Source organism: Notechis scutatus, chromosome 1 (assembly GCF_049901735.1).
Source record: "Notechis scutatus isolate UNSWTSFEM ecotype Mainland chromosome 1, rNotScu1.2, whole genome shotgun sequence".
Lineage (NCBI taxonomy): Eukaryota > Metazoa > Chordata > Lepidosauria > Squamata > Elapidae > Notechis > Notechis scutatus.
Window position 1 is genome coordinate 198,837,716 of NC_142009.1, and position 72,089 is coordinate 198,909,804.

General features: G+C 41.6%; 1 protein-coding gene and 2 long non-coding RNA genes across 5 annotated transcripts; 2 read left to right on the plus strand and 1 right to left on the minus strand.

Annotated features, from left to right (window-relative positions):
* Window positions 1–10,675: 10,675 nt before the first annotated feature.
* On the plus strand, window positions 10,676–16,458 carry LOC148133158 (uncharacterized). The gene is made up of 2 exons (XR_015746537.1): window positions 10,676–11,479; window positions 14,614–16,458. It is a non-coding gene; the product is annotated as an uncharacterized LOC148133158 (long non-coding RNA).
* Window positions 16,459–16,897: 439 nt separating this feature from the next.
* On the minus strand, window positions 16,898–21,639 carry LOC148133159 (uncharacterized). Its single transcript, XR_015746538.1, has 3 exons — window positions 20,263–21,639; window positions 19,326–19,527; window positions 16,898–18,032 (listed from the first exon to the last, which is right to left on the minus strand). It is a non-coding gene; the product is annotated as an uncharacterized LOC148133159 (long non-coding RNA).
* A 122-nt stretch (window positions 21,640–21,761) lies between these two features.
* Window positions 21,762–32,786, plus strand: NR4A2 (nuclear receptor subfamily 4 group A member 2). 3 transcript variants are annotated; one of them, XM_026674470.2, is made up of 8 exons: window positions 21,762–22,060; window positions 23,871–23,992; window positions 24,623–25,629; window positions 27,238–27,367; window positions 28,047–28,135; window positions 29,437–29,639; window positions 29,953–30,131; window positions 31,243–32,786. In XM_026674470.2, the coding sequence occupies exons 3-8, from the start codon at window positions 24,625–24,627 to the stop codon at window positions 31,497–31,499; spliced, it is 1,863 nt and encodes a 620-aa protein (XP_026530255.2). In that variant the 5' UTR covers window positions 21,762–22,060; window positions 23,871–23,992; window positions 24,623–24,624; the 3' UTR covers window positions 31,500–32,786. The 3 variants fall into 3 exon arrangements, with proteins under 3 accessions (XP_026530255.2, XP_026530254.1, XP_087806084.1); XM_026674469.2 differs by having other exon boundaries at window positions 21,764–22,060; window positions 28,047–28,210; XM_087949958.1 differs by having other exon boundaries at window positions 21,764–22,060; window positions 24,810–25,629; window positions 28,047–28,210.
* The last annotated feature ends 39,303 nt before the right edge of the window (window positions 32,787–72,089 follow it).

Sequence of the window (72,089 nt, forward strand, 5' to 3'; positions counted from 1 at the left end):
GCATCTAACACTCAGAAGCAAAAGTACTGATGTCACATGGGTCGAATGGTTCCGGGCTTTAGCTACCACTTAATACTTAAGCAAGCGCCTGTGAGTCCCAGAGGGCACCCAAATGATGAACTAATTCAGTACAAAGTCCCCATAACAAAAAATGAAATATATCCTGCCTCAGTTGTTTCCCAAACCAGAGCTATTTATTTATTTGCTATTTATTTATTTTGTCAAGCATGTATGAGAAAACAAGTGTAAGTATGAACACAACATATAAACATATTGAGTATAAACAGGTATAAGTATATACATAATAAATGGGTACGAATAAATGGGGACAGTAGGACAGGGATGGTAGGCACACTGGTACGCTTATGCACACCCCCTTACAGACCTCTTAGGAATGGAGTGAGGTCCACAGTTTAAGGTTAAAGTTTTGGGGGTTTGAGGATGTAACAACAGAGTCAAGTAGTGAGTTCCAGGCATTGATCACTCTGTTGCTGAAGTCATATTTTCTGCAATCGAGTTTGGAGCAGTTTACTTTGAGTTATTCTTTTTGATTTGAGCTATTATTTGAGTCCGAGTCTGTTCCTTTCTGTCCAGACCCACCCAGCCTCCAAGCAAGAGGATAGGACTTGATTACATCTCCTGTTTGATTCAGAGGCCAGGTATACAACTAAATATATAAAAATGAATAGGGAAGTGGGGGAAATTGGGCTATATGGCACCCTACCATAGAAATCTTAGATCTTGACCTCTCCTATCATTACAGACTATAACTGGCCTTAGAAGAAGCATTGAAAATAGTGGTTCTCATTCCCAGTGCCAAAGTCAGTCTCAAAATACTGTCTACCATGAGTAATTCTTTGACAAGAGGCTGTTTGCGAATCTACATGTGTATGTCTCCCTCTGTATGTGTGTGACTGATTGGAATGGCTCATTTAAGCCCCAGAGATAGGAAGAGAGAATAGTTCCTGGCACTAAGAGAATGGATCAATCATTGTCTCTAAATTCATAAAAGGAAAGAGCAGGCTCACTGTTTTGGTTCAAGACTGAAACTGAAGTTGTACAAACTGCTCCTACTGGGTTAGCAAACAGCTAACATTAAATCCCAACTTACTAAACCACAATTTGACAAACTGGAATTGTTATATCTGAGCTTGAAAATTGTACTTATACCGTGTTTCTCCAACAATACGGCCTCCACCAATAGGAAGACCCAGCATGTTTTCTAGGCATAAAATCAATTTAAGCCCCTCCCCCCAAATTTAGGCCTAGTTTAAAACATGCAAAATAGGGGGAAGGGTGGGGGGACTTGCCATTTGGAGTGCTGCTGGAGCTACCACCGCCGTTTGGAGTGCCGTTGGAGCTGCTGCCGCCGTTTGGAGCTGCCTCTGCCGTTTGGAGCCGCCGCCGCCGTTTGGAGCTGCCTCTGCCGCTTGGAGCGGCCGCCGCCGTTTGGAGCTGCTGCCACCGTTTGAGCCGCCGCCGCCGTTTGAAGCTGCCGCCCGCGTTGGAGCACTACCGCTGTTTGGAGCACCACCGCCACTCCAAACATGGCGGCAGCTCCAAACACGGAAGCGGCAGCTCCAAACGTGACGGCGGCACTCCAACGGCGGCGAGCTCCAACGGCAGAGGCAGCTCCAAACACGGAAGCGGAACCACCGCCGCCCGTTGAGCTGCCGCCGCCGTTTGGAGTGCCGCCGTCACGTTTGGAGCTGCCGCTTCCGCGTTGGAGCTGCCGCCGTGTTTGGAGTGGCGGTGGTGCTTCAAACAGCGGCGGCAGCTCCAACGGCGGCGGTGGCTCCGCTTCCATGTTTGGAGCTGCCTCTGCCATTTGGAGCTGCCGCCGCCGTTTGGAGTGCCGCCGTCACGTTTGGAGCTGCCGCTTCGCGCTTGGAGCTGCCGCCGTGTTTGGAGTGGCGGTGGTGCTTCAAACAGTGGTAGTGCTCCAAACGCGGAAGCGGCAGCTTCAAACGGCGCGGCGCTCAACGCAGAGCAGCTCCAAACGGCAGAGGCAGCTCCAAACGGCAGAGGCAGCTCCAACGGCACTCCAAACGGCAGCGGAATGGGCAGAAGGGAAAGCAACAGAGGCAGGTGCCAAAGGTCTTGGGTCTGCAGCAAAGGTGTTTGGTGGGAGTAGGGAGCTCTCTGCAGCAAAGGTGTTTGGTGGGAGTAGGGAGCTCTCTTCGCCATGATCGCCCGTTAGGAGCGGCTGGTGGCGAGGCTGCCCGCGGGGCGCTCTAGATGAGGATGAAAGGGGAAAAATTAAGTTACCCCCGAAAAGACGGCCTAGCCGTTTTTTCGGGGCTCAAAAAAAAATAAGGCCCGGCCTTATTATGTGAGAAACACGGTAGCTTGGGTGTCATTACAGGTAATGTATGCTACAACTGTAAGTGTATCAGAGAATCAGTCCTTTAATATGGAATGTTATACAAGAGAAAAGGGTAATCTGAGAACAGTGACAAGAAATGAAATAATCCAGATACTAAAATCATTTCCTAAAATACAGTTTTTATCTTTTGAAAAAAACCTGATTTGAAAACAGATTGAGAAGGAATTCTATTGATATAAGCTAATTATTTCAAAGATTTGTAAATGGGAGACCTAAGGTAAAACACATAATACAAATTTGTAAATTTAAAATGTATAAAGGATGGAATTGAATTGCATTTTATGTGTACTTCTTATTCTGTATCCTGTACAGATGCAAATAGATAAACTCCACAAAACATCCATAACAAAGTACTTTTATTGGTTCATCAGGTATCCTCATAACTCACATTTGTGACGAAGTTCTTTAATGACCAATCCTTTGCATATCTGTCTTGTAGGTAAAAAGATGGTTTATCTCCTATCCTTTTTGTCCCATCTTGTAACGATAGAAGTAGAACAGTTACCATGAGTCCATGAGTTCAGCCAAAGTGAAGAAAACTCCCCCAACCCATCGAGGGTCAATTTAGTGACCAATTAAGATTACAGATGTGGTCACGTGACATGGACTACATTTCCCAGGATACCTTAACTACATTTATCATGATGCATTCCCTCAAGGGAACAGCTCACAATTGCTACCTAACTATCCAATTCCCATACACTGGCTGGACAGCACACTTCTCTCTTTTTAAAACTAACAATGGAGATAAGTAGCAGATAGTGTCGTCATCATAGGATCAGCTATTGATAGGAAAGGAAGCAGAAGTCAAGAAATACACCACAGGCTAGCAACTGGTAGAGTAACAATGAAGACCTGGGGGAAAATATTTAGATGCTATGATGTGTCTTTATCTACAAAGATTAGAATCATGCATGAATTGGTTTTCCCTGAGATACTCTATGGAAGTACAAGCTGGATTTTGAAGAACCAGGCTGGAATGCTTTTGAACTTCGTTGTTGGAAAATACCCATAGGTACCCAAGGTGGGGGAAGCAAACAAGTCAACCTACAGTTTTCACTTTAAATATACAGGCTCAAATGACTATATTTTGGACAACCTGGTAAAGACCTTGCTCTTGGAGAAGGTTCTATGCTGGGAAAGCTGGAAGGAAAGAGAAGAGGCTGACCAGAGCAAGGTGGATGGATTCAGTTAGTGTGGTAATGGGTGCACTGCAGAGATGGTATTCAGCAGGTTCTGACCGGTTCTGGAGAACTGGTAATGGAAATTTTGAGTAGTTCAGAGAACCGGCAAATACCACCTCCGACTGGTCCCGCCCCCATCTATTCTCTGCCTCCCGAGTCCCAGCTGATTGGCTGGATCTTCTTTTGTTGCCCTGCACAGGAGAACAGAGCTGGAAAGCAGGTTAGTGGAATGGGGAGGGAATGGGGTTTTGCAGTATCCTTCCCCTGCCATGCCCACCAAGCCATGCCTACAGAACCGGTAGTAAAAAAAATTGAATCCCACCACTGGTGCACTGTTATAAGACTTGAAGGACCAGGTGAAAACAGATCCTCTTAGAGACAATCTATCCTTTTGGTTGCTAAGAGTTGACGCCAATCTGATGGCACACATTCAATCAATCAATTAATCAATCAAACACTTATCTTCTTCCCTTAAACAAGAGACTCAACTGAAGCCCTACCTATTTAAATTAATGTGCATGAGGAATGTGGGAGACTTTAAGCTAATTTGTTTTATGCACAAATACAACAACCTAAAAGGAAATAATAGTAATTTATTAAATGCATATGCTGCCTGATTCCCAACAATTGTGGGTGCTTTACAAACTGTTTAAAAAAAAATAGCAACAAACCAAGAAAACCCAAAACAAAAAAGGAGAAAGATGGCAGACATAATGAACCCAGATAGGAACAAAGAAGAAGAAAAGGGGCTTTCAATTATATTTGCCTGAGCAAAGAGCCAAGTCTTCATGCCCTTTGAAACACTACAAGAGTGAGACCTGTTCAAATCCAGAGGACTGCTACAGAGAAGGGGGTCCTGGTAAATGGTGTTGTTTAATCAAAGGAATCTGGAACATCCAACCAGATTGGGTTGTCTGGGCAGATACTATGGGAAGCAGGCAGCCCCTCAAGTAACCAGCCCTGTTCCCTATAAGTTGAAAGCACAAAGCCAACCCTAAACAGAACATTCAAAAGAGCAAGTCTGATGCCATTTCAGCAGATTCACACTTCTGACTCCTGATTTTCTCTAATGTTCTACCAGAAACACATTAAGACAGATGTGAAGTTAATTGCACAAATTCAGGTAAGATTTCTAATTCTTAAAAGCTAAACAGCAACTGCACCGGATGTATATAGTGTCATTAACTCTATTTCCTCATGTTGCAGTTCTAATGAAAATACCACCTTTAAAGGCGATGTTCATTTCTTCAGTGCCTCTCTTGTAGCTGATTTCTTCTGTCTGGAGAGTCTAGATGATCTTGGCTGATTTCAAAAGGACAGCAAGTCAGACATGGTTAATGCTTGGATGAGAAATCCCAGGATTCTAGGCCAAAGTGGGAAGTCAAAAAATACTTTGAGAAAAAAGCAGTAGCAAGCCACTTGTGTCTGTTGTCAAGAAAACTATATAGGTATCTCCATGAAATCTCCAGGAATTGAGCTCCGTTTTTCTTACAAACAATAGCTGGGATTTCATGTACTTATTGAACAGCACTTCAAGTTTGCAAGGTTTTCTTTCTGGAAAAAAAAAACTTTTTTTCCCAAAAAACAAAAACTTTCTGGAGGAAGCACTGAGGTGGCTGCTTCTAAAGGCTGGCGTGACTACAAGAACCTTATAAAATTGTCTCTGTGTGTGCATATATTCCCACAATCTTTTTTTTTCCTGTTGTGTCTTCATGACATTGTCTTTCCTTGATTCCCAGCCCACTTTAGAGGTAGCCTGAAATCATCCTTAGCTTGTGGTTAAAAATTGGGTTTTCCCCCCCACCCTTTATCCTGAATTTGCTTCTCTCCTGCTTCATGACACAACACTCCCCATGCTTATCAACTTTAGGTTGGGCTGTTTTTTAATGTGGGTTTAGCTCTCTTCAGGAATAGAACTACTACAAGATCCGTGATGCTGGAAGACTAAATTGCAGTGTGTCCAGTAAAAGAATATACCAAATCTCTGTAAGTAATACAATTTTATTTTAACAGCAAATACTGTCATAAAGAGACAATTCTGATGACTGCAAGCATTAAACGATGTGTACAGCATTAAGCAAAAACTTCATTTTACATCTGCTATACTTCAGTTAAATGAATTCTGGCTATTCAATATGAAGAAGCAGATGAATGATGATATGAAAATTGATTCTTATTTAATATTATTAGCAAAAACAAACATATTGCTCTTCAAACCAAAGAAGCTTATTAATAAATGAAAAAAATGAATGACACTAAATCAAAACTGAGTGTTATATTCATCAGTTAATTCGATAGAAGACCCAACAAAATTAGACTATATTGATAAAATAAGCAAATGTGAATGCATTAGTTTCCTTATCACAAAATTTCAATACTCAAGATCATTAGAAAGCAAAATCAAATCTGTTATTATTTTTACAATAACCAATTATAATTAGCCTATATTATTCAAACAAGAATCACATTATTTCTAATTAGGCTTCTATTAACATACTGGAAGCTCAAACATGCTTACTAGTTTCATATCACATAATTTGGCACAGAAAGCAGAACAATCTCCAAATCAATATGATTTACATATTGCTAACTGATCCAAATCATAATCCATTCGCAAGCGGTATAGTTAGTGGATGCTCTAGCAGACAATGATCTATAACACATCCCAGAATTATTTCTACATGATTAAGGATATGTGGCTCAATCGTTAATCAACACAAAATCCAACCAGGTTGAAAGTATCATGGTAGCATCTCACATAAAAGAATGGGTCTGAAAACAGCAGCCTGTTTATATTATTTATACTTTTCCTGAAGCATTATCCTATTATTTATACTTTTCCTGAAACATTATCTTATTCATAGGTATAAAAAGCAAAGACAAGAATATATCAAACAGTGTGTTCGATTTTATTTCTTATAATGAAAGGCCACAAGAATTAGTGAAGGATACAAGGAAGATTTAAGGTCCTAAATGTGGAATAGATTTTTTTTCATAGTATAAAGAGTAGATATTGAAAAATGGAAATGAATTGTGAAAAAAGTATATATGGAAACTGCAACTAGGAACAATATCAGAAAGAACCTTAGAAGACCTAAAATTAAAAACCTGGAAAAAAATTCTGGCACCAGAAAAATAACCACCTAGTTGGGACTCTTTGGGAAAATTATTCCATCCAATATGAGAGTTCCACTGGAAATTTCTTTTACTTAGCATCTGGTTCTTATTATTTGCTGAAAGATATCAACAATAGTGCCAGAATGTGATCTTAGATATGGATTTAAGAAAGATGAGATCCTTAGACAATTCACTCTTAATCCATTCTGGCTCTTATCTGGCTAATACCAGCATTTTACATTTGTTTCAGAAATGGACAGGACTATTTTCAATGTCTTTATACCAGTGGTAAAGCTCTGCGATAGTCATTGTATCAGCAAATCTGAATGAATATTATTTACATATGATATGGAAGGGAGATTTATATTAAATATTTATGTCAATAAATAGCGACATCATTCCAATATATCACTTCTAAACAGGCTGGCCACTCAATTAAAATTTTCTCTAAATTTGAGTTCTAAATAGCAATGTTTATAGCCACTCGCAATGTTTCACTGCAGAAAAATATTTTTAATTGATGAAACAATCCACCTTCTTGTTGACCAGTGGTGGGAGTCAATTTTTTTTACTACTGCTTCCGTGGGCGTGGCTTGGTGGGCGTGGCAGGGGAAGGATACTGTAAAATCTCCAGTCAGAGGTGGGATTTGCCAGTTCTCCGAACTACTCAAAATTTCCGCTACCGGTTCTCCAGAACTGGTCAGAACCTGCTGAATACCACCTCTGTTGCTGACCATGATTTGTATCGGGGTGATAAATCTGAATTCAGTTTGCCTGTCTACTATTTCTGACACATGAAAGCAATAGCTAAGTATTAATTTTACTTTAATTTCTGAAAATCTATAAAACTGGGGAAGAAACATATTGTCCTTGATCATGTCCACAACGTGACCTCACTCACTTTCTTCATTGCCCTACTTGTTAGCAGGCAAGCAGGCCTGTAGCCAACAAACACTTTCCTACCCCTTGCTGCTTTGCTAGGGAGTTTTTAGAAATATAATCTTAACACATCCATAGGGCACTAAGTTAAGGCAGACTGTGTTTTTTTTAATTGCACTATCAGGTATTTGTTGCAAGCAGGGGTGGGCTGCTGGGGGTTCGCAGGGGTTCAGGAGAGCCTGTGCTAAGATTCTGTGCAGTTCGGAGAACCCCCAAATCCCACTCCTGGCTGCCATTTTGGATGTAGTTAAGTATAGGGTGTACAGCCATTTTGGGTGTAGTTAAGTATAGGGTGTACAGCCATTTTGGATGTAGTTAAGTATAGGGTGTACAGCCATTTTGGATGTAGTTAAGTATAGGGTGCACGCGGAGGTTCGGGGAGAACAAAAACCAGGCCTCCCGGAAGTTCGGGAAGGCCAGAAATGGGCTTCTTTCTGGTTTCCAGAGAGCCTCTGGAGCCCAGGAAGGCTGTTTTCGCCCTTCTGGAGGCGAAAAAACTCCGGAGCCTGAGGAGGGCAAAAATGCCCCCCCTCGCTGTGGTGCAGGAATGGCAGTAAAGGGCATTGCATGCCAAAACAACTAGATACAAAGATAGTTTTTTTCCCTAGTGCCATCACTCTGCTGAACACCTAATTTTCACAGTGCTGTCTAATGTCTATGCATATTTACTTACACAGTATTATTATCCTTTTTAATATGTTCTTTACTATACCCTCTTATTGGTATTATTATGATTATTATGCTGTTGCTTTGCCTGTAAATTGCTTCTACACTGGAGACAAATTCCTTGTGTATCTAATCACATTGGGCCAAATAAAATACTCCGTTCAGTTCAGTTCAATGCAATTTTAAAGCTGAGAATGAGAGTGGAAGGTATACAAAAGACAATCCACAATTATTCCCACTCTTAAAAACCCCAAAATCTCTCAATATAATTTAAAAGCACATTTTATTGATTGTATTGTGGCTGGCTATAATTTCAGGAAATAAAAGTAGTTCTGTAAAAATTCAACCATTTTAATCACTGAACATTGATGGGGCAATCTCAGGATGCATTGGTTTGCTGATCTGTGAATTAACAAATCAGGCAGGCTAATATTTTTGAAGATGAACAGGTTATCTGGAAATTGACTGATGTATAGCCACTGAAGTATTGAGTTGGCTGCATTTTATCCAGTAGCAAAGGAAATATGTTTAGTATCTGAGCATGTATTTTATACGGTACATGTGATTTTATCTGATCAAGCCAGAAGGCAAGCAAGCAATCAACCTTGCAATGGCGTTGCTGTTGCTTGGAGTAGATATGCAGCATATTATATTTTCTTTAACTACTACATTAAAAAAAGTCTTAGAGAAGTATCACATGCATTCCTCTAAATAGATTGTCTAGGATCACACTCTGGTAATCTTAAGCATGATTTTAAGGCCCACCACTTTACTTAATCTCTTTTCTGGGTAGCTAGGCAGTTTTCCAACAAAGCACAAAGCTGTAACCAGTCACTATTTTGTTATTTAGATACAGATTCTAATCACTACATTAGAAGCTACCAGTATTAACCTTTCATGTTACTAAACCTCTATATTTTGATGGTGATCTTAAATTAGGTTATAGAATAGGGTGGTTTTTTTGGCAATTTCTTTATATATTTTATAAACTGAGCTGTGTCTAGTCAAAAGGGCATGACAAAATATTATGATTACCAGTATTTTTTTTAATTACAAATGAGATAGATGCTGTTATACTTGCTTAAAGTGTAATGTATGCCTACTACAGCAGCAGCAGCAGCAGCAGCCAACAATTAGCAGGAGTCTCCCTTTATTTCTTGGAACAAGCTTGGACTGGGGAGAAAAAAATGACTGCAAAAAGGGGGCAAGGATGAATTAATTATCTGGGTTGAGCAAAAGGAAAGGGAATAACTTGCATTTATTTAAATTACACTGGAGTATTAGCTAAGTAATACAGATAGACTTTGACTGATAACCATAACTGAATTCAAAATTTCTGTTGGTAAGACAGTTGTGTTACCCCATTTTATGACATTTCTTGCCCCCGTTGTTAAGTGAATCACTGCAATTAAGTTAGCAACACAATTGTTAAGCAAATCTGAATTTACTTGTCAGGTCACAAAAAGTGGTCACCTGACTCCAGAACACTGCAACCATCATAAATATGAAACCCTTTGTCCACAGGGATGCTGTAGCAATGTAAAAAATAGTCGTAAGCCACATTTTTCAGTGCCATTGTAACTTTAGTCCAGAGGACCCCAAACTTGGCAACTTTAAGACTTGTGGACTTCAACTCCCAGAATTCTCCAACCAGCTATGCTGGCTGAGGAATTCTGGGAGTTGAAGTCCACAAGTCTTAAAAGTTGCCAGGTTTGGAGACCTCTGCTTTAGTCACTAAACAAATGATTGTAAGTTGAAGACTACCTCTTTTGGCTAGATCACCATCAATAATAACAATAATATAACTGTTTTTTAAGCATGAGAGACAAAATGGCTCCTTGTTAAATTTAGTTTTCTAGAATCTCAGCAAAAGCCAGTTTAATGTGTAGGGGTGAAAGCACCAGGCTAGAAACCTCGAGACTTTTGAGTTCTACTCCAGTTTTGGGTATAAAACCAGCTTGGATGATTTTTAGGTGAGTCATTCTCTCTCAGGTTAGGTAAGGGAGCAAAGGAACATCATTTCTGCAAACGTCGCCAGGAGCAAAAGCTGACTTGACAGCGCGCGCATACACAAAAGAATCCAAAACCCGGTCACATCAAGTTTGCAGTCTCAAAAGTATTTCTGTAAGGAAAGATTTTCCGCAAGGAATAAATCTAAACCGCGGGGCGGTCGATTTCCTCCCACCCCCTTTCTTTAAATAGATTTTTAAATAGATGCTGAGGCGGCGACAGGAAAACAGTACAAAGATTGTGCACAGGAGACAGAAAAAAAAATGAGAACGGCCTTTCTGGCGGGAAAGCCACAACGGGGAAACCCTCGCGACGCCCGAGCTGGCGCAGAGCCAGGCGCCGTCCCCCGGGTGGCGCGCGCTCAGCCCGGCGCGAGCAAGGAACCACGCGAGCGCGCTCTCCTGCCCCAAAGCTATTGTTTCCATTCCTGGCGGCCTCAATGGAAATTCCACCCCCCCACCCCTCCTTTCTGTTACCCGGGCTGGGCCGGGCTATTTATACAGCTTGGCGCTGCCGTCACGGAGAGCCGTTTCGCTGACGAGGGATTGACGCTCTTGGCTGCCGGAGCCGCGCTTGCGGTTACAAAGGGCGCTTTTGTGTGAAAAGCGACTCCGGGGGTTTGGAAGAAACGGCGGGGAAGGAAGGGGGAAGACCGTCGCCCTTTGGCCGCCCCGTTTGCAACCCCGAAATCTTCCTCCGAAGAGGCTGCCCGCGGCGGACAGTCGTCGTCCCCACCACCACCACTCCCCCCCACTTCCCGGAGGTGTTAGCCCGCTTTGCCTCTGAAGCGAAAATGTTGCACCCTGGAATGGAGAGAGTTTTAGCCACCGGTTTGGAAGAGAAAGAAAGAGAAAGAAAGAAAAGAGGGCGAGGGAAGCGGGCATTTGGCAGAAGAAAAAAAAACGGGCTTCTGGCGGAGCCCCAGGGCAAAGAAAAAAAGGTAACTATTACTATTCCTCATCCGTTCGCAACAATGTGAAGTCGCAGCTGCCCAGTTCTTGAAGCCGCTATTGGTTTTCCGTGCGCGCACCGAGTTCTTTTCCACGAAAGTCGTAATGGAGCGGCCTAGCGTATGTGTGGGGCAATTACTAGTATTATTTATTTATTCGTGCGTGGGCGGAGGCGGGGAGGCGCATCGTTTGGACCCAAGGTGCAGGAAGCCCGCGCTTCCGGAAAAGTAAGTTCTCCGTTTGAATCCATTGGGGTGGGGGTGGCGGGGTGGCGGGGAAGGAGGAGCTTCTCACCTTTGTCCCCACCCCTAAATGAACCCGCTGTTTGTAGCTCGAGCAGACCTTAAGGGGCGGAGAGAAGCTCTTTCTACGCCTTTGAAAGCTTCCGGGGAAAAAAAACAACCACCACCACCACCACCAGCCTTTTTAGGAACTGCGGTGTCGTGGTGGAAGCTTTTGCAGATCTTTTCCTCGATCCGTTTGCTTTACCCGTCCGTGCCTTTTATTTTTCTTTCTTTCTTTCTTTTTTTACTGTACAGCACATTTCCTGTAAAAAAACGAAAAAGAAATCTCGCCTGGTATCACCTCCTCCTCCCCTCCCTTTTAATCCACTCGTTTATGCCTTTGCAGACGGAGAAAAACGAGAAAAATGCTCTGCTGACAGTGACAATCTCTTTTTCTTCGTTTAATTTGACAATAGCTTTCAGCGCAGCTGGATTTCCACTAGGTGCAGATGTTGCTAATGGCAGCTTAAGCATGGATGGGCAGATAACATATGGAATGCAACATGTTGCCATATGGTCCCCCTTTAGCCTTTTCACCTCCCAAGAATATCAATCAAATATATTCTTTGGGGGGGTGAGGGGGAATTTAATGACTGAACAAGAAGATGAATTGCTTTGGACAATTTATATTCCTTGACCGGAGACTTTTAAAATCAATAAGGTGGTAATCCTATGCGGGGCGCAACCTTTCGCCTCTGAGGCAAAGTGGCTACCTTCCCTGAGAAGTAAATGCGATTGCGCTGAATGGGGATGGCTGGTAGAGAAATATGTACGGTATTGAACAGAGTGGATTTTTACAGTGTGCCTAGTAAGAAAGAGAGCAAAGTGCAGAAGGATTTCAAAACCTGCAAACATCTATTTGTCAGCTGGGATCCTCGAAACTGTCAGATATGTTTATATGGCCTAGTATTATAATATTATATATTATAATATTATAACCTGACAAAGAAGAATTATATGCATTTAAAACTACAGTATCTTATTAAAATATTATTTAAAATATTAAATATTGTTAAAATATTGTCATTATTTCTGTTTGTGTGTGTTTGTACTCCCCAATTCTTTCTGTTCCAGAAAATGAGGTAAATGTATAGTTAAAGCTGAAGGAAGCTAATAATTTGTATTTTGTTGTATTTTATGGTTACTTTTTCACATGGTTTTTTAAAAAGCATATTTATCTCAGTTACTTATTTTACCTAATCAGTCTCCATAACAATTATAGAAAAGGGTTAGTTATCCTCTTTTGAATTATAGTATACTTTAGCAATTCCTATTTGTTTGTTAGAGATATCATTATGTAAAATATTAAGAACCTTATACATGATATTTTCAGATTCAGATTCTTGTTGATGGGTTAGTTCCAAAAGTAATAGAATACATTCACTGAAATCAATGAAACAATATGACAGTCCCATTAATTTAATAAGGCTAATCTTAACGGAGAAATTTGAAATCAATCTAATGGGTGTAGAATAGCATTCTTTAAGCTTTAAACATGTATTTCTAGGAGGGAAATCCTGTTGAATCCTACAAAGTTGATTTCAGAAAAACATGCATAGGCCTTAAAATAGTATTCTTAAGGGATTTGTCTTCATCATCTTTGCCTGCCTCAGGTTCTGCATTCTGAACTACATTAGAAAAATGCTTTTTTGCATAAAGGCTTTACAGAGATCAGATTTAATGGAAAGTATTTTTGTGTTTAAATTTTGAACATTGCTTCTAAATGTTGTAGTTATCCATAATGTCTGATTCTGACATAAAAGAGGTAGAAAACATTTCAAGAAATTTTTAACCATATATTGTTGCCCCCTTTTTATTTATAGTTTCAGAGCATATGCTCTCCTATCTAATTATTGTTTGCAAACTATGGATGCAAACCAGTCTAATGTTTTTTTAAAGGATAGATTTAATAAGAAAAAAGGAATCATATTACAGTATTTTATTTCTGCAATGGACTGGACTAAGCTATCCTAGGCTGCAACTTCTAGGATTTAATCAGTTCTTTTTCCTGAGTTCTCTAGCATTTCATTTTTTTTTAGATGAGCATATAATCATTCCAAACCTCTACCATTTATATATTGAACCATTGAAAGAATGGTTTAACATTCATAGATATGAAAACGGGGGTAGGTTTGCCTTCAGTAGCCTAATTTAAAATAGCAGTCTAAAATTGCCTATGTGCAAATGCACATGTAAGTCAGCATCTCTAGACAAAATGCTTCTAGTCAATATATAACTTTAAATGGAATCATGTGTAATCTTAGTCCAATATTTCCCCACCCCAGCACCTGCACCTTGCAATTACAAAAGAGTGGTCAGGGGGTGCGGAGACCACGTTGCAGTCAGTTGGGACTTTAATACCTTTCCTTCTCAACTCCTGCCAGTATAAAATACCTTTCCAGAAAGTTTGCTATAGAGAGGAAACCCTTAGACACTAATAGTGTATATATCAGCAGTGTAATGTGTAGTTTAGCTAAGGGAATGTTAATAAGTTTTCTATCAATTGAGAAAGCAATTAATGAGAAAGGTTCCTTCTGAACCACAATTCAGTATAAGCCTTTTAAGAAGCTCTGATACACTGTCTGCTGTTAGAAGTAAATATTTTGCATACAAGCAATGCAGAAATATTCCCCATAAAAGCTCCAATTACCTTTCTGTTCTTATATTAGGTTTTATGATAAGGGCCGACATGGAAAACACTTTGTTAATTTGAAGATGTCTCTTACTATCTAAATAAGAATAATTTTGGAAACATTAAAGGGTAGAAACTAGTTGGAAACATCCAAGAAAACAATGTTCTCATTGAAATATATTTTAATATGGACCTTCTAAAATGTGTCTTCCACTGGCTCAGAAGTATTCATTCATCTTTGCATGTGCTCAATTGTCACTATATACTATCATTGCTGATAACACAATGACATACGCCTTTCATTACAAAGGCAACATACAATAAATACTTCATGCTATGGACTCTTAATGTTTTCTTGTAAATATTACTTTGGCTTTATTGCAGTTGCTGTCTTTTTGATATTAATATTTTGACGCTCTTTTTTGTTATATATTCCTAATCATAGGTGACCCTTATGTTTTAAGAACAGAAAATTGAAGAGCTTTTCCTCAAAACAATCCAGAAGATTAACGTTATTTTTAATCTCCCAAGTTAATTTGTTCTGAAATACGCTTTGCTGAGATACTGTTAGGTTACAAGAGTGGTTCTCAACCTACAATGGCATGTGGGGCTAAAATTGTTCTTCGCAACCAGAATTCCAGATGCTGTCAGTGTGGATGTTTTTCTTTTGCAGGAATTCCACAAAATGTCGAATTGCTCTTCCTTTATCATTCCAGGTCTAGAGAGAGAATCTCTTACACTGAATTCTCTGTACAAGTATTTAGGTATCCAAAGGCATGATTTTGTTACATCTACAAAACTGTTTGCATTCATTTAACGTAGACTTCTTTTTGAGGCCTGGAGCCATGGATGTTTGTTCTCTCTCTTCTTTTTTTCACATCATTACTCTGATACTGCTTGATTAGCTCCCTCCCCAGTCATGATTGGTAATTAAAATAGGCATTAAAATTAGTCACTTAGCAATTTTGCTGTTCAATTGGCAATTAAATTACTTAATTGCAATTAAAGTCCTAATTTTAATTGGCAAAATGATAGATGTAGATTTAAGATAATATGTATAAATACTTTAATAAGTGTCTATATAAGGATTACTTAATTACTCAACTTGAAGTTTATGTTGTTAACTTCAAAACTTTAAAATGAGCAATGAAATTTTATATTACTTGGATTCTAAAGCTATGGTAATTAAATATGTACCTAACAATATAAGGGCCAAACTATGTTTCTTCTATAATGTTGCAAATATAGCATGGGAAACTCTTTATGATAATCAGAAAAGTAAAGCATATTGCTTATTTTAAAAGCATTTAAATCAATAAATCATATTCAAAAGTAAATATGTCTTGGGGATATTATGCAAATAACAGTTTAAAGAGAGTGTAACTAAAACATGAGGAAAGTATTACTTTGTCAAGAACTGTAACTGAAATAATATTGATGCAAAAAGAGATTGTTGCTTTTTTTGTAATTAACATTCATTCCATACTGAGATGTTGGCATCAGCAGAAATCGCAACTAATATTTAAAACTATAGTATTGTATCTTTGCATGAATGGATTTTTAAAAAACCTCTTGTGTCTTTGATTAATTTCCCTAAATAGGGCATTCTGGCAGATTTATCATGGTATTTGAGGAGAGGGTAAAAAAAAGTGCACAGTTAAATTCTTTCTTCAACTATTAATAGTCCAAAAACATTTTTTCCATTTCCATCTTATCAATGTTAGTTTTCAGTTCTCATAAATATGGTTTAAAAAAAAGATGGAGGAAATTTACTCAAATTTTGCTTAAAATACAGACACGTTTTTTAAAAACTAAAATTATTTGTTATTGCCAATACAAACATATTATGACATAATTTTCTTTTTATAGGCTATTTATCACAGTCTTTTCAGTTGGTGGTTTTGTTATCTTTCCTGAAATTATGTTCATGCATGTTCCTGGGGGAAAGCTCATAATTTGCAGCATGTCTTAAATTGGCAATCAATATTCTCAGTTCTAATATAGGTAAAGTTACCTATACCATTTCTTTCACATGAAGCAACATTTAAAGACTCTGTTTTCATTTTTAAACACTTAAAAGCAGTTTGCATTAAATTAAGAGATATTGTTTATTTTGAATGTTACAAACAAAATAATTGTTACATATTACAAACTGCATCATCCATATTTTCATTTATTCTTGGTATATAAATTATCTAGGTTGGTGTGAGAAGTAGTATCTTATTCATTTTGTTATACTCCTAATCAGAGTATTTCCCATGTTCAAGAAATAAAAATATCTATGCCTCAAGCCTCATTGTCTTTTTAGTTAAATTATTGGAATAATATTGACAAATAAATGCGCTCAGACCTCCAATATAAGAAATTAATTTGTTACCCATGTTGTAAGTAAATGTGTTCACATTCAGGATTCAATCCTAATTACAGAAGTATCATTAAATTATTATGAGCACTGTGTTCTTATATAATACTTCTCATTTAGACTTCCCCTATAGCCCCTTACATGAAAGTTGTTGAACTTAATAGGATAAGCATACACAGAGTAGTGCTTTTATATATTTTATCACATTCCCTTTTATAAGCTGCAGATTTTATAATATGAAGCTTTGTAATGTAACACGAGAGCCAATTTGGTATAGTGGTTAAGAAGCATCCGGCCAGAAACTGGAGGTGGTGAGTTCTAATTCTGTCTTAAGCAAAAGTCTACTGAGTGACCTTGGACCAGGAAAGAAGGAATAGCAAATCACTTTTGAAAACCTAAGAAAACTGCAGGGACCTTCTCCAGGCAGCCTCTGAGAAATAGACATGATTGGATAGAAGAAGAAAAAAATGCAGTGTTTTAAATTATGCAGGGCACCATCTGGTATTTGACAGAAAATCTGACCACAGAACCCCCCTCTGATTTTTTTAAAGGGAGATTTTAATTTAAAAATAATGCTTATGATATAAGGAAAATATTTCCCACTTAGTGATCTCATGCAAGTAACGACATATCAATTGAGGTATAAACTCAGCAACAAGAATAAAATAATTTTATCCTCTTAACTTTGTTTAATATGATATAAACAAAGAGGGATAACTTTCATTTTGTGAATCAACCTTGAATGTTAATATTTTTTTTACCTCTAATTAATTTTCTAATTTAAACGTGTGCGTACATACATATAGTTATAAAATGACTTTCACTCCTCATTTCCTCCAAATTGTAGAAGCTTATGTTTCAGTATAGCTCTCATCCACATCCACTGCTTCAGTGATGAAAATAACTTCATCCTATGATGTATTATCAAGGAATACATGAAAATTTCTGAATAACTATATCAAAATCAGTACTAGAACAGTACTTTTCAAACAAAATGTCAGTCTGTGTTTGTAAAAATGGTTTTGTAGCAGTGAAGTTAAGATGCCTACATAAATCTATAGTTTCTAAATTCCACAGCCATACTAATTCTTATGTTTGTAGCATCCCTAGGGATTTAGAAAAAATATATAAAGAAATTAAAGAGCCATAATGTCTTATTGCTAGCATTCATGATGTAATATAGAAAAATGACATTATTTCAAGTGCTTGTGTATAAAATATTTTAATAGGATGCCACTTCCTTGAAATAAATAGAAACAGCTGGCCCTCTTAAAGAATACAACTATTTTGGGGCAAATTATACAATACATTATTTTGCACATGCAAATTAAATTGTGGTTAATGGCAAAGGACTCAAAAGACCAACCTTGAATATTGAAGACAGGAGACTACATTCAACAAATTATTGGGAGTGATTATGCATTTACCTTAGAAAATACATCAAGGTTTTACCACTGTTACTTAAAATGTTCTTGGTTATGTTGACTGCAGAGTCCAGCCCCCTATTGACATGATTGGAGAAATGCAATACTAAATTATTCTAATTGGGCAACTTTGGAAGAGCTTTAGACTAATATAAAATATATAAATATATAATATAAATATATAATATAAAGCTGTTTGGTTTTCATTGTTTTATAGTCCATGCTGTCCAAATTAATACTACATTTTTGAGCAAAAATATTTAAAGCCTCAAAAAGAAAATACACTCCATTTGGCCAATTATTAGGACAGGAGACACATTAGGAATGGCCTTGATCCGTGTGTGGGAGTTATTTGGGCCTCAGCAACCTCTCAGATGGGCAACAGAAAACCAGATGACCACAAGATGGCACCAAAGAAAAACTGAAAATCTTATTTGCTGCCACCTAGTGATCCTCCCAATACTGGTATTTGCAGTTAGGCAGAGAAGAACAGCAAACCGCCTGAATCTTGGTAGCTGATGCAGAAATGATACTGGGTGGAGGTATAGGTAGAGTCCCTGGTTTTGTAGCCCTGTTCTTGGTTATGGTGTGTGGGCTGCTAAAATCCGTACCATTTAGCAGAGAGGCAGGCAAGTCAGTGGGTTGACATCTAGTGGTCACCCGTAGTTTTGCAGCCCGGATGTGGGCTCACCTCGCTACAATCCGGAGGTTTCAATGTGCGGGTGGCAAGGGAGAACCGGGGTCACCTTGCCTGCGGATGCCAAGGCCTTCGCTGCTTTTCCTCTCCATCGCTGCAAAGAATCATTTATGCCGGCCTGACTTCCCTTTGCAAAACAGTGATGGTTCAAGCGAGAGAGAAAAAGTTATTTGCGAGCTCCTCTTTTCGGAACCACCTCTCACACCCACGCTTATTCAAGATGATTTTTATTACTACGTGTCACTCCAAACAGAACGACATCCTTTTCTTACACGGGCTTAAACAGCATTAACAAAAGGAGAAGGGAGTTAGCGTTACCCCTTGGTAGCCTCAGCCCAATCTTTCTCTTTGGAGCAACTTCAGTCCCAGAGCTTAAAGGAAGTTCTCAGTCTCGGAAACGCAGCGCCCAGGAAAAGGTTTTAAAAATAAACCCCCCTTGGCTGCTTTTCGAGTTTCCGATTCGCAGAGCCTTAAAATAGCCCGGCCCACTCTCAGGCTGTTGCTTCCCCGTCTTCTCAGCGCAATGGAGCAGGCACCGCCGGGGCAAACTGGGCGCTTCTTGCGATTGCTATTTTCGGAGCATCCCAAGCCTGTTGCGTCAATGGCACCGTCCCCTTGCGTCACGCGCCACCCCGCCCCTCTTCCCCCCCCCTTTCCCTCCTCCCAACTCTCACTTTTTCCTTTTCGTGCGCTTCAGCCCACGGGCGGCGGCGGCGGCGGCGGCTGACGCGGCTGCTCTCATGCTAATGAGCCCGAGCTTTCCTCCTCCCAGCCCTCTGGCAGCCTCTCGACGGGCCAGCAGCCGGAGGAGGAGGAGGAGGAGGACTTAAGGTGGCCGCTCAGGGTTCTTCCCGCCTTCGTTGCCAATCTTTGTCCCTAAAAAAACCAAACCAAAACAAATAAAAACAAACCAACCCAGCCAGCCCCGCCCCTCTATTTATATGATTCCTAAAAATAGCCCGGTGGTGATGGTGGTGGTGGTGGTGGTGGGGAGACAGTTCCCTTCTGGGAGGGAATCCCATTGACTCAAGGCGTTCTTCGAAAGTTCAGGGACATTTTTGGAAGAGACGGAAATCCTAATGGATTGGCTCAATTTACAAAGAGAAGCGCTCCGGAAGGGGAGCCGAGGCAAGCCAAAGAGGCTTGCCCCCAAATAAACTCGGAGATTAAAAGTCTCTCTTGAAGGCTGCGCTTGCTTGGAAACAAGCCCCTGTGCACGTTCGGCGGGGTTTGCTTTGAAACCAACCCGCGCAGGACCTATTACCTTCACGGAACCACTATGGGGAGTGGGGGAGGGCGGGTGTGTGTGTGTGTAGCAGTGCATTCCTAGACCTCTGTGGCGTGCATGCCCCATTAACCCCAACGACGGCTCCATGCCTATGGAGAGTCTCGGTCATCCAGGTCATGGTTGTCCCAAGGGTGCTTTTTGCTTTTTCAAGGGGCAAGCCTTCCATTCCCCACCACCCAGTCAGAGCTGAAGAAGCTTCTTGGGTGAGAAGCGAAACGTCTTCAAAGAAAACAAACAAACCAGAAAGTCCAGTTGCCTCTTGAAAAAAAAAAAAAAAAGCACCTTTGGGACCCAATGACAGCTCTGACTGAACATCTACTCACCTTCTGAAGTTACCTTCCGCGTCCTCGGTTAATCCTTTTGTCCCTTCACCTGCAAGATCTCCAATCGGCGGCCAAAGCAAGTTCGGGTGGGGGTGGGGGCAAATTTTCTCCGTTTAACACGCTGAGGGTGGACACGCGTGGGCGGGGGGGAGGGAAGGGGGACAAGGGCAAAGGCGCGCCTGCCTAAAGCCCCCTAATCCGCAGGCTGTTGGGAAAGGGTCGCGGGAACACGCACCCCCCCCGTTCCTTCCCTCCAGCGCCCGCGGCCGGTCCGTCGATTACCTGCGTGGGCTGCAACGTCCACGCGGGAAACAGAACATAAGGAGGCATCCCAGCGACGTTTCCCACCGAGGCAGCAAAAGGATCCTTGGGGCTTCTCTGCTTTTCCTGCCCATCTACACGGAAGTAACTCCCACTGGTTCCGTCGAGGATTCACCCCAGATCAGAGCGCTCGGAATAGCAGCACTACCTCCCTTGTAAGCGGTTCCTTCTGGGTGGCAGCGATTCTGACCCACGTGCACGCCTTGGACTTTGACCATTAACTTATTTCTTACTCGGCTGCAGAAACGGGACTGTATGCAATTTGGTTGTATGCTTATAAAATAACAAAATACTAATATTTAGAATCTAGTTTATATGTTTGTCCTGAGGGCACGCCGCGGCACACGCACGCACACACACACACACACACAGTCTTTCCCCCTCCAAATATAATAGCACCCGTGGGCGTTTTTTTAAGCAGTTGAAGCGCAACGGGGGGAGAGGGGGAAAGCGGCAGAAGTATGCTTCGGGACGTAAATCGGTTCGGGAACGATTGTGCAACTTGTTGAATGCGTTGTCTCTGCTTTAAAAGGATGGGCTGGGTGCGTCAATACATTCCTGCCTTTTTACCTGTAAAGTGCCTTCTGCAGAGAGGACCGCCGAGATAAGGTGGTACATGGAAGGGACGGGCAAGAAGTCGTAGTTCTAGACAGATGAAAGATAGGTGGACATCCCACGTAAATTGCCCCCGGATGATTGTAACGTTCCTTCTTGAAAGCGAACGTACCTGGAAAACACACACCGGTTCCGCTTGGTGAGAAAGTATAATGTGGAAAAAAAAAGAGGGAGGGGGCAGAGCGCGCGATGGATTGACAGCGCCTAGAGATTCTTGGACCACTTTATGACAACCGGGGGTGGGCGGGAGGGGGGAGAGAAAGGGAGTATTTATTCAGTCTTTGTTTACGGCCTCGGATCTCCGGTTGCACCAGCCCAGACCTGGGAAAGGAGAAGGAAAAGGATGGAGGAGGATCTGGGCAAAAGCTGCGCCAAGGTGAAGGCAAAGCAGTGAGAGCCGTTTCCCACCTTAAAAGCGCCACTCTTGGTGATGTCACGTCGGAAATTTACCAAAGCAAGATCTAGCCAACTGTACCGAGAGATCCAGCCCCTTGACTGGCTGATTGGGCAAGGCGGCACTGACGTGCACTGACGTTTGAAGACTTGGGATGCATTTGGCTGTGCAATACAGAACCCACATAAACAAAGGCACATTGGAGGGAAGGGCCAGTCTGTCCTGCTTTGCTCGCCCCGCGCTTCGCTCGTCCTGTACTTCCCTTCAGGAGCGAAAAGGGAGAGCGTGGGTCCGCGCGCCGGCGGAGGCGAGGGGAAGGCGAAAGGAAAAGCGAGAACGAAGCGAGCGGCGGCGAGAAGCGCCTCTCCGCTTCCTTCCTTCCTTCGCCCGCTCGCCCCGAGAATCCGAACTGCCAACAGTTGCATGAATGAATGAATGAATGAATGAAAGAGACACGCCACCTAACAAGTAAGTGGATCGCGCCGTTGACTGCGACAAGGAGAAATATATTCTGTCTTTGGGCTGGATGATTGCAACCTCCTCCCCCTCCCCCGTCTTCAGGAAAAGTAAAGTAGCCCGGAGATGGGATGGAGTGGGGGGGTGGGTGAGAAGGGTGGGGGGAGGATTGGGACCGGGGAAGATCGCGCTTGCCAGATATAAAATATTAACCCCACCCACCGCCGCCCCGTGCAGGCTTATCCCAAATGCACCTCTTGTGAAAGAGCCTCGCCTAGCGGCCTTCGGATCCGGAGACCTTCCCAACAGCCCACCTCGCAACTTCCATCCCCCCCCCAAAGTGTGGATTTTCCGACAGAAGGCCGGAAGAGGAAACTTTTGAGCGCAGCTCCTGCGCTTGGGTTTTCGGGGCTCAGGGTTTTCGGTTCCAGCCCGTGGAAGAGGTCCGCGGAGGGACTTCAATCGCAGGAAGAAGGCGGGGAGGGGGGGAAGTTGTTGGGCGGAGGATTTGGGTTACTTGGGAACACTTTTGATCTCCGTCAGCGACAAGGTCTGAGCGCAGGCAGGACCAGCGCTCGGTCCTGGAGCCACACGCTCCCTTTTCAAGGTTGATTGCCGGCGGAGGTGGGCAGAACTGCAATAAATGACTCCAGAGCTCGTCGCCTAATAGCGGGGCCGGCCGGCCTACCTGCCTGATGTAGGTGGGAGGCAGGAAAGAAGGAAAACCGGCCTAGCTAGCAGGTTGTAGAGAGTGAGAGGGATTGTTGGCTTCGAGCGGAGTTTGAATGAAGGGGCACCAAGACTTCGGAGTAAGAAGCCAAGAGGAGTCCGCCGAGAGAGGCTAGCTGAGCAGCCCAAGTATGAAACTTCCCAGGGTTGGCTACTTCTCCGCTTGAGAAAGCTGTTCTGGGGAGGGGGGGGGCGGGCGATATCGGAGGGATGCAATCATTGGAAAAGCCCCCGGAAAAAAACGATTTGCGTCAGTTCCGAAGGGGATCCGGAAGAGATGGCAGAAGCGTTCCCTTCTCCCGTTTCAGTCCTAGCTGCCTTACTTTGCCCCGCGCATCCTTCGGGACCCCTCCAGCTCTCCCCGCGCGCAGCTCGGCTTCGCTGCTTTCTCTGTCCCTTTGAATTGCCTTTACGCCTTTGTGCGCGCGCGTGCGAGCGGCTGCCGGCTCTCATTCAAGGCCGTTTCTGCCGCTCTGCGGCCCCCCGCCCCTTTGAAGGTTTGGAAGCCGAAGGTAGTGGCGGAATGTCGAGGGGAAACGGGAGCGTGGGACACCCCCCACTCTTTCTCCTGCCCCCACCTCCGCTCCTCTCCCGTCGCGCTTCTCGTCCTTAGCCCGCGCCACTTGACAGCCCGCTCGCCGTGGGAGAGGAGTGAGCCCAATGGGCATGGCAAACGCGCGTTTGTGAGGCTTGCGGGAGCTGTCGAGTGTAAAAAAGAGTTTGCTGGGAGCGCGCATCTCTGCGGGCAGATGCGTGTGGACAAGCTATTAGGGAGCGAGGGGGGTGGGGTTAGGGGAGATAACTTGAAGGTCTGAATACTTTCGTTGCACCAGGAGGGGGTCTATAGCGAAACGGCAAAGCAAAGGGTTTCTTTTTTCTTTTTCCCCATTTCCATCCAGCGGAAGATAAGCTCTCTGCCTATAGCGGCTTTTGGGAGGCTGTACTCCCAGCTCTCCTAGCCACCTCTGGGCCTGGCAGAAGGAGGCATTTTGTGGCGCCCGCTAGTCCCCGTTACCTCCGCGATCCAGGTGAGGCTGAAAAAAAAAAGTAACCCCTTTCCCTCTCCGCACCTTGCCCGTCTATGTTTTTTCAGGGAGCAACCGGACAGGCTGGAGTCCTCGGCGCCTCGCTCAAGTCTTGGCAACTTGTCTCTCCATTGACTTCCGACGCTGTCTGCCTTCAATTCTCCCGAAAACGCCACTCACGCGGCTGAAGGTGGGTGACGCGGGGTTGACCCTTTCCTCACCTGTCCCCCCACCCTCCCACCCCACCCCCACCCTCTCCGCCCCTCCGTCAACCAGGAAATCAAACTCTCTTCAACGCGGAGAAAGCGGCCTCTTGCCTTTAGCCGGAGTTGGGCTGGCGGAACTCAGGAGAGAAAGAAAGTACATGTGCCCGGGCGGGTGGAGAGGAGGAGGGGGCCGTTGCTGGGCTCCGCTCTCCGCAGCTCTAACGCGGGCAGCAGCTCAGCATCCCATCTAGCCTCCCTTGTCCTTGGCAGCGGGGGCATCGCTTTCTGCTTAGAAGACACCCCCGGTCTCCTCCCCCACCGACGTTGAACAGAGCTCGCTCGCTGCTGTCTCTCCCCTCCCTCTGTTAGAAAGCCCTGCTTGCCCACGGTCCTCCCTTCTCTTCGGCTCGCGTTTTTACCTCCACCGCTTGTGCCACCCTGTCCTCTCTCTCTCTCTCGTCTCCCCGTCCCATTCCCTGGCATCTTCCTCCCCTGCTGGCTCGGCCTCTTGGTGGGGAAGGGTGGGCGGGGGGGCGGGGGCGGGAGGACGAGGAATGGGATTGTTGCCCAGGAAAGCTGAGCCATGCTCTTGTTGTGCCGTGTTTCGTTTGCAGCCATGCCCTGCGTCCAGGCTCAGTACGGGTCCTCGCCACAAGGAGCCAGCCCGGCCACGCAGAGCTACTCGTACCACCACTCGGCGGCTGCCGGGGAATACAGCTCGGACTTCTTAACTCCCGAGTTTGTCAAGTTTAGCATGGACCTGACCAACACTGAAATCACTGCCACCACTTCTCTCCCCAGCTTCAGTACCTTTATGGACAACTACGGCGCCGCTGCCGCCGCCGCCGCGGGTTACGACGTCAAGCCGCCCTGCCTCTACCAAATGCCGTCGCAGCCCCCGCCGCCCCCGCCACCGGCGCCCTCCATCAAGGTCGAGGAGCTGCCCCTGCACGGCCACGGCTACCCGCCGCCGCCGCCCCCCGCCGCCGCCGGCGGGCCCCAGGCGCCTGATGAGCTGGCCGTCTACTACAAACCCTGCGCCTCGCCGCCCACCCCGGCCGCTGGTTTCGCGCCGGGTCAGAGCGTTTGGGACGAGGCCGGGCCGCTGCACGGCTTCCATCACCACCACCACCACCACCACCAGGCTTACGGTGGGACGGCAGGAGGAGCGGCTGGCGGCGGAGGCGGCGGCGTGCATAAGGCAGCCCCGACGGCGGTGCCGCGTCTCTCGCTTTTCTCCTTCAAGCAATCGCCGCCCGGCATGCCGGTGGGCAGCTGCCAGATGCGCTTTGACGGGCCCCTGCATGCCCTACCGCTCAACGGGGAGCCCTCGGCCCACGGGCCTGGCGCCCACCACCACCACCACCATCACCACCACCACCACGACGGGCAGCCTTTCGCTCTGCCCAACCCGATCCGCAAGCAGGCCAGTGCCGCCGCCGCCGTCGGGTTCCCCGGACTGCAGATCGGGCACGCCTCCCAGCTCCTGGATGCCCAGGTGCCTTCGCCGCCTTCGCGGGGCTCGCCCTCCAACGAGGGGCTGTGCGCCGTCTGCGGAGACAACGCCGCCTGCCAGCACTACGGCGTGCGCACCTGCGAGGGCTGCAAAGGCTTCTTTAAGGTGAGCCGAGGCTCGTGCTGCCTCCTGGGCGTGAGTCTCGTGTGTGCGTGTGTGTGTGTATCTGTCTGTCTGTCTCCCCGATGCCAACTGCTATGCCGCTGACCTCCCATCCCTCCGTCCATCTCCTTCACTGTCTCCCTTTATCTTCCAAGTTCCTGCCTCTGCTGAGTAGAAACTAACTCGCTTCTTCAGACTAGGGTCTTGAGGTTGGGCGCGTCGAAGAAAAGAACAGGATCTCTATTTGGGGGTCTAGTCTTAACCCCCTTCCTGCCTCCAGATCTTAGCTGAGTTCAGAATGATCAAGGGGTCTTAGATCAAAATCCACACGTACTTACCGGGTTTTTAGTTCATAGGGAAAGACAAAGCTCGAGAAGAGGGAAGCCAGTGGGGTGTTCATCTTATGAAACGCCATATATTCACCGCCCGTTTGTTAGGCTGTTTCTCACCTAATCCTTTAAAATAGTTCGGACTCCTTGTACTAGATGGGAATATGCCAGTTCACCACAGGGGGATAAAAAGAAACCCTCAGCTTTATTGTTCTGATCTAGATTTGAGGCCTAGCTATTCTTGCTTTATTATGAATAACATTGCATTCCCATGACCCTCCCTCCCCCAAATGACACAGCCCTTCCTTTTACCCACGTTCTCCCTGCCCCTAGATATGGGATGGAGATAAAAGTGGAGCAGAAGAGGAACTGGGCGCTTTAGCGGAGGAATTCCTCTGCATCCTTTTCCGAGCCTTGTGGGGAAAGAAAGGACGTTCGAAGGAACCGGGAATCGCTTTTTTTTTTTTTTTTTATTCCCTCGGAGCTTTGAAGCTCGGAAGAGAAAGTGCCACAATGCCCCCCGGTTCTCTTTCTCTTCCTTTCTCCCTCATACCCCAACCCCACGGCCCAAGAGGCTTTTTAAATGCGCTGGTTTATACTAGGCCTATTATTCCCTAAGCTATTACTTCACAAAAACGACCTGCGATGGAGGACGAGTTGTTGAAGTGTTGCCCTTTTCCTGATCTCCCCAACCTTTCTCTCTGTCAGTTCCAGTCCCACCAGAGGGTGGTGATGGAGGAGGAGGGGGGGCTTGTCCTGTCTCTGTAGGAACTGAGCTGCGCGAGGTGGGTGGGGTGGGGTACGTGTCTTTTTTGCAAATCCATTTGCCTTAGGACTGGTTAGAACAGAGAACTCCGTCTTAGCTAATAAAGTAGACCCGCCATCCCGATGGTCGAATTAAATTGTTTCTCTATTCCCCCACCCCCATCCCACCCGTAACTTCCTCACTGAGTAACCGCATCCTTGAACACAAAAGGGAGTTTAAAAAACAAAAAACAAAAAACCCTCATAGAAATAGCTTGGATTTGAGTCCTTCAGCTTCTAGCAGGCTCCCCAGAGGGTGCTGGGCGAGCCCGCTCCCCAGTTTTTTTTGCGTGTGTTAGTGGACCTGGGAAAGGAGAGACCGCCGGAGCGAGAGAGGAAGAAGAAAAAGGGACCTTCTCAGCCCGCCAAGCGCCTCAAACTCGGACCGCCTTCCGGGGCTCCGCTCCGTTCTCTTCCGCTCCTCCTCACCTCTCCTCCCTCCCCCCCCCCACCCTCTTTCTCTCCCCTGTCTCTGCAGCGCACCGTCCAGAAAAACGCCAAATACGTTTGTTTAGCGAATAAGAACTGCCCCGTGGACAAACGCCGTCGGAACCGGTGCCAGTACTGTCGTTTTCAGAAGTGCCTTGCGGTCGGCATGGTCAAAGAAGGTAGAGCCTGCTGTTGGGGTGGCCACAAGCCTAGGCGGAGCAGGCAGCCTCCCCAGGCGCGGCGAGAGGAGGCGCGGCGAAGTTCCCGCTGAGCTTCCGCGGGCGGGCTTCTTCCAGACCCTCGGGGGTGCCCAGGGCTCCCCTCCCCACTCCCTAGAGCTCCCACGGGCTCATCTTCAGAGCATCAACCCTCGGGGGGAGTGGCAGGAGGCGAAGGCCTGGGCGAACCCGGACTAGACCTAAGCTACCATTTCCTGAGCAAAGAGGCGCTTGCGGGGGTGCCTTAGGTTTAACCTGAAAGGGGTTCCAGGAGCAAGGCAGATTGGGCTTAGGCGAAGCAACGCCAGGAGGGTTTGCTCTCGGACCTGTTTTTTTCTAACCTCGTTTCTGAAAAGCCAGCCTCGTGTTTGGAGCCAGACCTCCTCGAAACTGAGCTCCGTAGGAGCCAAAGGAAGTCCGGAAAAATAGTACACGATTAAGCAGCCCCCAATTCTCCTTGGAAACCTTTTCTCTGGGCTGATAGATTCAGCCACGAAGTTTTGACCCCCAGTAGAAAAGTGGGACGTTCAATGTTGTGGGTGGTGGGTGGGAAGGGTGCATATTTCCTTCTTCTTCTCCTCCGCCTGGCCGGGCGACCGGCGGGCCCGTTCTCTGAGTGGGGGCGTCTTGTCTTTTTCAGTGGTTCGCACAGACAGCTTAAAAGGCCGAAGGGGTCGTTTGCCCTCCAAACCGAAGAGCCCCCAGGAACCTCCTCCCCCTTCGCCCCCGGTGAGTCTGATCAGTGCCCTGGTGAGAGCTCATGTCGACTCCAACCCGGCTATGACCAGCCTGGACTATTCCAGGGTAAGCTGGAGACAATATTTGCCTACGGGGGTCCCCCTCGCGGGCCACCAAATGACATCCGCTTAGTCCTCCCGAGGAAGGGTCGTTTCTCCCTTCCACACCACCCATTTGATGTGATTGCGCAGACACCTCCAAGGGGTTGGTGTCCCAGAGGGCTCGGAGAATCCCTGGGCGAGAATTGGGTGTGGATGTGTATGCACGTGTGCCTGCTGAAGCGGGGAAGGGGAAGCAGATGCAGATTGCAACTCTGTCTCTCTCCCTATATACACACTTCTCTGTGGGCTGTGGGCTACGTTTGCAAATAGCGTTTCCTGCTACTTAAATGTATATAGGATTGTTTTGTTCCATACTAGAAGTTATTTCCCCCTGCCAGTAATTGAAGCAATGCTTAAGTTTGAAAAGAAGATGTTCCCCATTCAGACGTGTTTGGGAAATGAAAGCCCTTTGAGAAAGATTAAACTCCGGGCAGGACACTCCCAAAGGAGATGGCCAGAGCACCTGCCTCCTGGAAACTAACCTTCAGCTCCTTATTACAAGGATGTGGGTTTGGTTTTTACCCCCCCTCTCTTCTGCCTTATGGGACACACACCATAGGAATCAAGTAAGGAGAGAAAGTCACCTCTTTTGCAAGGCTCCCTGTTGCTCCCTTTTCAAGGCTCAGTTGCTCCCTTCTGACAGTAGAACCACATGCGAAGGTACATTTTTAATCCATAAGAAATGAAATATGATAGAGAGCCATGATAGGCGTTTGTGCTGAATGCGTTTCACATGTTTGTATCGTGTGTATGGATGGATGGGCAGATTTCCCTCCCCCTTATTTCATTAGCACATTTTCCCATTCCCCCACCCCACCCCACCCCCAAATTGACTTTCCAGAAGCTAAGCCAAACCCTGGAATTTTTGTTTCGGGGGGCGGGGTGTGTGTCTTTCTAGAGTGTTTAAAGTTGGCCCTTCCTCTTGGCCACAGCCATTTCAACTCTCCGGAGTGGCCATCCCTCCTAGCGCCACCCTAATTGAATTAATTGCCATGGGATATCTAATTTCTTCACTGGCCAGAGCAGAGGTTTAATTGTTATAAAAACTTGGCTCCCCTCCTCGGAAATGGGGTTAGCAATTTCACGGGCTGTAGATTTCAGAGAGCCTCATTAAATTGCTGGGGTCTTTCTCTTACTTCCCTCCCGCTTCCCTCTCTCCCCTCTCCCATCTTCCTTGCTGTGGAATCCCAGTTCCAAGCAAACCCAGATTATCAGATGACCGGCGATGACACGCAGCACATCCAGCAGTTTTATGACCTCTTAACTGGTTCCATGGATATTATCCGGGGCTGGGCAGAAAAAATCCCCAGCTTCACTGACCTTCCCAAACAAGACCAAGATCTGCTGTTTGAATCTGCCTTCCTGGAGCTTTTCGTCCTGCGGCTAGCCTACAGGTAAGTAGGAAGTGCTCTCTCTCTCTCTCCAAGTTGAAGGTCACCTGCCAAGTGTACACTTGGATGTGCAGGCCTGTGGGGTACATGTGTCCATATGTGCACACCCAAACACATCACCCTTGCGATCCTTGTGATGAGCAAACCTGCGCCGTTCAAGGTCCGCTGAGCTGCGTTTTTATTAACTCCTCAGTAATTAGGTCCCTCTTAAGCCTTCCATTTATTGCTTGGTGAATAATTAGTTGTTTGCCTTCCTCTATTCCGCCCCCCCTCCCCTTTTCTGGCTGCCCTGTAAATCCCCCCCTACCCTCTGCAGGTCAAACCCCGTGGAAGGGAAGCTCATTTTTTGCAACGGCGTGGTCCTGCACCGCCTACAATGTGTCCGTGGGTTCGGGGAATGGATCGATTCCATTGTGGAGTTCTCTTCCAGCCTGCAGAATATGAACATCGATATCTCTGCCTTCTCCTGCATCGCTGCCCTAGCCATGGTGACAGGTGAGAGACCCAGCTTCTGGCTCTTCCTCTTTATTCTGATCACCCAGGGGTGTTTTATTTCAGGTTAAGGGATCTGGAATAAGTAACCAGTTTCTCCATCTTGGAGATGAGTATAGATTATTATTATTATTATTATTATTATTATTATTATTATTATTATTATTATTATTATTATTATTATTATTATTATTATTTATTATTATTATTGGAATTTTAGTCTTTCTGGCAAGCAGGAAATCTCTGCCCCATGCCCCTGTTTCAACTTGCCAGGGCAGATGAGAGTTCTCAGTTGGAAAAGATGCCCATTCTTCCAATATAGAGTTAAAATCCACAATAGCCACCCTCCTTGCCCTTGTTTCACTTTAGAACTTCTGTACGGCATTTTGGGTTTCCTCGCTTCTTTTTTCCATCAACTCGTGGCTTTTATTCTGGATTACGTAAACTTATTTCTTTAACCTTCCTATGCTCCTGTTTAAAGTAAACTAGAGTTTACCATTATGTCCCCAAGGAGTATGAAGTAATCCAGAGTAATTGCCCTTTTGTACAATCCATGCATTGGCAATAGGGAATAGAAGGCACAAATCAAGATATATGCATGAAGACATGTTTATGTTCACATGACACACTGAATCACAAAGTAGCCAATCATATTTTATGTTGATATGGTGGGCATCCAACCCCTGTGATTAACTGAAGGTTCAGCATGCCTGCCAATCCAAGGTATTGGGTTAATTGATCCAACCACGGAGGGGCTCTTATGAACAGAGGCTTTATGAGAGAGCATTCATGTTTGAATTGCTATAATACAGATAGTTCTGTTGCACACTAGAAGCTCAAGAGGCCTGACTCAAATGGAGGGGGTTGCAACCTGAGCCACAACTATAATTTCACAATGCTAATTTGTAGCTGCATGAAAGGAAGTCCACTGAGTTCCGAAACTTCAGTTTATTCCAAACTATGTTGTTTAGCATTGGGACTTTAAGGAGTAAGGGGTAGTTAAAGCAGGGGAAGGGTCTCCCAATGCCTAATTTGTACTCTCCTGTTGAACTACCCCTCCCTCAACCACCCCCTAGAGCTGGGTCTAAATCAGCACCTTCTTGTCCTTTTGCAGAGAGGCATGGCCTGAAGGAGCCCAAGCGGGTGGAAGAACTACAGAACAAGATTGTCAATTGCCTCAAGGACCATGTGACTTTCAACAACGGTGGCCTGAACAGGCCAAATTACTTGTCCAAACTCCTGGGCAAGCTCCCGGAACTGCGGACCCTCTGCACGCAAGGCCTGCAGCGTATTTTCTACCTGAAACTGGAAGATTTGGTGCCGCCACCAGCAATAATTGACAAACTTTTCTTGGACACTTTACCTTTTTAGAAACAAGGACAGAGAAAGGGAGAAAGAGAAAAAAAAAGTGTAAGGGGATGGTGGGGGTGGGGAAACCTAGAAAGAAAGAAAGAAAGACAATGCTGCTGTGTTCTCAGAGTTGAAGAACTTTCGAAGCCTCGAAGGTGGTGGTGGTGGGGGGAATGCAAGCAAGCAAGCAAGGAGATCGAAGCCCAGGAGAAAAGCAAGAGCCCCCTGTTTCCCTCTCCATAAGGAAGGAGCATCTCTGGCTGCTGCATGCTCCCACCCCTCCAGACTGTGGCTTAGCTTGTCCTGCAGAACAGTGACTGAAAACTGGGGGCTGTGGCCATGCTGAATTCCGTTCCTTGGACCACACACAGATTCCCATGGTACCAGCTTTTTATTCTTGCCAAAACAAACAAACAACCCCCAGAAAACTAAAGTCTCTTTCGCTCCCATCCACTCCCTTTCCCCCAAAGCAAAAAAAAAAAAACACGACACACAGGTTTTTAAAAAAAAGAAAAGAAAAAAAGAGTTCATTACTCTGATTGTCAGGATGGCTGTGACCAAGGACTGTAAGTTAGGAAGCTGAGTCTTGCTCAGGCTTTAGCTGCTGCTGCTGCTGTTACTGGCAAGAGTATTTCAAAATGACCCACTCAATCTCCCCCTTCCCTCCTTCCTTAAGACTTTTAAAAGTGTTTTCTGCTGTAAAGGGAAAGCTGTAATATATTAGAAGATGAAATTAAGGGTGCGGGAGGGAGAGGGTGCAGCATGAATCGACAGAAGGCAAAGGATTGTACACTTATCAGATGCAGTTTGGCCTTTTCTTTCTAAAAATACAGAGCAAAACTATTCTGTGCCTATTTATGAATAAGCTATTCAAACCACTATAAAATTAGAGAAAGAGAGAGAGAGAGAAAAAAGAGACTAAATCAAAGGGATTTGAACAAAAAGATTTGATTATTTAAGATTTAAATCAAAAGAAAGTCTGATGATTCTAGGAAGGCAATGTTATTATAGGCACTTGCTATTTCAGTAATGTCTATATTCTATAAATAGTTATTTCAGACACTATGTAGTCTGCTAGATTTTATAAAGATTGGTAGTTCTCTAAGAAGCTTCAAACTTTTTTTTTCTCAGTTGTAAAATAGGTGGGCACAGGTGTTACACAAATACAACAGACTCCCTACCCACATCCATTTCTGGAAAATCTTCCGAAAAGGGACCCATATTCCCGTGTTTGTAAACACCGTTTGGCATTCCTTGTTTGTAAGTGTCGTATGTATTGTTGATGCTGATTAAAAAGAAAACAGTTTATATCTTGATCATTTTGTTGTCTGAGGAGAAACCAGTCTTGCATGCACAAGCTTTTTTGACTATTTCCAGAGTGTTTCTCTCATATATAGATCTCCCTGGAAATTATTGAGCACTTTGTCTTTTTATTTCAAGTTTCTTTTGTTGAGGGAGGGAGTTGTTTTTTTAATGCCTAAAATTGTTAATATATTATTTTACGTATCAATACCATGTTTTTTAATGCCATATTATGTAGTATATCTATTTTTCTTTGTATATTTCCAGTATGGCATATTTTGAAATCACTGCCTCTTCCCTTTCCTCTCTCCCATTCTACCCACCCCACAATTTCTCCATGTGGTGTATATGACAGTTAGAAGCTGACCCTTTCTCCCAAACCCTTTCTTGGAGAAAGATAATTTTAATGTTTACAGCAAATAAATCCATGTCAACGAACAGAATCCCGTCTTTTTTCTCTTTAGGAAAAAAAAAAAAAGTCCCAGAAGCCTCCCATGATAGATAGTTACATTACGGATGAGGATGGTGGTGATGATTCATAGCACTGAAACAGCAGGTTAAAGAAGTGCTATATGTATGGTGGCTTTTCTGACCTGGGAAAAGGAATTTGCTGTTTTAAGTGGCAAAAGGAGGCAAAGCTTAAGATGTAGAGTTTACTTTCTTTTTCTAGCTTCAATACCATGTAGTGTCTGTTGTTTCTACTATTTTAGCCTTCCTTTGAAATTTCTGGGAACCTAAGTTAAATGCAGAAATATTTGCCTTATCTGGCTCTAAAAATTTAAATAGGTCCTACAATGCATTCTAAAGGAATTAGCTTTTGTGAGTAATCTTTGCATTAGTCTCTGATTCTGAATGAGTTTGTTCTACACCAAATAGAGTAGCAAGTGGCAAGTTGTAGCAAAAAAGAAAAGAAAAGAAATGGGGTAGAAAGAGGCTGGAATAAGTTAAGGTATTTGGAACTGGAGCATTCATGTCCATTGCTGAAATTTAAATAGGCTAAATTGGATGAAATTGATCTTAACAGTGTGCATGCATGTGTGTGGACACCATAAACCTGTGGCATGTTTAGTGGAAAGCAAGTTCCACAGAGTTTAAAGAATCTGAGAATCTAACTGCAAAAGGCTGCAGTCTTAATTTATTTACAATGAAATGCTAAGGATACAACTCAAATACATTCCTGTTGAATTCACAGGGTTCTTTTCCAGAGAAGCATGTGGTTACATTCCTAAATCGTTTACTAATGTAAATGTAATTTGAATTCAGTGCGATTTCAGTACATTTCGGCAGAATTAGGTTTGGGCTGTTAAGATTTGGACAGGAAATTAATACTTCTGTACTTCACGTGGAAGAAAATTGGTTTATTTCAATGGAGTTTTCTTCAGACTAGGTATATTTAGGTTTGGGCTGATGGAAATCCAGTGTTGAACCTTCCCCAATAAGGTTTAGGAAGTGGAAGTCAAGCAATCCTAAAGTTAAGGCTGTACATGCTGTGGATTCATCTGGGAGTGTGCATCTTATTGTACTTGAATACAATACTTTCATTCCTTTTGAAATAATTTATGGATTTTGTTAGCATAGTAGGATTTTTAATATATATTTGAGAAAAAAAGCAACATTAAATGTGTAAGCAAGGAAACGGTATCTTTGGATCTCCTTCCGATTCATTAAACTTCAAACTCAATTTATTTCAAACCAAAATATATAGCCGGATGCGGGACACAGCTAAGAAAACTTGATAGGAGGATCCGTGTTTTAGATACAAACACATTTGCGAGGCTTTTTTTAAATAAAGAAATAAATATAATTAATATGTTTTCGGGTGGGGGTAGCAAAGTTAATATTCCCATTATTATTATTATTTAATTGCAGGGGGGCGGGAGAAATTTCTCATATTCACACAACTCTTTTGCTGTGTGGCTGTTTTGAATCGGGAGTCAGAAGTCGTAGCTATCGTAGTTTTACATTTTCTCCCCGTTCTCCCGTGCGGCTGGGGAAGGCGGGGGTGAGGGGGCGGCTAAAACGAGACACCTGATTGTTGGAATCAAGGAAAGATGAGGCTCATCCAAGATAAATAATGATAACCATAACAATAACAATTCTTGTCCGAGGAGGGAATCCGTCGGATCCCTAATCTTAGATTGATGCGTCGCACGCAGGAGGCAGGTCGGGGGGAAGCAGCTGGTTTTCCAGGGAAGAAAGGTTCCTAAGGTTGCGCAGCTGGCGCGAGCCTGACCGGGCGTGGGCCCCGGGGATTTGAGCGGGGCTTAGTCTTAAGAAACGGGGGGAGAAGGAGCGCGCGGCCTGCCACGCTCGAGCGGTCCTCAGAGCCGGCGCCCTTCACTCTTCTTTCCAGATTGGCTCTTTCGGCGGCCCTGACGGACCGTCGCGAAGGTGAGGCCTCTTTTCCGGCGTAACTCGAGCTCAGAAACGATGCGGGGCTAGGAGACGGCCACGTTTAGATCTGGCAGAAGGGCCGGGGGTGGGGATGGTGCTAACTCAGCCTTGGGTTGGAATCATGTTTTTTTTTTTGGGGGGGTCAACGTTCCCCAGAGATTTCACCCACCCACTCCCACCCCACCCCGTCGAGTCCACAACCTGAGCTTGTGACTCTACAAGGGTCACGCGTGCAGCAGTTTGCCTTTCGGACCGTCCCGTTTTTTATTTAATTTCATTTTATTTTTCGAGGCAAAGGAAATGATACAAGTTGGGAGAAACAGGTAGCGAGGGGGTTCTCAGGGCTCTCCGGAAGACCTTTTCTTAGACCAGAAGCGAGGAATCTCCTCAGGCAGAGAAGCCTGAGGGAATTCGGAGGACAAGCCTCGGGGTAGGGGGATGGGGGGGTTGAAAGTTTCCCGCCCGAAAAGTAGCGGTTCCTTCACAGAAAGCGCGCCCAGCGTAAGGCGGCTCGACGCTGCGCTCTCTTTTCCCGCCCATTTGCAGGCAGGAGGCTCAGGCGCAACGGCTGCTTCAGGCAGGACGGGCACCACCGTCCCCCCCACACACCCTCCGTGCCCCTCCGCCAGCCTAGCCCGGCTGTTATAACGGGAGTCGAAAGGGGAGGTTGTCGTCCCCCCGCTTTTCTCGAGGCGTTTAGGTTGTGTGAGTGTGTGTGTCTGTGTGAATTCCAGCGACGCCTCGCTGATAATCGTGGGGAGGGAGGGAGGGAGCGAGCGAGCGGTAGCTCCTCTGGATGGGCGACTGCGGGGCGCGCCGCGGAGAAAGCCTGCGATGGAATCTGCGTTCCTCCGCGGCTGAATTTTCTAGGCATTACTTTCAGCGGAGGTGGAGGTTTTCATCTGGCGCGGGGGGAGTTTAACCAGAAATAAAGCAAAGCCGCCTCTCCGCTGAGAGAATTAAGGAGAGAGGCGAGGTGGGGGGTAAGGGAGGGGACGGACGAGCGGAGAGGCGGCTTTTCCCCCAGTCGCCCCGCCATTGGGGCGCTTCCATTCCTCCCAACCTTCCCGCCTCCGAGAGCTCTTGGGGCGCTTTAGGACCTCGGAAAGCTTTTCCTGTGCCGCCGCTGGAGGGGAAGCCTCTGCTGAGGGTCCCTTTGGACTTCGGCTGGCTTGTTTTCGGCGCGAGGATTGGGGACGCAGCGAGAGGGCTCGGCTTGTATTTATGGGCGCGGTTTAAAGGGCGCGTTTGAGCGCAAGCCAGACTCTCAGCGGCTGGAAATACACAGGCCGTGCTCGCCGTCGCGGGCGTCCCTGCTTAGCGCCTTCTTGAGACAATTGGGGAAGTGGCGGCGCTGGGGAGGCTTCCACGGAGTCCTCGGTAGACGTCGAAATAGCCCCGATTGCGGGACTTAACGCGGGGAAAGCGACTCCCGGAGAGGGAATTAGAGGTCCATTCATTCGAATGCGACGCCTTGGGGAAACGTGGCGCCCAATAACATGAATGGGGCTACCTAAGGGAAAGGAAACTGGCTCTCGAACTCGAGCAAGAATATTTGGGGAGAAGGTGACTGGAGTGGCCTGTAGCTGGCGCATCGCTGATATCTCGGGTATATCTCAATAGGAGAGAAAGCGACGTGCTGTGGTTAGCTCCTTCCTGAGTCACTTGCCCTTGGCCATCAGTTCGCTCCCCCCCGCCCAAGCAAGCAAGAGGGAAGTTCCTGTTGACGGCCAGGAGCGAAAGGAGGTCGGAGGAACTTTGCTCCTTTCGAGGGATGCCCGGTTTTGCAACTGGCAGCCTAGGTTGCCCTACCTGTTACGCTACTTTAGCGTTGCCCAACCCTTCTTTGCAGTTCCCAAGCGGGGACTCTCCACCCCCTGCGAACCTGCAGGGTGGCCCGTCGCATCTCAGGTGGGCTGATCGGCAGGATGCTTGCAAGACGCTAGGCCGGACCTAGCTCGCCCCCTCCTCTTTCTTCCACCGTAACGAAAGACACGCCCCGGGGATTCTGCGAAAGGACCGGATGCACCTTAAATATTACGGTCCCGTAGGTTAAGTCCGTTTCCTCCACTTGCCTCCTTAGGCTTTTTTTTTTTTTTTGAAAAATATTTCACTGCTGAGGCATTAACAGGATTGAGGTGGCCGGAATGCAAAATGCGATTCGACGTCGGAGTTTTACTGATTTGAAAATTATTTCAACCCGCGAAATCCTGGGCTGATTTCTGCCTCCTCCGATGGTCTTCTCTTACCTGCTTTCATAGCACCTGTTCTGCGTTTTGTAGGCTTAGCCAATCCGTTGCTCCGTGCCGTGAAGGTTATCCCATCACTGGGGAATTCAGCTTGGTTGCATGGTACGAAGGCTCCAAATCCGATGCCCATTTTAACTGGGTTGTATGCTTCTGTTGAATTCAATGGGATTGACTTCGGGAGTGATGTTGGTAATTCATAGATTTGTAATGTAAACGAATCAGTGCCAGTGCCCTTTCTGGGTATCTGCTCAAATGTAAATCATCTGATTTCACTGGCAGATATTCTCAGATAAGGGAGAATAGCTCTGCAACCTGAAAGCCGACCATTTCAACTGCAAGGATACCCCAAACACTTGCTTTCTCGACAACATTTTTCTTCATCCGTGATTCATCTTTCCCTCTATTATTCTAGGCAGACAAATATCCCCTCCCCTGCTTCCAAGTTGGTATACATCGACCTAAAAATCTTGAGGCTAGGTTTGTCCTAGCTGATGAAATCAGGAGTAAAATATATTGATAATAATTCACTTCAGCGTCCCCTCGCATCATTTTATATTTCGCAAATCACCAGGCTGCTGCAAGAGCGCAAGGCAGCGATTTCCAGAAGATGGTCCACAATGAGTTTCAAAACCGCTGAACTGAAGGTCCAATCTGCAACCTCCCAGCCCTTCACAGTTCATGTCGAAGATATTTATTTGCAAGCCAAGCTCGGCAACTCGAAGCCCTTCAGCAATCCAGACAGACTTATCTCATTTTTTTTTAAACAGAAGAAATCCTAATACCTCATTACCAACCTGAAAGGTAAAACTAATTTCAGTTGCCTGCATCTTTTCCTCCACTGCGCTTCCTAACTGACTCCTACTTCTCTACTATTTTCCAGGCACCTGATAGAGAGGAATCAAGCCAGAAATTAAGCTGAGACCCTCCAGGAAGATCTCAGTAGTTTCGCCCTAGTCAGGATTTAGATTCTAAAGTCCGGCCAACTCTTGGATCTCTTTAATCAAAGGATTGTTGAAGAAATCACAACTGGTGGACAAGCCTTCGTTCGCAAATCACAATAAGGCATTCGCTAAGACAAATCCCAACAAGTCCCAATATGGGTTTGCTGCAACGCTATATGTGAAGTATCTAGCACTTCCCTTGGGCCTCAGAGATCCGGTTGGATGAAGACCAAGACTACCAATGTGGAGCCCGGAAGAACTCAGAGCCATGACTGTGGGTGGGGGAGGGGGAGGAGAGAAGTAAACAAATGATTTTAATTCTTCCCCATAATAAATGAAACACAAGAAGCTTGTCTTTGGTGGATTTTTATTGTTTACCTGGGGGGGGGGGGCGCGTTAGACATTAGGGGGCCTTCCATCTTCTACTCCGTCAGGAATGGGATGGTGCTGGAAGGGGGCTGTTGAACTGGCTATTACTATACCAGCTCCGTTTTTGTGCCAGCTGCTGTGCCTTGGAAGGAGACTCCACTGGCCCCAAGTTCCCAGACAAACCCACTGAAGGCGGCTTGCCTCCCTTGACCGAAAGGTCTTAGCCAGCGAATAACTTTCAGGCTGTATTCCCCCCAAAGAGTTGACGTGCCAATTCTCTCAGTTGGTACCATGCAAGAAGTCTTGAAAACCAATTATCGCACAACATACTAAGATAAAATGTAGTTGACCACCTCGTGGCGCAACACAGGACCAGCGATGCTTAGTTTCAAACCCTACAATAGCGTGGCACTGCAATCCCAAGGACAAGGAACTCTCGGATCAAGGAGAGGCACGGATTTATTAATTATGGTTTCTTGAATGAGTCCTCATTGGCTGGGTTCTGCAACAGGTTAAGCCCTGCCCTGCCCTGCCCTTGCTTTCAGAAAGGAAACAAGATTTCAGCCCGATTTCGGAAATACAAGCGTCTGCTTGCATCGGTTTGCCCGGCTTCCCAACAAAGCAGCGAGGAAAATCAGATTGAAATTGTGAAGTGCACTGAACTCATGTGGGGGTTCAGCCCTGTTCTTCGACAGATGGAGACTTATTGCTTGGTAAGATCTGCAGCTGTGTAGCCTCTCTGCCCAACAATCAAAAAAGCAACTAGCGTTGTCTAGCTAGCGCGCCCGCCCAAGAGGATGCATTTCCCACGGACTTGTATACATGGCTAACTTAATCGTAGTTTTCTCAAGTTAAAAGCCTGCTGGGATTCCAGTACAGTTCGGCTATGTACAATACGCTGGGGCAAAAGATGGCTGCTGAAATTTTGATTCGGTGTGTCCTACGAATTTGCTTAGAACTGGATTTGCACAAACAGGAGGCTCACTCTCCTCGTTTCAGTCTCCAAAAACTTGTGGCCATTGCTTCCTTTCAGCTGCGACCCACCGCTGCAGAGAAAGCATACTGTAAATTGGAAGCATAGTGCTAGCAGGACCAACACTGCAGACTGCAAAGCTGAAAGTCCAGATTGACCAACAGCCGAGAGCTATTTGCCTACTCTGATTTTCTGTCAGGGCTTCAGAGACCTTGGAAAACCTAAGGAAATGCAGAAGAAAATCTAACTGTCCTGGGCTTCTGATCCTACCATCTCTTCCCCCCCTGGCATCTTAAAACTCTCCCACCAACAATGAGTGACATGCGTGATATGGCTACTGCATGATAACAGTAAGCTTCTGTTTCAAAGGTGCTTTTTGAAAAGGCAGCTGGACTTCCTTTGTTTTTGCTTGAAGATGTTTTGCTTCTCATCCAAGAAGCTTCTTCAGTTCATATAGACACTTCTGTTTCAAAGCCCCACAGAGGCGATTGGATTCTTAGGATCCAGCATAGGATCATACCAGAGAAGCACAGCCAGTGTCTCTCCTTGGTTAGAAGTTCCATCCATAGACAGGGTCTAAAGGCAAAAACATCTCTCGTGCCACTTCCTTCTTTAGGATAGAGTTTCCCTGGATTTCTTTCTGGATTTGGCTCCATAAAGTAGTAGTTGAATAAGAACAGCTGCCAAGTTCCTGCTGAGGAATACATCTTGAAATTTGTGTGACATCTACCAAGCAAAAAGCAGCATACTTCTTAAGAGTAGAAGTGAAGGAGATAAATTAAACAAGAAACAAGAGTGGTGGTTCTAGATCTGGAATGCTCACACCTCTTACCTAGATATAAGTTCTACTGGAGAACTCAAAAAACGTGGAGCTTATTTCTAAGCAAATGTGCTTCCTGCTGTACTTCTCAAGACTGCAAAAAATCAGAAAGATCTGTTGGCACTAGCCCTAAGTCACTCATTCACTCTTCCCAACAGGAGTCTCAGATAAGTAAGGGCTGCAGCTCCACACAACATGGTCAATGGAAGGAACAGACACAGGATTGGAGGGGAGGCAATTGGATTTACTGGTACTTTCTACTCAATAACTATAGTTAGTTGCCTTGCATTTCCTGAACTTTTCTGACTGGTGAATCAGAAAAGCATTTTTTCCCCCTGAAAAAAAGCAAGTAGTTTGAATTAGAGATTTCAACATCCATGCATGCTTCACTCCAATGTAAGTTCACTATACTCAGTTGACTTTTGCTACCAAATCAAGCCTTTCTGGGGACTGCAATTAGAGCCTAAATGTACATTTAAAAAAAGAAAAGAAAAATAAAGCCATAATAATTTCATCATGTTGATTTCTGACTATACATCCATGAGGTTGTACAGTGTACAGTGCTAGAAAACACATTTAACTGATTCATATTTATACATAGACTGGGACTTTAAACCTTTGGATGTTAACAGGAGATCAATTGCTTTGAAATTAGTAGAACCTAAAAAGCTGGTCCATATAGCTCAATGCTGTTTATTCAGACTAGTGATGGGCTTCTAGGGATCCAGCCAAGTGGGGCTGTATGTATAGTAGGTGAGTTACAGTATCACTGAGTAATATCTGCAGGTTTGCAGAGGCTGTGGCTTTTGGATTGGGATCCTAGACAATTTTAATTGGTATGGGTGCCTTTTTTGAATCAATATGATTTTTTTTCAGCAACTCCCCACCCCACCCCACCAGTACACAGGACATGAACTACCATTTGCCTAAACTTACCACTGGCTAAATTTTCAATAAGCATGAAACAGTCAGCTTACATTTTAGTTTACTGAACATATATAGTGCAAACCTGGTTTGGGCACAGCCTTGGTTTGTCCAGCAGAAACCTCCCTGAGATTGAAGAGGAACACTTACATGGCAACAGTTAACATCTGGAAATGAACTGATAATTAGCAGACAGTCTAGGCACATTTTTTAATCTGGGAGGCTTTCTGCTTAGGACTGGTGTTACTCTTCAAACAGAATAGTTCTAAAATGTGCTTGCAGCACAAACGAGCTACAATGTCTGCGAGCTTTTTAACTAGAATTCAAAATAATGCAGGAGAGAGCTTCCATGCAGGCTGTCATGCAGTTTTTAGGAATAGTGAGACATATTCCTTCTGGATTAATATGCTGCTCAGTAGTGGGCATAAATTTTTAGAAAAAGGTTCCCCTTCCTGTAACAGTTGTATGTCAGCATAAAATTCAGTAGGTACCCATTCCACCAAAGAGCCGTGATCAGGGGGAAAGATGGATCTTTTGGATTTTTGTGTATCCTGTGCCTATTAAAAATGCATGGGTCCAATGGCAAGGATGTGATTAAAGCAGGAGTGCAGGGATACTTCTGAGTGTTAGAGCATTTGCTGTGTTATCAGAGTTCTACCTCATTTTTATGGAAATATATTCTGATACTAGCCCTGGACTAAACAAAGCAGGTAGATCTGAAGTGGTCTTGATGAAACTAAGATCATAGCAGAATGATAGCCATTTCTCTTTCTATTATTTGACAGTGATTAATTTCTTCTTGTAGTGTTTCAACTTTACACCAAAGGCTAGGTATGTCTGATCTCCAGAAATATGCAAGGTTGAGCCTGGTTCTTGGATGAGAGAATATCAAGAAATTCTAGGACTAGACTGGGAAATTTAAAAAAAAAACCTCCTTGACAAATCATTTCTCTACTGTTGTCAAGAAAATCATATGGAGATGGTGGTTGGGCCAAAAGGAATCAAGCTTGACTCAAGGGACACTTTAGTTTTTAACACTGCCCAGATCATGGAGCAAGGCCAATAGTATATGGCAAGACAAAGTAGAAACTAATACATGAATAGAGCAAAATGGGATGGGGAAAGCAAATTTTTACTGCTGAGAAAGTTTTCTCCCTTTTCTCCTAGTTTACAAAGAAAGAAGAGAGAGAAGTAAGTGCTTACTAAAGCAAGAAGAATGAAATATAATAACACAATAATAATACAAACAATAAACAATGTATAATAATATAATTTTTCTTTTCTTTAATTTGGGGTCTTCAAACTTGACAGCTTTAAGACTTGTGGACTTCAACTCCCAGAATTCCTCCTCCAGTCATGTTAGCTCAGGAATTCTGGGAGTTGAAGTCCACAAGTCTTAAACTTGCCAAGTTTGAAGACCCTTATTGTAAGAAAATAACAAATAATTATTATTTTTGAGTGTGTGCTGAGCATCTGATCTTCTGTGCCAATGTCCCAAAAGGTATCACTTTGAGACAAGTATGATAGTATGATTTGTTTCAATCCCATATTTTTTATTTAATGTAAGAGGACTTTTTCCCTGGAGAAAGTGCCATTGTAATTGTAGACTGTGATTCCATGACACACCTTACTTAGCATTTTCCCCCTCTTCCCCCATGGTCATGCATGAAGTTTGCTACTTAAATATGGCACCTAGATCTGCTATCTCAAGGTTATGAAGCTAGTTTGTAAGCTCTGACAAATCTTAGGTTCAGAATTTGGTATCTGGGCCTCCAAGTTTGTTTCAGATGATGTAATCAATTACTGCTCCACGTGACAAGTCTTATGGGCATGCTTGCCATGCAAGGTTGGTAGTTTTTAGCATGGGTGACCATAGCTATTGTTATATTTATAATGTGGTATCTTGGGGAATATAGGTTCCAAGCCTTTTGTCATTATAGACAGTTCATGGCCTAGAAAGGGAGGTACCAAACCAAACCCTATGTGTCATAGATATGAATTCTAACAAAATCTGCCAATCAGATCTAAACAGCTAATTCATGACTAAGTTTACATATTGCACTAAGTCACAATTAAATTTAGCCATAGCTTGTTGAACATTGTACAGATATAATAATAAATGTATTTATAAACTTAAACTGTTGAATTCAATCACTATACCAAGTCCAAGTAATAACAAAACAAAATATTTTGGCACAATGACATAAAGCAGAACCCAAACCTACCCAAATCATCATCAAATTTGATAATAAATTGTCGTTTTTTGGCAGTGGTGATTTTTTTGCTCATTTTATAAAGAAAATAAATGCTGAAATAAGCATTTAAAATCTTTTGTGGCTTAATTTTAATTATACAAATAAATGAACATTTCAGCTTTCTACCCCTCCATTGTCACATCATCTATCACCTTCCAAGGTGATAGAGGGGAGGGGAGGGGAAGGAAAGGAAAAGAAAGGAAATATCTGTAGTAAGATAGCCAGTCCTTAACTCAGGGTTGAACCCAGATACAGGGAATCCTCAACTGAGGACCACAATTGAGCCCAACATTTTTACTGTTAAGGGAGAAACTGATTAAGTGAGGTTTGCCCCATTTTATGACTTTTCTTGCCACGTTTGTTACATGAATCACTGCAGTTGTTAAATTAGTAATATGGTTGTTAAATGAATCTGGTTTTCTCATTGACTTTGCTTGTCAGGAGGTAGTAAAAGGGGATCATATAGAGCCATGGTGGTGCAGTGGTTTGAATGCAGTACAACAGGCTAATTCTGCTGCCTGTCAGCTACCTGCAGTTTGGCAGTTCGAATCTCACCAGGCTCAAGGCTGTCTCAGCCTTCTATCCTTCTATGGTCAATAAAATGAGGACCCAGATTATTGGGGGCAATATGCTGACTGTAAACCTCTTAGGGCTGCAAAGCTCTGTGAAGCGATATATAAGTCTAAGTGCTATTGCTATCATATGATCTTGGGACACTGCAGTCATCATAAATATGAGTCCATTGCCAAGCATCCGAATTTTAGTCACATGACCATGGTGATGCTACAACAGTGATAATTGTGAAAAATGGTCATGTCACTTTTTTCAGTGCTTTTGTAACTTTGAATGGTCACTAAACAAACTATTGTAAGTCAAGGACTCGCTGTATTCTGTCAGGCAGATCACTTTTCTAGTGGCAAGTGGCATTCTCTAAACAGCAGACAATTTCTCTAGTGTAGTGAACAGAGTAGGTGACATCTCATCTCCCCCAATCTTGAAAGGTAGATCTGGATAGGAAAACAACACTAGAAGTAGATAGCATAACAGAGAATGTAATCTGCAGTCTGGAAGCTATGCTTCTTAGAATTAAATCTGTTGAAGGCAGTGAGATTTATTTCTGACTAGATATGCACAATATTACGATGATAAAGAGATATTTAAGCTCTCAAAATTTAAAGCAGCAGCAGTGGATTTGCAACTGTGGAAGTATTTTGTTTTCCTTAATGTATGTATTTGTGGCTATTCCCTAAAATTATACGTAGAACATCATAAATACTTACTGACTTTTCTTTGGTGTTTTGTTTCTGCTTCAGGAAGTCAGGAGTGTGTAGATAAATTATTTTCTAATTTGTACTTTAGTGTTTTATGTGCTAAATTTGTTTTTTAATCCAGCTCCATTTCTCCTTTTCAGCATCTACTTCAGCATCCAATGCCTTTTGAAGAAGGTTGCCAATATTCTGTTTCTTTTTTTCCAATCTGTTTTTTTCAGATTTAGAAATAGATCTTTGGACACACAGAAATACTACACAAGATAATGTAGATCTCCCTGAAACCTTGTTTGAAAGGGGAGTAATATCTACTCAAAACTTCATTATGTATCTGAACATTATACTTAATGAATTGAAGGTAAGAAAGATATTAAATAAATGTAAAGGTGTTTTGGTTAAAAGAATGTACAGCTTTTGGCAGATAAATTGCAACAATTCTGCAAGCCATAAACCTGTCTTGTTTTTTTGAAAGCAAGCTTAATAGAACCTAATAGAACTTTGAATAAGTAGGTGTAGAAGGATGGGGGAACAACAGCATTATGGATATTTCTGAATGTTTGTTCCCATTATTTTTCAATTTTTCCATGGCATGTGGATTATTGGGAGTTATAGTGCAGCAATATCTGAAATGCTACCAGTTTTCCAACCCTGATTTATATTGCATGTGCTTATACTTTCATTTGTATCTCTAGACTACCTTAAAATCTGTTGTAGATTATAAAGGAAGTTTGTATTGTCAGAAGAGGAAACAGATGTTTACATATGTTCAGAAGAAACATTACCCTTCTGCAATTATTGAAGCAGCTTACATTGTCTTGAGAGTGGCTAAAACAATGGACTTTGTCCATTGGGTTAAATCAATCTTAGAGAATGATGGACTAGACATTTTAGAGATTTGTAAGAAAATGATAGTGATATGTTGAAGATTAGAACAGAAACAAATGCTATAAAAGTTAATGTCCAGGGGAAAGAACTGATGAAAACTAGGTCATAAATACTGTAGGAATGTTGAAAAATGGTAAAACTATAGGTATATATAGTGTTACTGGATAAATGTCAAAATATATTAGCAGTTCGTTTATGGAGTGAAGATTTAACATATGTGAAGATTAGAAGTCTGATTTAACGGCTAAAAGAGGTGACAGGAAGCAAAGTTTGGGAAGTGCAGTGTGACTTTGTGCAGGGAGGTGGATATGGAGATCCTACAGAAGATCATTGAGAAATATGTGAACGGGAGAAAGTTGAACTTTAGTCGATTTGGAGAAAGTCTATGATAAATGAATAGACTCGAATGATGAACTATGTGTGGATTTGGAGATGAAGGTTGGTTTTGAACTATGTCAAATCTGGCACATTCTGAAAGTAAAACATGGTGAAAATAAATGGAATGTTTGGTTCATCATTTAAGCATGGAGAAAAATAGCAATGTGTCTCTTTGGGTGTTTAATGTTTAATATATTTATGGACAAAAGCTTAAGATTACTTGTAATGACAGTGATGTATGTTGGTTGGAGATGTGAACACGTATGCCTTTTGTCTGCAGTCCATGTCAGTGTGTCAGGGTTTGGGAACTAGAATGATTTGCAGTGAATGTTAGATGGATTGTAATTTTTGACGTCCAGGAATGACAGGGACATGAAATCAATGACTGAAAATTATATATAAATTGAGAGAAATTAAAGCAAGTACATGAATTTGTGTACCATAGTAGCACATTTACTAAAAATGGGGAAGTGGATGAGTAACTTTTAAGATATGCAAGTGCTGGGAAAATGGTAATGGTAGCATGTGATCTGTTAGAATGAATGAATGTCAGTTCCCTAAAGATGGGCTCCAGCATGAGTCCAAAAGTTTGGAAGACAAAACCTCTGGTCCCAGTGACCGACCCAGATTGTATCCTGCAACATTATCCTAGGACACGTATATGTGCCTTCATTCATTCATGAATGTTTATCAAAAGATACCAAAAAAAAAAAAAGCACAATATGCAGATAGTCCTCAACTTACAACCACAATTGAGCCCAACATTATTGTTAAGTGAGACATTTGTTAAGTCAGTTTTGCCCCATTTTGTGACCTTGCCACAGTTGTTAAGTGAATCACCACAGTTGATAAGTTAGCAACCCAATTGTTAAGTGAATCTGGCTTCCGCATTGAACTAACTTCGCTTGTCAGAAGGTTGCAATAGGTGATCGATTTTGGGACGCAGTAATAGTCATAAATATGAACCAGTTGCCAAGCATCTGGATTTTGATCATGTAACCATGCGGATGCTGGAAAGGTTGTAACTGTGAAAAATGGTCATAAGTCACATTTTTAGAGCCGTTGTAACTTTGAACGGTCACTAAACGAATTGTTGAAAGTCGAGGACTACTTGTATAAGAGCGCCTGCCTGCCTGCCTGCCTAATTTATTTGATGGGTATGAGATTTGGCTGTGGTAGGAGAAATAGAAAAATAGTCGTATGTAATGGGAGTGAATGCTCAAGAAATATGGGCTAAAACAGGAAGTGATATTGTCAGGAACCAATGAGTCCTGAATTAATGTAGAGTGAATATATAAGCGAGTTACCTACGAAAAAAGTACTTAGAAGTGGTTTGCTTCTATTAAGAGAATGAATGAAGATTGCATTGTCAAACAAATGCATGAAGAATGAGTGAATTGGCAGGGAGGGAGGGGAAGAAAACCTGAAAAAAAAGGTGGTTGGATAGAGCTGATGAGATTCTGAAAAGCAGAATAGTGAACATTTTAAATAAATACAGTATATGAAGTGGTGTAAAGATGAAATAGAAGCAATTTGTACTGCAAGGATGGAGACATATGGAGAGGTATAGTGAATGGGATTGCAAGTGGGCAGATATGGTTAAGACTTGATTTCTTATCTGCTGGCTTCTTTTGCTCAGTATTCCTCACTATGTATTTTGCATAGTGCATTTGCACCAAGGTTGCTCATAGCAGAGGAACATAGAGATGACCTTGTGAGAAGAAATGCATAGATTGTTAGCAAACACAAATTCAGGTTATTAGCAAACATGAGTTTAATTAAAAAAAACAACACCCCAAAATAGCATGAGAAAAAAAAGTGTTATCCCATTTTGACCCTTTTAGCTGTAAGAGGGAGGGAAGGAAAAGGTTTTCAAGATTCTCTTATTATAGCTTGTATCAGTGTAACAGTATTTCTTGTGGTGTTGATGTTGTGACCTGATCTACCTCAAAGAGTTCATCCTCACTCACAAGGAGTGTGAGTGACTGTAAGGAGGAGAAAATGAGGAGATTGATGAAATGTGTGTTGCAATATTGCAGTGCAGATTCTACCTTTTCACATATGCATGCAACATTGAAATGCAAGTATGAAATGATGCAGCTTGTAGTGTTGATGCCACAGTGTATATGTTGATGACATAACATGATTAGGAAGAGATGCTTGTGGTAGTCTGTCTGTCTATCTATCTATCTATCTATCTATCTATCTATCTATCTATCTATCTATCTATCTATCTATCTTTGAGTGCATTGTATATGTGATTTGGATGGAAATATCAACTGAAACATCTTAATTTTGTACTAATCTAATTAGAATTATTTTGGTGTAGTAGTTAAGATGTTGGACCAGAAACTGGGAGACTGTGGGTCAGCGGTGTGACTTATGGCAAGTCTCTCTCAGCTCAGCCCTCCTATAGGATTGTTTTTGTGAGAAAATTAGGAGGTGTATACCACTTTGAGTTACACAAAGTAGAAGCATTACATAAAGAAATAATAACCTTTTTTGGTCTAATCTGCCTTGTAGGATTTTTATAAAAAAGTATGCCATGCGTTCTGCCTGTAACTCTTTAAAGAAAAAATCACTGTGATATGTAAAATTAATGGATGGATTTATAGAAGTTACGATATCACCACTGAGTGATTTTGAACCTTGGATGAAGTCTTAAACTGTTGCCAGGGTGTCTTCCATTCATTCTTAAGGGACTATTGGCTTTTTCTTCACATGAAGAAGGAGTGATGTCCTTTCTATATAGTGTATCAAAGTCTGTCAGAGTCTATCACAGTTTAAAGCATAATACGAATGGATCACATGGAGAGCAATCTTATTTATGTCTATTGAAGAGTAAATCTTGTCAAATTCATTGGCACTAACTTCTACTTAAGTGAATAGAACTGAACAGTCTCAATCTAGTTCTTAAATACAGCTCTCTAATCCAAATCTTTGTGAGTTGTTAAATTTATATATACAAATCACACAATATAATTTTTCTTTTAAAAATGTATTAAGATTTATTATAGCATAAAATTCAATGAAATTTAAAAAATGGTCGAAGAGTACAGGATGAAAAAAGAGAAGAAAAAAGATGTTGATTTCCCACTTTTTCCAACACAGCAAAATACTAATACATTTATAACTTCAACTTTTTACATTACCTATAATTATTATAAGCCAATTCTATAATTGCACAACTATTACATCTTCAAACAAGACTAAATAAAATCTCTTTGTTTACAATATTTTACATCGCCATCTTAACCAAATCCATTTTCTTTTTTTTTTCCTGTTGTGGGAAGTGATATATATTTCTATTTGCACTTATTAATCTTTCTAGCCAATTATCATCATTTATATTAAAAAAAATAGTATACTCTTAGAAATTATTTAACTTTAAAGGGAAAACTCTTTTATATTCATTTTAAGACAGTAAACATTTCTTTTAAAGTTTCAGTTAAAATCAGTTAATTCTACTGCATCCTTTTAAGCTTCCTTTTGACACACATGCTTTCAAATTTACTTTCAGTAAAGTTTTTCAAACTTTAGGAATTAATATATATACAAACTTTAGAAATTAATATATATAAACAATCCATTTCCAAAATCATTTTATAAGCACAAAACAATGCATTGGCACTTTCTTTTAATTATGTATGCCAAACCAATAGAAAATCCATCCCAACTCCAATTAACTTATTAAATTTAAGTCACTCTCTCCAGCTAAAATACAATCCCTTGTATCAATGCCTCTTAAATAAACTTCTCTTTTTCTCAAGATATTCTCCAATATGATTTTTAAAACAATTATATCAATATTGTCAATTTCCATTTTGATTTTGAAGTGGAGATTCCAGACTTGTTCTCTTAAGGATTGTAGATTTGCTTGCAATTCTTCTTTCAATTGCCTTATAATGAAACGATTTTCATAGTAGGTGTGAGATTTATATTCCAAAATTACAATTAAGTCCTTTGTATTGTCAAATTCTTAGGGGTTTGATAACTTTCTGTACTTGGTTGTGTCTCTGGATTACTTATCTTTCTTCCAATTACTTCAGTAATTTGTTCCTGTTACTCCTTTTCATGACATGCTTGGAGCATAGTTTGATCTATAAAGTGAATTGTTTTATTTAACTCCTTCTCTAAAATAATGTATGTAATCTTGATCTGAGTTAGATGCCTTCTATGTTTCTTCAGCTTCTTTTGTTTTTCAACTCCCTCTTGTGGTCAAAGAATAATTTTTAAATGCTTTTTTGTATATCAGCTGGTATCTCCTGGCCAATCAGAAACCATTAAAATAACAAGACTTCAGCTTCCCATAACAAACAATTCAAAATGCAAATTATAATTCTCAGCAACAAATAAAGGGACAATTTCATGAAAATGACAAAATAAAATCACAACTTTTTAAATCTTTATGATTTTCCATCATCATAAGAAATAAAAATTACTTATTTTAGCTCACCTCTGGCAACCCTCCTCCTTGTTGTTCAACAATAACCATGTCTCCCAAAAGGTGCAGATCTTCAAAAAGGAGTAATAGGCTGTGACTGAAAAGTGTCTCTTTTAGCTTAGCAAAGATAATAATCAAATTGTTTAGGAAGTGAAAGGCATGACTTATTGTCTGTTTGAAAAATAAATTTCAAAATAACTGCTTTTTCAACAATGAAGCTCATATACAACTCACCCAGCTACTTTGGAACATTACTTCAGAGCCTCCTTGCAAACTGCTACTCTATGAAGATCTTCTGGGGTTCTTTTGGGACTCTTCCTAACCCAGGAGAGTCATATAAACTCAGTTCCCTTGTTTGTAAATTTTAAAGTTTCAGTCCAGAAAGAGCTTTCTGGACTGAAACTTTTCAATTTTCAAACAAGGGAACTGAGTTTATATGACTCAGATATGAACAGATACGTTTATATATCTGTTTTCTCAAAAGAATTTGAAAACAAAAGGAAATGAGAGATCTTCTCTTATTAAGTCACTGGATTTTGTTTAGGGATGGGTAGCTTATATTTATACCAGTTGGACTTCCAGTAAAGATGGATGATTGACCAGTCCAGAAAGAGCTTTTGGGAAAACAGATATATCTTTGTGCTGTGCCTTAACGATCAACACAGTATTAGAGAATATTCTGGATCAAAAATGTGTGTGATTGAATCCTAGTCTTAAGTGTCTGGTAGTATCTGAAACACATGGAGCTCATGTATAACTATTGTTGGAAGAAATATCCTTCTGGGTTCAGTTCCAAGTGGGGAAAAAGACACTGGATGCTTGGAAAGAAGGTTTAATGGTGGACAGGACCACATGCCTGGGAGCTCCTGGGCGAAAAAGGGCAGGGCTGCTGAGAGTCCCTTGGTTTCATACCCTCTGTTGGGCCCCATCTTAGTGTTTCCTGTTCCTGTGTAAGAAATGTATCCCATTGGCTGTCAGACTCCCAGGGGGGAGGGTCTTAGCTAACTTTGTAGACTTTGCCTGGACCACATGGCTTCACCTGAGTGCTGGCTAATGCAATCTTCCCAGGTGCCGTGTGGTGAGATGGGTAATTCTATCATGTCCTGAGGGCCGTGTCTCAATCCCATCACCCTGGAGCTGAAGTGGGGTGGGGGGGTAGGGACTGCAGGAAGTTGCTTTGTCTTTAAAACATGTTTCTCCTTTTCTTCACCCAGGGAAATATAACATTCTGCCTTTTTAATATTTCCTAGAATATTTCATTCTTCTGGGAGAGGGGTGGGTGCTAACTTCCTACAATATCATGAGACAGTATGATACCCTCGGACTGTTCTTTCTGGGGAACCAAGACAGATAGCGTGTAGAATCTGCCTACGCTGAGAATTAACAGTTCCTTTACATAAAATCACTTTCTTGTTTATCCTTTCCCTGCAGTGATGTAGCAAATGCAATGGAGAAAGCAGTGTTGTCTTACTCCAGGGTGATTTACATTTCAGTGGGGTCCACCATTTTTGCCGCCAGATACTGTGTTTTAAGACAGAAGTGAGGAATGGAAACCTGCCTTGTTTTCACTATGTCCCATTTTAACTTTCACTTGTTGCTTCCCAGATGTGTTGGGACATTGTTCCCCAGACGATTGTAAATTATGAGACATCTTGAGGAGATCTGGTTGGAGAAGGCTGGTTTATCCAGTAAATCTATAATCACGCATGAACACAAAACAGTTTTTGATTGTAGTGAAAGCTCTAGGTGTAGAAGTAGAAAGATTGGCATTTCATCAGTTGTCTCTTGAGCATTTTAAAATAAAGGTATGAACTGGAAGAAGGATACAGGTACTCCTTGACTTACAGCAATTCATTTAGTGACCATTCAAAGTTACAATGTGATTTATGACTGTTTTTCACAGTTACTTATCACCATTTTTCACAGCTACAACCTTTGCAGCACCACCTTGATCATGTGATCAAAATTCAGGCAACTGGTTCTTATTTATGACCTTTGCTATGTCCCAAGGTCATCTGATCATCTTTTGTGCCCTTCTGACAAGCAAAGGGAAGCCAGGTTTATTTAACAATTGGATTACTAGTTTATCTACTGCAGTGATTCACTTAATAATTTGTCAATTAACAAATTTCTCACTAAACAACAGAAATATTGGGCTCATTTGTGGTAATAAGTCAAGGACTACTTGTACCTAATACCCTACTTTATTGATCAGAAATAGAAATTTATAATGAGGTTTTTTTGTCAGAGTTGCTAATATAGCATATTTTATTTTCATTAAATCATTTAATAAAATTTCCCATTGACACTCTCCTAAAACATGTTACTGTATTAAGTGGTTGTATTTGGAACAACCATATCTAGCTAAAGGTTCATCCATGGCTCATTGTCAATATGGAATGAGAACCTATGTTGACTGCCATGTTGAAATGCTGTTCTACATGTTTATAAACAATTTGAATAATAATACAAGAAGATGTTTTCTCATTTGCTGAGATTCCCTACAGTTAAAGGGTTACAGTGATATTCTGTCACATATATTGAAACATGTCCCTGACAGACAGACAGTGTAATGACCCAGGGTGGGATACAAAAGCAATGAAGTCACAAAAACAGGTGAAGTCCCTTTAATTCCTTCAACTTGGCTTTAAAGGTCCAATTATCATTGACTGGAGAAAAAACTCCCGCTCAAATAGTTGCGAAAAAGAAGAACTTCCGTTCAAACTCAAAAGACATATAAATTATAAATAGCAAAAAAACAACACAAACCACACTGAATAATTAATGAGACAAGGCAGGATAAGGGCTTGAAGATGTCCACAGATATTAAAATACACACACTGGGAAGGACGCCAGAATCAGATAAGAACTGACAGACTAGAAATATTTTCAAGCTTTGCTTCCAGCACTGGCCCATGTGCAGTTTGTCCTTTTAGACAGTCCTCACAGCTGTAGCCCATGAAGGGGATCAAGGCCCTTTCCTCCCCATAGACCATGCCATTCACATTTCTCCCTTATCCACTCCTCCCTGTGTGCCCTAGGATGAAGAGGGGATGGGCCTGGGTCTTCCTCTGAATGCCCAGCTGGCCTGTGCCCTTCCCTAGTTTCCTCCACAACCTCTGGAACCACACTCCCACTCCCTGTCGGCTGTTCCTCCTCTCCCTCTGAGTCAGATTCTAACAGGGGCATGACAGACAGACTGCAAATTTTCTGTCTGCTATAACTTCTAGCCAGCCTTGGGAAAAACTCCTTGCCCACTGATGTACTTCTATTATATTTATTTCTTTTAACCCTGATAATACTAATTCTCTGGGGTCATTTTAAATGCTATTCTCTTTAAGCAATATTCCAAGCCATGCAGGGTTTGACATTACTTTGTCCTAGATCTTTCGTCTGTTCTTATTTCTCTGCCTTTGTTGTCAGCTGCCACGAAAACTCCTGACTTCCAGGTGGAAAGAGTATTGCATGTTTTCCTTTGGCAGTTATGTCAAGATTGTTTTGCTTCATGGAGGTTCCATGATCAGTTTTGCCTGCACTCCCTCCCCAGATCTGAGCATAATGCTATTATGATGTGTTTAGTATTAGTGTCCCAAATTAATAGAAATACACAGTTGTCTATGAAATGTATTGTCTTTGAATTTTATGGGTAGCTATTGTAATGTATCTTGTTTCACAATAATTTGAAACATAAAAAGACCTGCGCTTAGTTAATAGCCTCAGTATCTGTACTAATCCAACATGTCTTCTACAAATGCTTCCAAGACTGCCTTGCCCTTGATATGAAATTTTAACATATCGTTCATCTTCTACCAGGAATGTTCATATTTTCACCCATTAATTCCTACTATTTTCTTTTATCCCCAAAATCCCATTATGAGGGAACTATGGCATGAGGGTGAGTATTTGAGGGGCTGCCTCACTCCGATCACATTTACAATTGGCTCCTGAATTTTGAGCCAATTGAAGCTTCTGGACAGTATTCAAGGGAAGCCCATGTAGAGCTGATTTCAATAGTCCAAATGGGAGGTGACCAGAATATGGGCCCTGTGGGAAAGGGCCTATTGGTCCAGAAATGGGTGCAATTGGCACATAGCACACAATTGTGCAAAGGCTCCTCCTGATCATGACTGCCATCTGCTCCTTGAACAGGAGTTACGAGAATCCTAAGATTATGGAACCAGGTCTGTCTGGGGCAGTGCAATCCCATCCATGTTTAAAGATGGTAATTATCCAAGAGCCAGGAACCTTCCACTTCATTTGAAGGAATCCTAAAACTGTAATCTTATGTCTGGGATTTATCTGGGATTGTTTTTCTCTGGCATTTACATTTCTGAAGGTGACTGCAGGATTGTATTGTAAGGCCTATTGTGCCTTCTTGCAGGATTAACAGTGCATATGCTCTTTGTCTTCCTCTCCTCCATCTCCAGCCAATTTTGTTCATTTCAGTTTATAATATATGTATGGTCTAATGGAAAAGTTTAGCAGAATGAAATCAAATTTAAAAACCTCAAATGAAAAGTGATAGTTGATAATCCAAATAATAAATCCAAAAGTAATAGTAGAATAATTACCTCTATTGGATCCAACTTAAATGTCACAAAGTAGAGAACAGAATTCTTAATTAATTTGAATATTAAGTAAAAAAAATAAAGAAATGGTGAAAAACCTGGGGGTAACTTGCCCATTGTCTTCTCTCCTCTTTTTGCTTAATATGTCCTGATGAAGAATTTGAGAAGAACGTATAGGCTTGTTGACACCCATTTATCTGCTACATTTGCTTTTTTCCTAATGACTAATATAAGTACTTATAATTTCCCCTGCATCATAAATGGCTTTTGTCAAGTAGCAATTAAAAAAAACTTGAATATAGAATATCAGTAATATTTCAGGGAATAAAGTATGAATATATGAAAAGGTATTATTGTGGTGGAATAATACCTTGGCTGGATTTCCAGGAGGGAATTGGTGCATTCCAGAGGAGTAAGAGGCAACTCAGTTCAGATAGTTTGTGTGAGAGAAAGAGGATGAAGACAGCTCCTTTCTAATATTTCCCAGAGTATATGCTTGATGTAGGTAGTAGGCTGTTTCAGTTTGGCAAGATTGATGTCAGGCTCCCAAAACCAAAAAAGAATCATGGTTATTCTTCCAAGCAGGTCTCTTTATTGACAATATTGACAAAATCTTGCCAACTGAAGTGGCCTACTACCTACTTGGAGCCTCTTCATCCTCTGTCTCTTATTTGTTGCCATTCTATAGATCCCCAATTCTTCCTTCTTGAACAGTTCTTAGAATTCACAACAAATTATATGCATGCTAAGAGCGACAAGTTACATTTAACTTTTTAACAGGTAGGTACTGGCAGCGTTGTAAATAGACATTGAATTTTAGGAAGCATTCAAGCTGTTTCTTTGGTCATTAGAAGTAAGATTTCAAAGGATAATGACAATTCGTCTACACATAATTGGGGTAAGTGTCTTATCAATCTTGATTCTCTTCCTTGTAAAGCCCAACATCAAATTTTCATCTGCCCTATTGAACTTTAATTAATACAAAATTATTGTTTATTTTTTGACACAATACATAATGGAGATTGATTCTGATTCTAATGTCATCACAAAATTAGTGATACTTCTTATAGATAAAATGTCCGATAATGTGAGGTTACATATCGAGTGGGGTTTCTGGCTTGCAACAGACTTTCCTTAGGAAATCTATAGGAATTTCAAAACATAAGAAAAAATGTTGAGACTCTTAGAAGTCTAACCAGGGACTGGGATTATCTTTTTTTAACATTAACATTTATAAAAGATCTACAAGTAATGGTGCATGAAGTAGAGTTTAGAGATTAGAGACCCGCGAGAAATAATAACAAAATGCTTCTTGTGGTGCCTATTAAAGAAAAAAAAAACATTTCGAACAAAGCATCATAAACTATGGATATGATCCAATCATAGTTAACTTATAGAGCAGTTAACATACTATTAAGTTATGCTAATCCTTGGTTTATCTTTATTTATATAAATTTATGTAGCCTTATGAAAATGTGACCCTGGATATGGTGTACAGTGATAAAAAATTATGAATAATTAATTTTTTAATAAATTATTTTGGCCAATTGCAAAAGTGGCCACAAAGGAAAAATGAAAACAAAACATACAGATGAATATTACGTCTCCCAGGACAAGCTCATCTAACATCTTGGCGCCAGTACCCAAGGAACAGCCAGCTTATAAAAGCCTTCCTGAAGGCTAACAGTTGAATCTCCAGGAAAGAGAGAAAGATCGTCCCACCTGGCAGCCACAACCTAGAAAAGGCAAGCATCCTAGGGCCCATCAGATGACATTGCTTTAAAGAAAGGAACTAAAGCGCACCGTTTTGTTGGAGCTTATGGGCAAAGTCCACTGAAGTTGGACAGCTCATAAATATAAACAAATAAATTAAAAAACAACAACACCAGGAAACAACCACTTTGCTGAATAAGCCATATTGGCTGTTTTGCATTGTACATCAAGTTATAAATTATGGTTTACACATTACAGTGGTTGTCACATGTATATACCCTGTTTGGCTTACGAATAAAAAAAATATCCCATGCTAAGAATGTTGGGAGCATCTGACTTTGTTCACAAGTCTTCTGGTGTCTCTTGCTGTTTTCATTCTGTTTTTCATTATAATTCAGAACTGCTTGCTTTGTTCCTTGAATTTCGTGCCTTAAATTTGGTGTGCCTTAGATTTCCTGGTTCTTAAGGATAGCATTTCAATTATTTACATTGTCCCCACCAGGGGTGGGATCCGACTAGTGTAACTACCGGTTTGGTGATTTTAGCGTGTATATCATCGTCATCTAGCTGCCTGGACAGCTGTGCAGCGCTGCGTGCGGGTGTGCGGTGGTTGGAAAAGCTCCTTTTTCCTGCTTTTTCAACTGCAGCTGTGTCGCGCAAAGGAGCTGTGGTTGAAAATGCAGGAAATAAAGGTCAGCTAAGAGCCCAGGCGGGCAGGTGGTCCAAAACAGCATCAGACATAGAACCGGTTCTATGTATGCTCTCTGTTTGCTGCTTTTCATAGCAACCGGTTCTACAAAAGTGGACAGAACCGGTAGAATCCCACCCCTGGTCCCCCCTTTTAAAATAACATATTCATTTACCAGTTGGCTGGAATTATTTCTTTCCAACAATGCAAGACTGTGGACCTTTTGTTGCAGACAGGTTTTTTTTCTTCTTTGCCACCCAAACAGTTTAGTCAAGGGATTCTCTCCCCCCCTCCCAATTAGGGTTGCATTCCCCAGGAAGAGCCTATGGCCAAAACTGGCTATAATTATCAGGTATGTGGATGAACCAACCATGTAAGAAGCTGATTCACACCAGATCAGATTACAATATTTTCCCACTCAAGCCAAAGTACTGTATCCTCTGACTGGCTGTAGCAATGTATTTCTCAGCTGAAACTGGGAAAATAAAATTGAGGACCACAGCAGAAACCTTCTTGTAGTTCAAGTGCCCCCATTTCCATCCTCACCCTTTCTATCATCCAAGCTTCACAAACAAGGCACAGAATATTTGGCTCAGATATATACAGTGATGTTACCAGAACCCCTTTTTTGGTCTACCAGGTTGTCAATCAGCCCACCATCCCCACCCTATTTTAATTGCTAATGTCAATGATTAAATTTGAATCCTTGGTCAATGAAAGCAAGTGTTTTTTTTAATGCAATAATAAACCACAGTCTGTGTTTAGCATAGAATTCCAGGACACTTCAAATCAATCAATGCCAAATTAATAAATGTCTACTTTATCTACTTTAAATGACTGTTTCTTTGTTCTTCTAAGTGTCAAGCATCCAGACAGTATCCATGATACACTAAGTTGCATTGTTCCTTAACATCCTGGCAAAATTATATCATTCATTTTCAATTCCTTTTGCAAGGTTATCCTTTGAGGGGGCTATTCTGTATGGCACTAGTGGTCTGATAGGTCAAGTCAGTTTTCACAATGACTATTTGCCAACTGGTACTTGTTACATTTTGGAAGTCAGATATTAAAAAGACCTGTTTGTTTAATGAGTTATTATTCTATAGCAGCAAATAGTATAAGCTTTATAAAACCTTAGTAATATCATACTTGGAATATTGCATCCAGTTTTGACCACCACATTACAGAAAAGATGTTGAGACTTTTGGAAAAATGGCAGAGAAGAGCAACTAGGATGATTGAAAGCCTGGAGACAAAAACATATGAAGAACGGTTGCAGGAATTGGGTATGGCCAGTCTAGAGAAAAGAAGGACTGGGGGGACATGATGGCATTCTTCAGTATTTGAGGAACTGCCGCAAAGAAGAAGGTGGCAACTTATTTTCCAAAGCACCAGAAGGCAAGACAAGAAACAGTGGATGGAAAGAAATCAAAGAGAGAAGCAACCTGGAATTATGGAGGAAATTCTTAACAATGGGAACAATTAGCCAGTGGAACAGCTTGCCTTCATAATTTGCAGGTGCTTCATCACTGGAGGTTTCGAAGAAGAGACTGGACAACAATTTGTCTGAAATGATATATGGCACAGGTGTCAAACTCGATTTCATTGAAGGCCACATCAGAGTTGTGTTTGACCTTGGGGGTCAGGGTGGGCACGGCCAACATGACATCACTCGTGTTGGAGGCGTTTGTGGTGGCCATGAAAACAGGCTTCAGAGCTCCATTTTCAGGTGCGATGGCCTCCTGCCGCCCTCTGCCCATGAAAACAGCTTGGAGGGGGGGTGCCCTCTCCACACGGCCCTCCCGAGCTCTGTTTTCACTGGCAGAGGCACCACAGGCCAGTCCTTTGCTGTTTCTAGAGTCTAAGCAGATTTAATCATCCTGCAGGCCAGATCCGGCCCCCGGGCCTTGAGTTTGACACCCCTGATATAGCTTCTCCTGCTTGAGCACAAGCCTGGACTAGAAGACCTCCAAGGTCCCTTCCAGCTGTATTCTGACTTTTTTCTGAGAAAGTATTGTCTTCCACAGAGGAAGAAACACAACATTGTTCAATAAGTTCCGTGCTTTGCTTTCAACCCAAGTTTAATCTGTAGCTCAGCTGTGGCCTTCTGTGGAAAGGGCAGCACTAACTTCAGTTCTAAATGTTCTAAGTGTCCAGTGGTATCCAAGACTGAATGTAATATGTATTGTGTAAGGGAAAGTATAATAGAGAATGATTGTTCATGTCTGGTAAGTGTAAGTTAGCAGCACAGTTGGGTGAAATGCTGTTGTTTTGATTGTTTCCTTTTAGTTTCCTTATTATTTTTTTTCTTGGAAATGTTATTAGTATTGGAGTCTCTAGTTTGGCCCGATGCAACTTGGCTTTTGTTAAAGTTACACAATCCAACTACAGATTGTGTTTTGGCCCTTCCTCATTCCAGATGGTTGCTCCAATACTTGCTTCAGATGCTGCATAACTGTGTGTGGCTCCAGGACAATTGAAAATTCGGTGCTGTGTTCTCCTGGAAATGAGCTTCTGGTTTAACTTCCAGTATAAACATTTTGCCACACTGTGGGAAGGGATGGATGTCCTACGCCCTTAAGGCTGTATGTGGCCCCTAATCAAATTAAAGAGACCTGTAAACAAGCAAGCAAGTAGTTCAGAGCTCTGGGCAAAGGAAAAGGGTAGAAGAAAAAGGAGAAGGGATAGTCCTGTACATTTTAGATCTTTCCTCACTCATCCCAGGTTTTGGACTGGCCTATTATCACCACTATGTGATCCACACAAGATTTCTTTTGAGAAAATGCAGTCCCCCAAAGAAAGTAACATTGTCTGTAGTTGTTTTAGAGGATAAGATAATGGCTAGGTTACACATTCCACTCCAAGCTTGTAGGACTGGGGTAGAAGAATCCTTTCCAATGCTATGATTATTCCCTTGGAATGAAACTGTATCACATATGGAGAGTTTCTTGTGTGCATGTTAATGTAGGAACCCAAATATGCTAGGTGAGAAGGAATATACAATGTGCTTCTGTCAATGCATATGTAGCTTTATCAGGCAAGCACTTTCTACTCATAAAATTAGGCAGAAGGGTGTTTATTTATTTGGCATCTTGTTTCTTACCTGCCCATCTCCCTTAGAGAAGGACTCTGAGAAATATACAATATGTTGGTGGTTGCATTTGGCCCGAAGGCTCCGTGTTGCCTACTACAGTTTAATAACAGATAAACTAATGATATCTATTTTGTCAGAGCATGGCATTATTGTTAGGCAGTTTTAAAACTTCCCACGAGAACCTCAGGACCAGAGGGAAAACAATGGATTTGCAAATGGCGATGAATTGTGAGATTACATTAAGCTGCTCTAAGTGCAGAACCAAGTAGAAACTCCTTTCCAGCCACCCCTATCCCCCTGCCAAGTTGTACTAATAACCAAAGTAGCCAGAATGAGGGAGTGACATGAATCAGATCTCCCACAGTTGTAAGAAATGTTAATAGCGGCTCCTGGGCTTATCATTTAGGTCTTGTGAAAATATCCTTGTCCTGTTTCCTGAGCTGAATAATTATCCTCCAGCACAATTTTATGTATGTTTACTTGGAAGTAAGACCTGCTGAGTTCAGTGGGCCTTACCTGCAGCTAAGTGTAAACAGCTCCATTATTTTTATACCTGCTCATCTATGTAAGGGGAAAAAGTAGCAGATTTGGGGAATAGGGATTTTAGTCAAAGAAAACAACCAAAGAATCAGGATGCTATCTATCTATCTATCTATCTATCTATCTATCTATCTATCTATCTATCTATCTATCTATCTATCTATCTATCTATCTATCCATCCACCCACCCATCCATCCATCCATCCATCTATGTAAGACCCCATTCATAACTTTCTCATTATTTTCAGTACATAGCATGTAACTCTCTTATAACTCTCTTACCATACATGCCATTAAATTGTGTCTGTGGACACAAGTTCCTATGTATGGAGACTTTTAGCATATTTCCCCCTACTTTCTATCTGGCTTCTCGACATTACTTCTCATGCTATACTCCCTGTATGAGAATACAGGGTTTAGCATTCAAGTTATTCTTTATAAAATGTTAGGAGTGCATGTAGTGAACTTGTAACATTTGGCAATGCCTACATTTGAAAACTGCTAGTACTTATTCACACGTAGTGCTATGACATTACTTTTAAGTTTGCTTGTAGAAAAAGTCTCTTTTCTAGCTTCCCTTGCCAAGCTATGTGTATCTATGAAGCTTGGAAAATAAACCAATCTATCAAAACCAGATCTATTTCAATTCTTGGATATGTCCTCCCTCTCCACATATTGCTCACATCCATGACTTCAGTGAGTTCAGTTTGCTGTTGTGATCTTTCATTTTTAGAAGGGATTGCATGTGTGCAATCAGTGCCACCATTGGTTATTCCTTGTGCAAAACTAGTGCCATTACAGAGCTCTGCAGCATTTATGTATTTATAGCCCTCCTATTATCCAAAGATCTTGCGACCACTTACAGTCCATCAACTAAGCAGAAGAAGTAAAAACTAGGAGAATAAATAATAATTTAAATATAGCATGAGATAATAAAATATCAGCATCAGACTATATATAACACCAAAGGCAAAAGTTATCACAAAGTTAGGGTAGATGTTCCATGTCCTAAACACTTTGTGTGTTCTCTGCTCAGGCAGTTTAAAAAGTGCATAATATAGCTTGTTGACACTTAAGGCATAATGTGGTGGGCTGAGGTTTTCCTGAGCAGTGTGTCAACTTAGTTGTGGCTTAATAGTTAAGTAAGCCATGGTTTCAGGGGTGGGATACGACAGGGTTAACTACCGGTTCACGATTTACAAGCTTCCTTGCCCGCTGTGAGCCATGCGCCTGTTAATCATCATTAGCACGTTATTAGCATGCTGCCTACCAAGAAGCAGCCTCTGAAACAGCCCTCTTGTTTTTTTAACTGCAGCTGTGCCTCGTTCGGCAGCTGAAGTTGAAAAATCAGGAAATAAAGATCAGGTAAGAGCCCGGATGGGCGGGTGGGCAAAAACATCAGCAGACATAGAACCGGTTCTATGTCTGCTGCTCTTCAGAGCTACCGGTTCTACAGAGGTGGACAGAACCGGTAGAAGCCCACCCCTGCATGGTTTAGTTCAGGAGTCTCCAATCTTGGCAACTTTAAGACTCGTGGACTTCAATTCCCAGAGTTACTCAGCCAGCTTTTACTCAGCAAAGCTGGCTGAGGAACTCTGGGAGTTGAAGTCCACAAGTCTTAAAGTTGCCAAGATTGGAGACCCCTGGTTTAGTTTGTGATGAAAACCCAAACATTCTGTAGTCTAAGGCTTGTACTTATCAAGCGATCCAGACATCAGTCCAAGGATGAAAGTAGGAAATATGGGTTTAGGTCTTAATTCAATTTGAGTTAAAGGGGTTTCTTGCCTTCTCTTCCTCTTTTTGCCCATGCCATAATGCCCCGGAGTGATTGAAATCCTCTGAAGAATTTTTTTGGGGAAATGCAATGTCCTGGGAAGAGGGAGAAGAAGCATTAGGAAACATGCTTTCAATGTTAATGTCCCTTTTAGGATCCAAACAAAAACCTATATTTAGTAGGTGTATCTTTGAACCTATATATAGTTAGATGTATCTTTGAAACCCAGAAGGAAATGGTCATCAGTAACAAATTGAGACTTACAGGGCTCTTCTGGGAACCATGAGTTTTCCCCTGTGTTAAAAACTTGTATCTGTGTTAAATTTGTATCTTCATGGCAAACATCAATAGGTTTTTTAAACATTGTAACTGGTTTTATTGCTCTCTGTGTATCTTACCGCTCAATTAAGAAAGCTGGAATATTTGTAGAAAATTGATGAAAGCTGGCCCCAATTTTTGAGGGAGGGGAACGGTATGAAATAATATTTGGTGGCCTTATCCTGCCTTATCTTTATATTGGCTTTTTATTAGCTAGTGATCAGAGATGAAGTAAAGTTAAATCACAGCTGGACTTGACTGAAATGGCCTTCTAGCTAATTACTGTAAGCAGCAAAGAGAAATAAGGGATGGGATTCTGGGAAAGATAAAGGCTGAAATTTCCTTTCCTTTCCTTGATTTGGAGATCCTGGTTTGCAATAATAGGAACAAAAGGCAATATTGATGAGAATATACTGTAGTTACAATAGGCCAATGGTACTGTTGGAAGTGGCTGTTCTGCATTACAGAGTACAAGAAAGATTTTCTGTTACTTCCTTTGCCCAGTAGCAACACTTTATTTCAGCTCTACTTATTCACTACTCAAGCTATTTTTTTCTGCAAAAAAATTAACATTGGATTTTAAATAAAAAAGAAAGAAATATACCCCCTGGAAAGCACTGTGCAAAGAGGCTTCCTTCCACATTTGATAATAATACACTGAAGCAACTCTAATATTTCGCAGCTCCATAACCTCCCACCAATATTAGTATTGCGACATTTGACTGAATTCTAGGTCATAGTTAACATTTTGAATTTTTAAGAGGCCTTTCCAGATTGAAGTATAATTGTATGTCATAACTAAATCTTCACTTTCTTAATGTTTTACCTATATTTCTTTTTTATTGTTTAATACGTTGTGATTTGCCTTTTTTCCTTTGCTTCTTTCATATGGGTCTGTGCACTAATTAGCATATTTAATATATTTTAAGAAATTTAAAATTAGTTAGTGGTCAAATGGTATTTATCGTGGAAGCAGAGAAAAAAGAAATACCTATTGTGAAGAATGTTTTTAATCTGCACAGCAAGGAAAAGTTTTTTTCTATTATGAACACATCCTCCACTTTATGTAGAGTTCCCTCATGCCTTTTTCCTGCAAACTGTATTTAATCTAAGCTTCCTTCCTCAGAGTGTGATGACCAGCTTTTAAAAGCTTAAGAAATAGGGGTCTGAGGAACCCCAAACCCTGAAGTCAGGTTTCAGAAAGCATTTCTGAGCCAAAGTGAATCTCTCTCTCTCGCTCTTACTATTTACCTACTATTGCATCAGTATCTGTGGAACATATAAATTTGCCTATTAGGAATGGAAGCCTATTTAATTTGGGGGTCAGGAAGCAAAAACGAATATTTCTTCTTTTCAGTCTACCCTCCCCCACCAGCTTCATTGCTCTACCTGGACAGTAACTAGCTGAACATTTACAGCTCTGAATGATATAATGCAATTAAGACTCTCTATAACACTCTGATTTGCATATCTCATTATATAGAGTGACACCATTAGAAGACATGTGTTGAAGCTTTCAAAATGATTATGATATGTGAAGGTATTAGAGGCCATGAATATGGCTTCTGGAAAGCAGTGTGCTGACTGCCCTGGCACAGCACTGAATTCTCACAAGAACCACGTTGCCAGCTAGGAGTTTTTAATGGAAAATAATAGATCCTGGAGGGCTAAAGTCAATCAGCTCTTATTCAGATGAAGCTCCCATTGACTTGAGTGAGGCTAGAGGATTTAACTCTGAGAGGGAATGCTAATTAGCAACTGGAATTGTCAGAGAAATAGAAATAGATATTTTAGCTTTGTTGCTGATTTAAAAAAATGGAGAACATGAACTTGGCAGATAGCTTCACTTTCTTTCTTTAGGGATCGGCTCCCGTTTTCAGGTTTTGCGTTTATTTCTCTTCTTGCTTTATGGACTGAGCAGAGAACCTTATAACCTCCAGATATTAGTGGATTTCAACTTTCGCCATCCCTTGTCACAGATTATGCTGGCTATGGCTGATGGAAAAGGTAATGCAGAGCATCTATAGGGCACCAGTGTGTCTACTTCTGCTTTTGATTATAAAACCATGCTTATAAAGAGGTTGATAATAACAGAAAAAAAGAAGAATAGGACCAAAATCATGAAATGGATGAACAAGATGTGAGAGTATCTTCCATATAATAAAAGACTGAATGTAGGGAAGGAATTCACAAAAGTGAAAGGTATTGTGAAAACTGATATTGTTTACTAAACTTTTGGAATATGTGTTTCAATCAAAACAGGTATCTGAGGTAGACAATTGTGGATTGTATTCTCTTAGGAGTTATCTATTGGGGCATCACTCCTTTTTATCCCTCTGATATCCATGCCTCCCTCTCCAAAAATGACTGCAAAGGATGGGGACATATGCTTTTCCATTTGACCATTTGCAGGAAGCTTTTGAATTTTAATAAAGAATCTCATAAATTTAGTGTATGCATAACATTGCATCCTAACTTGCAAATAACACAGATTACCCTTCCCCCTTGCTTATTTGGAAGCATATCCCAATGGGCCAAGAGTGCTTACTTCTGAATAGACCTTACAGGAGAGCTTGTTAGTCTACAGACTACCTGTAGGAGTTGGGAGGTTTTATCATTTTTCACCTTGGAAATAATTTTTGTGGTTGTTTATTCACTTAATGATATATCATCCTAATAATTTTAAAATATATTTTAATGCATTGTCATTTCAATCTGTTGAAATTAGTTTTTTTTCCAACTAGTTATGCACCTGAACTGGTACAGTACAACCACAAACATTATAGGAATGATAGGAACTGTAGTCCAACTTATCTGGTAGTTATTAGTTTTAGGAAAGTGGGCCTATTTGCAACATAGAAACTATTTTAAAATACTTTTTAAAAAGAACTGATTGATTCAGATGTAGTTTTACAATTAATTTAAACAAGAGACTAAATCCTGTGAGGTATGTATAGATTGTCTTTTCCTGATGGCTAATGAGTTATCTTAAAAACACATTCTTTTCATTATTCCTGTTTGCAGCAATTACCATGGAAAATATGTCATATTTCAAACATGCTGAAAATCATCAAATGTTTCCCTATGATTTTTTTCAATTGCACTATGTCAATTAAGTGCCTAAAGCATTGTCATAAGTCCTTATAATGGTACAATATCAAACTGTAGGTAAGAAAATTGCCATTTATTCCTTCAATAATGAACACAAGTTATTAAATAGAAGCAGAATATATCCAAAGCCTTGGCATTACTATCTTACATAGCTTTGATCGGTTTATAATTTTAAGTAATGAACAATAATAGAGGAATTTCTGTTCAATCTTTTAAAAGTTTTTTAAAATCTTGTTTTTAAATAAAAAATATTAATCTTTCCTTCAAACTCTCAAATATGTTTTTAGAGTGAAACACTTCAATCTATACCTGGCATGTTTAGGACCACAGTTTAATCATGCAAACATGAACACTGTAGAAGATCTCACACCATGGAACAAATATTTTCTGTTCTCTGCCTAGCACTATCACAAAATTCTTTATTTTAAAAAGTCTTTCTAATAAAGGCAACTAAATGGCAAATAATCAAAATGGTATCATAACATAAAAAACAATAAATAAATTACAATCAACCAATGTCAATAAAACCTTACCTTTGTAGCAGGTAAAAATAAGCAAAAAACAATCAAGGAAAACTGATATAGCTATATGAAAAAATACAGCCAGTAGGTATTATTATGAACCATTTGTACAAAAACAGGTTTTAATCTGGAAAATTAATCATGATGGGGCCAGATAGACATTCAGATAGGCACTCTCTTATTTTCATCTGTGTTTGGAATAGAAATTCAGAAGTTGAGTAGGGCACATGAAAGAGAATGTAGAGAGTACATGCTTAAGATTATCTAGATTCTGTTTAGGGCTGTAAGGTTAAAAACACAGGTATTAAATTGGTTCCAGAACTTAGTGTAAATGACTTTTGCTGAAGCATTGTATAGCTAACATGCCACTACTGTAAGGAATTCTTAAGATGACTATATGTAGATGTATTTTTCTGGTCTTCCTTTGTCTCATGTATCATTGTACTAAAGCAGAAAAGAAACTTATAAATATGCGTTAAGTAGCTTTGTACCCACACAGAGCCCAAATACACTATAGTTTCTTGGTTGAAAGAACACACTTAATTCAGCTACTCCATAAAAGATAATCTCTTTCCAGGGAGGATTAAGGCCCTCAGAATAAGAGCTGTATGAACCATGTAAGGATATACTTACAATTATAAGTAAGACGATAATTACCATGGTAATTTGGTTTCTTCATGGATGAGATTTCTTCAAACAGATTCAGAAATATCTCTTTCCTGCTTCTGCAGCCCTCTGCTGCGTTTGACTCACAGACAAAAGCTTCAGATCAATCACTTTGAGGAACTGTGCTGTTTGGAAGGAAGCTCTTCAGTGCATTCTTTCTTTAAAAAAAAAAACATTTGAATTATTTCATAGAAATCAAACACTTGCCTTGGGTTGTCCTTTTCTTCTTAGTATGAAAGAAATGCCCTACACAACGGCCTCATAATTAATCTCTTGGTTCAGATTCAATGCCCTCCTTCATGGAAATTCTGCTATGTATTGGGGTTCTGTTTCCCAGTTACATTATGATCATGCTACTACACATGTTACTGGATTTCCCTGGCCTTTGCTTCGTGGGCCTTTTTACCTCTGAATTGGGTTGGTACAAAACTATACTGGCATGAAATTTGCTGTCACTGCTGTTAATTCCTATCCTGCCTAGTGGATTTGGGCCTTGTAGATACAAAGCTGCAATTCCCTCCAAGGTAATGAGTGACAAAGCGTAAACAGATTTTGTACACTTGGACACTGCCCTTGAATGCTGCCAGAATAAGAGGGAGAATAATGCAATACTGTCATTTATAGTGGTTTTCTATAGATAAGAACAACTTAAGGCTCTGTCATTCATGAGCTGAGAATTAGATGGGGTCAACCTCATGGGGAAAATGCCCCTTCCCCCTAAATGTCAAAGCATCATTATACCATGGTTCCTAGTGGGGAAAATCCATAGACAAATTACTATGTATATTATTTCGCTGCATGCATAATGTAATAAATATGACGGGGCTTTTTAGAATATTTGTTTCTAAACAGGGTATAGTCCTTTTCAAGGAGTGGTTATGTCCCTCCAGTGCATTCATTTAATTAGTAGAATTAGTCAAATAAAAATGGGAGAAATCAATTTTTTTAGGCTTCCTGAGATTTTTAAAATTTCTTTTTATTTATTTATCATGGTTTTGCACATCTGGGTAAAACTACTGTATATACTCGAGTATAAGCCTAGTTTTTCAGCCCATTTTTGTGCTGAAAAATCCCCTCGGCTTATACTCGAGTCAGATTCCCCTCTGAAAAAAAATGGTGTGGAGTCGCGGCCTCCGGCGGCAGCGACTCCCAACAGTTTCCCAGCCGGGAAGGGAAAGGCAAAAAGCGCTTGCCTTCCTTCCCGAGGCGGCAGGACTGGGGCCGCTCCGGCGGCAGCGACTCCCAACAGCCTTCAGCCGGGAAGGGAAAGGCAAAAAGTGCTTTGCCTTTCCTTCCCGAGGCGGCGGGACTGGAGCCGCGCCGGCGGTAGTGACTCCTGACTCAGGGGGCCTCCGAGGAGGGGGGAAGAGAGTGACTCCTGCCTCCCGCTGTCATCATCATCTTCTTCTTTTGGGTTAGTGAATCAATTAAACCTTTCATGATAGTGAGATCGCTTCCCAAATTAATTATTTTTATTTTTGAAATTTACCAGTAGCTGCTGCATTTCCCACCCTCGGCTTATACTCGAGCAATAAGTTTTCCCAGTTTTTGTGTAAAATTAGGTGCCTCGGCTTATATTTGGGCTCGACTTATACTCGAGTATATACGGTAGATTATTATTATTATTTTTACAATTCATAAAGTACTTGCAAAACAAGAAAGAAAAACATCCAAATGTGATGGGGAAACCAAGATGCTTATTTTGCTTGTGCCTTTAAAAAAAACCTCATTGGAAAAATGCTTAATTAACAATATAGTAACCAGCAACATATCTCACATGTTGCTTTTTCTGCCTCTTACCCCTTTCTTCTCTATAAGTGTTCATTTTTAACAATTCAGTTTTTATAACATTATCCAATATTATGTGAGCAGAACTTTTGATTGTGCAACAATTCTCTTGTTCTCCTTCCTACTGCCTGAGCTCATTCATGGTTCTCAAATATCTGTTTTGAAGGATATATCAAACTGTTTTGATGGTGGGGCACATATTTTACCACATCTGGAAATAACAGTTTAGATACACATTTGTATTTCTACATAGAAACAACTACTTTGAATTCTTGTGCTAAACAATTAAAGAAAATCCTGATTACCACTTCATTCTGCTTAATAGTTAGACTGTACTTACTTCTGTTTTTTCTTAGAGGCAGAGGAAAACAATCCTGTAGGTAAAACTATTCCAAGCATTTGTCAATAATACTTTCTTCTGGACAGAATTAAAATGTAAAGTAAGGAGCTAATCTGAGAAACAGACATTTAGATTTGCATGAATGGAATAACATAAAAGATCAAATGTGACTGATAAGATAAATGATGGTTGAAATTGTGTCAGTCTGTGGTGTATGATGCCATAGAAGATGAAGATAAAGGATTACAAATTATGAGTGTAAAGCTCTCACACATACATAATGATGTGTATGAATTCACATATGAACCCTATGTATGTCACCTGTATCAAAAAGTGAAAATGCTAAATGGAATCTTCAAAAAAAATATGTCAAGCAAAAGAGAACATTTTTTTCTTATCAGTGTATATGGAATAATTTCTGAATTCCTCAGAAATTCACTTGGTACATTTTTATATTCAGCAAATGAATGAAATAATAGAAATATATGTGGTTAGATAAAGGTAAGCATTTGTAAAGACTTGAATTCTAATTATTAAGCTAACTTCTTGGTGATCACATTCAATCAATTTTGATTCAAAATATGCTAACCAGCACTGGCTAGCCAGATTTCTTCAGTGTTACATCTTCCAATATATTAGACTTTAATTTTTCTACTGGTTAGGGGATAATGGAATTCAGTAGGAAAGGTTGGACAAGACTATATTCTACAATGAATAACAGTGACATAAAATACAACAAAAACAAATTTTAATATTGTTGGGGCATAAATTAATAATAATATAATTTTTATCTATGATCTCTCATGAGATTACCATTTTGATATGGTAGAGGGACTCAGTAACTCCAATGATCTAATCACTGATGGCAACAGGAGGATGATTTCTGATAAAATCCACTCTTGTGGATTAGGTCAAAAGAAAAGGGTCATATCTCAAAATAATCTACAGTGGAAAATGGGAGGAGATGAGTTTCTACAAATATGAAGGTAGCCAACCCATCTATGAGAAGGAGCTATACAATCAAACATGGAAAAAGGCAATGGCAAATCAATTCTCTATTGTTGTCAGGAGATGTGGCTGAAACAAATTATGTGCCTGTGATGAGATAATCCAGTCTGAGGAAAATATTTTCTCAGATGTGATGACTCCAGAATAAGAAGATCCCATCACTGATGCTGATATTGAAACAGGAGTCCTTTCTGTTCACAATTGGAATATGGAAGGTAAACAAAGGTGAACAAAGAAAAATGTGTCATTGTTAAATAGATATGAAGCACAATATGCCTCATGTTTGGTGAATAGATAAACTTAGGTGGTCTAAAATAGACTTCTTTAAATCAGATTATAATACACTATACAGAACATGAGGCCATATGAAGGAATGGTGTGGCAATAATACTCAAAAAGGGCATTACTAAGTATATATGGCTTGACTAAAATCAATGGCAGGAGCATATTTATAAGAATTAATGATATTGAATTAATATCAGTGTTAAATCGGTGCATGTACATCTATAAATGAATGGTAAATTACAAGAGATGCTAAATGCAATAGTAAGGAAAGTTATTATTACTAAGAATGACTGGAATGTAGATGATGGAAATATGGAGAAACCTGGATTCGTGGGAAAGAGTGAAATGACTAACAAGTAGCATGAACATAGATTCTATATATGGATATCATTGGATGCACAGCATTGGAACTGAATCAAATATGTAATAGGAAACAGAAAATCAAGAAATGCAATTGAGTCAGCTAGGACCTCTCTATGTGTAGTCTGGAACAGAACTTGAGTTATTGGTATCAAACATATCGGTTAAAGTTAGAGATTTGGTGTGCTAGGAAAATTTGACCTGGAGGACATATGATCAGAATATAAAGATCAATGTAATAAATGGGTTCAGTTTGCTTAACCTTTGTAAAAGAGAATGTCATAAATTAAGGAAAGAAATAAAAGACATTATGAAAAACAAAGTGAAAAAATATGCCCAAAATTTCAGGCAGAAGATAAATTCAAGTGGCTTTCAAAATAAGCTATTACAGAACAAAAGGCAGAGGATGAAAATTTCAGATGATACATGAATGTTGAATGAATACTTCCTTTAAGAAAGGAAAGTAAGAAAAAGACATCTAAGTCAAGAAATTGGTAAATTGAAAACCTAAAAAGAAAAAATGAGAGAAGGCTTTTTAAAAAAAAAATCAAGCAAATCACAGAAAAATTTACAGCTAAGTTATAATACTTGAGAATCAGCATGGAACATGTCTAATATAGTCCAATGAGGTTAAA

Excerpts from the sequence above, each read along its gene's own strand:
- NR4A2 (XM_026674469.2), top strand. The coding sequence starts at position 24,625 with ATGCCCTGCGTCCAGGCTCAGTACGGGTCCTCGCCACAAGGAGCCAGC. Across the intron at positions 25,630-27,237 it reads GCTGCAAAGGCTTCTTTAAG|CGCACCGTCCAGAAAAACGC; the intron begins GTGAGCCGAGGC and ends CTGTCTCTGCAG. Across the intron at positions 30,132-31,242 it reads TGCCCTAGCCATGGTGACAG|AGAGGCATGGCCTGAAGGAG; the intron begins GTGAGAGACCCA and ends GTCCTTTTGCAG.